The sequence below is a fragment of the Elaeis guineensis genome, chromosome 4 (genome assembly GCF_000442705.2).
Source record: "Elaeis guineensis isolate ETL-2024a chromosome 4, EG11, whole genome shotgun sequence".
NCBI classification, from domain to species: domain Eukaryota; kingdom Viridiplantae; phylum Streptophyta; class Magnoliopsida; order Arecales; family Arecaceae; genus Elaeis; species Elaeis guineensis.
Genome location: NC_025996.2, coordinates 23,025,089 through 23,097,177, shown reverse-complemented (window position 1 = coordinate 23,097,177; position 72,089 = coordinate 23,025,089). Strand labels below are relative to the sequence as shown.

At 37.1% G+C, this 72,089-nt stretch overlaps 3 protein-coding genes, 1 long non-coding RNA gene and 1 pseudogene across 4 annotated transcripts; all 5 read left to right on the top strand.

Annotated features, from left to right (window-relative positions):
- Positions 1-14,207: 14,207 nt before the first annotated feature.
- On the top strand, positions 14,208-24,947 carry LOC105043547 (glutathione S-transferase U18-like; annotated as a pseudogene).
- Positions 16,071-17,537, top strand: LOC109505767 (uncharacterized). The gene is made up of 2 exons (XR_002164502.3): positions 16,071-16,483; positions 16,790-17,537. It is a non-coding gene; the product is annotated as an uncharacterized lncRNA (long non-coding RNA).
- Positions 24,948-32,594: 7,647 nt separating the features above from the next.
- LOC105043548 (glutathione S-transferase U17) lies at positions 32,595-35,372 on the top strand. The gene is given in 3 exon segments (XM_019849985.3): positions 32,595-32,774; positions 32,777-33,078; positions 34,854-35,372. Coding segments are annotated over 3 exon segments (663 nt in total). The 5' UTR covers positions 32,595-32,752; the 3' UTR covers positions 35,193-35,372.
- A 2,241-nt stretch (positions 35,373-37,613) lies between these two features.
- LOC114914111 (glutathione S-transferase U17-like) lies at positions 37,614-39,572 on the top strand. The gene is made up of 2 exons (XM_073255856.1): positions 37,614-38,175; positions 38,935-39,572. Exons 1-2 carry the CDS (start codon positions 37,810-37,812, stop codon positions 39,334-39,336), a joined length of 768 nt encoding a protein of 255 aa, XP_073111957.1. The 5' UTR covers positions 37,614-37,809; the 3' UTR covers positions 39,337-39,572.
- A 7,876-nt stretch (positions 39,573-47,448) lies between these two features.
- Positions 47,449-49,467, top strand: LOC105037552 (geraniol 8-hydroxylase). Its single transcript, XM_010913200.4, has 2 exons — positions 47,449-48,426; positions 48,522-49,467. The coding sequence occupies exons 1-2, from the start codon at positions 47,533-47,535 to the stop codon at positions 49,149-49,151; spliced, it is 1,524 nt and encodes a 507-aa protein (XP_010911502.1). The 5' UTR covers positions 47,449-47,532; the 3' UTR covers positions 49,152-49,467.
- Positions 49,468-72,089: the final 22,622 nt, after the last annotated feature.

Below are 72,089 nucleotides of genomic sequence, written 5' to 3'. Positions count from 1 at the left end.
GAATAATTAGTGATAGTTTTTGGGAGAAAAAATAAATGGTGGTACAATAAAATACTAATATATATATATTTTTTTTGATTGAAGACATGCCCTTTTTTTTCTGAATATTGTATCTTGCTATAAACAACTTATAATGGTTGTTAACTTCTTGTGTTTGTTATAAAAGAAGAGGGGCTAATCCTTTCCTATATCTATCCTATACCCACATCACCCATGGAGAGCTAACTACATATAAAATCATCATTTCTTGCTATAAACAGCTCATAGTAATTACTAGCTTGTTATATTTCTATTAAAAGAGGAGTAGGAGTTCATTCTTTTCTTTTCCTACCCTATGTTTGCCATACCTTTTAAGAGTTGACTGCACCCAAAACTGAACCATGTCCCTCTTGTCTATGTGGCAAAGAATGATGCCAACGAAGCAACTGCTTGGTGGTTGCTTTTGTGCTAATTCAACCATTTGTTTTAATATCCATTGCCCTCATTTTTAGTGGATTATAGCATGCTGTTGTAGTCAACAGTGGCTTTTGAAGAGCGGTTTCTTTAATAAAAAAAAGTTTCATCTAAATAGTAGTAAAACTTTTTAGTCCGAATATGAAGATACGAAAGCAAGCTCGAACTAGCTATAACTAGAATTCGATCTTCCGATTGCTATCGAGATGGCTATTCATCTTCGTATACAAACTAGTTCGGAAATAACCTTAATTGTTTTTTTATATTTTTAAACAGTAAAATGCTTGTAAGGGTTGGTAGCCCGTTTTTTGTAACAAAGGAGGGTTCACCTCACCTAGCTGTCAGTTGAGTTTGAAGCAATAAATTCTGGTGTCCAGGTGCTACCAATTTCTAATGCATTGAGGAGTTATTTTCCATTTTGGCAAAATAATCTGAAAGTTGCCGATCTCGAAGATATGCAAGATATTTAATTGACCGTCCTACAATAACAAGCTCCTGACTACTGAAATTTTAGCAAGGAAAGGCTTAATCAGACCAACGGCATGCCCATTGTGATGTAATGACGGCGAAATTCTTGACCATATGATGCTAGATTGTAGATACTCCAAGCATCAATAGAATCTATTTATGTGATGCCTACAACTATATTGGATGCCAAACACTATCCATGGCCTCTGGTACTTACAGAGACATGCTTACTATCAAAGAGACACTTCTCAAGCCTTAGATACTCTAGTTGCCATCTCGCTTTTATGCTTGTGGAAGGAGAGGAATGATAGAATATTTCGATTCAATGCTTTAGCTGCTACTGAAGTGGCTAGAATGGTGAATTTTTTGCTAAGGGACTGGAATAAAAATGATGGGAACGAGGAAACAAATTGGCTTTGTTCACACTGTCACCCCCCGAACCCAACACCCAGGTCGGATACGTGATGGCCGCACACTCCTTAGGACAAGCCTTAAAGAATATGCAAGGTCAAATTAAATCATTACAATCTTATCAACCATAATATTTAATTTCAATAATAATTCATAAAACTTGCATAATTACAATTAACATTCATTCAATCCTCTGATCAGGTATCAACGGTATTCTATCTATGCATCCGCTCACTCATAAATCCATACCATAGCCCATGGACATCTTGTATCTCTGAGAAGAAAAAGAAAATAAAGGAGTGTGAGCTTTACAGCCCAGTAAGAATTCCCATATCACACCAATATAATAATATAATCTGAAAATAATGATAGGCAATAACACATAAAAGTCGATGTTTACTGTCTAGAATACTGCAAACATTTATAGATTATCTGTTTTATCAAAAGAGATGCATCATCATATGTTAAATAAGTGAAACAATTTTATTCAACGATTGTTTCATGACTTAACTTTCCATTTTCTTCTATTATCACATCATCTTTTAATCCTTTTCTTTTTTTGACTTTGGCTTTGGACTACCAAGATCATGCGGCGATCTTTTATTCAGATCGATTTCTGTGATCTTCCTCGGATCGAAATATTCATGATTTTTCTCGGATTAAAATGGCCATGATCTTTCTCGAATCAAATCATTCATGATCTTTCTCGGATCAAATTCTTCATGATCTTTCTCGGATCATATTCTTCCACACATAAGCCTGTGGGGGCTGTCCCAGGCATAAGCTCCTGACAAGCTATTCCACATGACAAGGCCAGTCCAAACCATATTTCTCTTTCTTTTTATTTTTATAAAATTATAATATTTGACTTCATTAATCAATTCAACTTTTGCAGTGTAATAAGTATGTCATACCCATATAATCATGTTATCAATCGCTGATACATATGTATTGATAAAACATACTCATGCTTAAAATCACATAAATAAATAACAGTATCTCAGATATAACAAATTCATCGATCTCAAATCCAATGATGCAAAATCAATGAGATAAAACCAACGATAAAATAACATATATAATGATGATCATGTACAGAGATTCTTACCTTTATCGGTGACTGATCCAAGCACAGAAATCAATGTTCTTCTTTGATTTATAAATTTCTTTAACAAAATATTTCACTCGATATCATATGCAGACAATCGTATCTCTTCATAACCCTGATCAAATATAAAAATCATATATGGAAAAAATTATCGATAATCGATCCTAATAACACAGATCGAGGACCTCTCTTAGGATTAACCAAAATTAGGACTTATCTATATATCAGAATCCTCCACTAATCCCTAAGACTTCTAGAGAAAAAAAATCCATGAAGAGAGAGAAAATTCTAGAGAGAGAAAGTAGAGAGAGAAAGTGGAGAGAGAAATCTTCGTATCCTTCAGATGAGGTAATCATGGTCGAGATCATTAGAGGTCCTATCAGAGTGACTCAATATGAATCAAATGTTATAAATTTCGAATAGGATCGAGCTGGGATCAAATCTACTGCACGAATTTCGGAGTAATCTCAAATTATCTTATTTTTATTTCAAATTTATCCTAGGATCCGTGATGAAATCATAGTGAGAGAGTAGAAAGATTCTAGAGAGATAAAATCCATAAAAAAAGAGAAAGATCTAGAGAGAGAAAATAGAGAGAGAATCTACAGAGAGAAATTGGAGAGAGAAGGTAGAGAGAGGAGAGAGAAAAGAGAGAGAAAGGAGGGAGAGGAAAATTCTCTCTCATCTTCTTTTTTTTTATTTTTATTTTTTTTTCTTTTTTCTCTTTTTCCTTTTCTTTTTCTTTTTCTTTTTCTTTTCCTTTCTTCTTCTTCTTTTCTTCTTCTTCCTTCTTCTTTTCTTCCCGCGGCCTCCCTTGGGCCGAAACATGGAAAGACCGTGAGGTCCCCCTCGATGGCACGGCTCCGACGAGATGGACGGCATCACACGACGGCGACAGAGCAAGGCCGGCCGGCGGCGAGGTTCGGCCAGCGAGCTGAAGAGTTTTCGAAAAATAGGGGACCGTCCCTATTCTTTTTATTTTTCGGTCATTGGCCGGTCACCGGCGGCCAAGACTTTCAGGGAAAGAAGAGAGAGAGATGAGGGTCCAGTCTCGGGGATGGGACGCCGCAACCGGCGGTGCCGGTGGCCAGAAAAGAGAGGAATATGGCCCGACCGAACAGAGCAAAATAGGGATCATCTTGTTCATGGATTTTCCGGCGATCCCGAAGGCCGGAGAGGGTGCACGAAGCCGTGGAAAAGAGAGGAAGGAAGAGAGGAAGGAGAAGACGGGTTTACCTCCGACTCTGGTGAGGTCTCTGGCGAGTATTTGAGATGAACACGATCAGGACATCCGCGGCTTCAACGGAAAAATTCGAGAAAAATAAAAGAAGAAATATGGTGCTCGTCATAGCTAGCTTTAGAAGAGAGAAAGAGAATTTTATAGAGGTGATTTCTTACCCCTAATCGGACTCTATCGATCCGATTTTGTCGGAGTCGGAGAGGAAGAAGACTCTGGTTAAGAGTCTTCCTCCTCCTCCCGTCGGGCCCTGTTTTGGGCTCTTCAGGTTTTGCAAGGCCCAAGAGCCCTGTGGGCTGGGCTGTTACAGTTCACAGCTGTACCCTCTCTCAAGGGAAGAAGGCGAGTAAATTTGTTTTCATTTTACATTAAAAAAAAAAAAAATCTTTAAGTTATGCTCAAGTCGGTCCTTGGTGGAACGGAGAAATTGGCCTGGTGACGCCACCAATGACGCGAACCTGAAAGAAGGGTGGAACGGAGAAATTGGCCTTGTGACGCCACTAATGATGCGAACCTCAAAGATGGCAAATTAAGTAGCTAGAGCCTCGTGCATTCTGTAGACTCTAAAAAATCCTGCCATTAGAGGTAAAAAAATTTTATCACCTCCCCTCACATGCGCATGACCCCTGAATCCTTCATTGAAATTAAACTATTACCCATGAGCCCTTGGTAGAAATTACTAAACTGCATGGAGATCGAAGATAACATAATGCTAGCTCAAGAAATCTTTTACTCAATGTACAGAGCTTCAAAAGAAAGACTTTAATGGTGCTAAAGATAGATATAAAAAAAGCTTATGCTGATATGTGATGACAATACTTGGTAGCCCGCTTAACCATTATGGGTTTCACTCTAAATTCATTAAATGAATTATATGTTGCATTTATGATCCTTCGTTCTCTATGCTGATTAATAGATGTCCTTCACAACGGTTCTCTTCTTCAATGGATTTTCGGTGGGGCTGACCCATGTCTCCCTTCATTTTCATTTTACGTTATGATATGTTATCGAGAAGTTTGTAGATTTTAGTTTTGAATGTCCCTTAAAGGCTATCAACCAAGGCCACATGGATTTTCTATCACTCATCTGATATTTGCTGATGATTTATCGTTCGTTGTAAAAGTGAATATTCAAAATGTAGTGGTTCTCAGGCAAATTATATTGTTTTACTGCAATCATTTGGGATAGAAGATTAATGTGCACAAATCTCAAATCCAATTTAGCAGTAGTGTTGATTCAAAGGGTGAAGAATTAAATCACTCTAATATTTGATGTTCCAATTAAAGATGGTGTTTAGAGTTATTTAGGTGTGCCGCTATTTAGCGTGAAACTCAAACATCATGACTTTTATGCTCTCCTTGACAGAATCTATAAGTACTTAAATGGGTGGAAATGGAAGCACCTATCACAAGCTGGCCGGATAACTTTGCTCCAATCTATTTGGAACTCCAGCTATATCTACCTTCTTTTCAATATCCCAATTCCTGTTTTTGTTTTGTATGATATTGAGAAAATCTTTAAGGCATTTCTACAGGGTCACGACCTGAGTTTTAAAGAAGCTCCATCTTATCTCTTGGGAGAACATTTGTACAAAGAAGAACAAAAGTAGGCTTGGGATGCAATTAATTAAAACTCGTAGAGATACCCAGATTTAAAAAAAAAATTAAATTAAAAAAAAATAGAGGAGGAGGAAGACTCCTAACCGGAGTCTTCTTCCTCTCCGTTTCCGACAAAATCGGACCGATAGAGTCCGATCAGAGGTAGAAAATCTCCCCTATAAAACCCTCTTTCCCTCCCTTATGTCTCTGCAATTGGTTTTGGAGAGGTTTTTAAGAAATTTGAGGGATTTTTCCAAGAGGATCCGCGGGTTCTGAGATGGGAAAAAAAAGGGGTTCGCCGGAGCTCTTCTCAACCGCCGGAGCAAGGTAAGCCCCTCCCCTTCTTCCTCTCCCTCTTTCCTTCCTCTCCTGGCCCAAGACCTCACCGCCGGCCATCGATTTTGTTGGAAATAAATTTCAAAGAAGATCCCCTATTTTTCGAAGAAAAAAAAAAGAGAGAGCCGCCGGCCGAACCCCACGCCGACCGGCTTCGCACGATCGGCCGTCATTGCCGGATCTCCGGCCAAGCCGCTGGAACCCGAGCCATCGAGGGGGGGACCTCACGGTCTTCCCTTGTTTCAGCCAAGGGAGGCCGCGGGAAGAAAAGAAGAAGGAAGAAGAAGAAGAAAAGAAAAGAAAAGAAAAAGGAAAAAGAAAAAGAAAAGAAAAAGGAAAAAGAAAAAGAAAAAAAAAAGAGAGAAAAAGGAAAAGAAAACAAAAAAAGAAGAAGAAGAAGAAGAAGAGAGAGAATTTTTCTCTCCCTCCTTTCTCTCTCTTTCCTCTCTTCTCTCTCTACATTTTCTCTCTCCAATTTCTCTCTCTAGATCTTTCTCTCTTTTTGTGGATTTTATCTCTCTAGAATATTTCTATCCTCTCTCTGATTACATCATAGACCCTAAGATATATTTGAAATAAAAATATGATGAATTGAGATTGCTCCGAAATTCATGCGATAGATCTGATCCCAGTTCGATTCTATTCGAGATTTGTAACACTTGATTCATATTGAGTCACCCTGATAAGACCTCTGATGATCTCGATCATGACTACCTCATTGAAAGAATACAAAATTTCTCTCTCCACTTTCTCTCTCTATTTTCTCTCTCTAAAATTTTCTCTCTCTTCATGAATTTTCTCTCTCTAAAAGTCTTATGGATCAGTGGAGGATCCTGATACATAGACAAATCCAAATTTTGGTTAATCTTAAGAGAGGTCCTCGATCTGTGTTATTAGGATCGATTATCGGTAATTTTCTCCATATATGATCTTTATATTTGATCAGGGTTACGAAGAGATGATTGTCTGCAAATGATATCGAGTGAAATATTTTGTTAGAAAAATTCATAAATCAAAGAAGAACATTAATTTCTGTGCTTGGATCAGTCACCGATAAAGGTAAGAATCCCTGTACATGATCACTATTATATATATATGCTATTTTACTGTTAGTCTTGCATTATTGATTTTGTATCGTCAGATTTGAGATCGATGAATTTATTATACCTGAGATACTGTTATTTGATTTTGAGCATGAGTATGTTATGTCAATATATATGTATCAGAGATTGATAGCATGATTATATAGGTATGACATATCTGAATTGATCATAATGTAAGACAGAATTGATTTGATGAAATCAACACAAAATGATTAAATGAAAAGAAAGAGATATATGGTATGGACTAGCCTTGTCATATGGAACAGCTCGCCAGGAGTTTATGCCTGGGACAGCCCCACTGGCTTACAGGTGGATCAGCCGGTCAGGAGCTCATGCCTGGAACAGCCCGCCAGGAGCTTATGCCTGGGACAGCCTCTCACGGGCTTGGTACGTGGGACAGCCGGCCAGGAGCTCATCCTGGGACAGTCTTAAAGACTTTTTAAGTAGATTCGATCCGGATGATGACTGAGGTATAGAATTGGATAGTCCAGAACCAGAAAGAAAAGGTTAAAAATCATGTGATTATGAAAGGAGAAATGAAAGATAAGACATGAAATAATTGTTGAACAAAAGTGTTTTACCTGTTAACATATGATGATGCATCTATTTTAACAAGACAGAAAATTTATGAATATTTGCATTATTCTGGACATTGAACATGAGATTTTATATTTTATTGCTTATCTTTATTTTCAGACTATATTACTATATCAGTGTGATATGGGAATTCTTACTGGACTGTAAAGCTCACACCCTTCATTTTCTTTTCTTCTCAGAGTTACAAGATGTCCATGGTTGGCTATGGTATGGATTTGTGAGTGAACGGATGCATAGATAGAGTACCATTGATACATGATCAGAGGATTGAAGGAATGTTAATTGTAATTATGCAAGTTTTATGAATTATTATTGAAATAAATTATTATAGATGATAAGGTTGTAATGATTTAATTTGGCCTTGCATATTCTTTAGGGCTTGCTCTAAGGAGTGTGCGGCCATCACGTATCCGACCCGGGTGTTGGGTTCGGGGCGTGACAGAATGGTATCAGAGTCTAGGTTATGATTATTAGGGATTATGATATAAGTGATTAGAATATTACAGAGTGATATCAGAGCTTAGATTATGATCATTGGAGATTAAAATATAAATGATTAGGATGTGATAGAATAATATCATAGCTCAGATTTAAGGTCACCAGAGATTATGAAGAGATATTAAAACTTTATGTAAGATCAGTAGGATGTGACAGAGTGGCATCTGAGCTTAGAGCTTAGGTTACGTTCATTTGGAGATAATGATACAAGTGATTAGGATATGACAAAAAGTTTGAGGTCACTAGAGATTGTCATATAAATGATATCAAAACTTTGAGATTATAATCAATAGAGTATGATAGATAATATTAGAGTCTGAGGTTATAATCATTAAAGATGTAATAGAATGATATTACAATTTAGGTTATGATCATTAGAGAATATGATTTAAGTGGTATTTAAGCTTAAGATTATAATTATTTGAAATTATGACTTTAGTGATATTTAAACTTAGGTTATGATCATGAGAAACATGATAGATATAAAAGAGAAGATTCAATATTTAGATTTCAAATCAATAGATATTAAGATGAAATTTATGTATAAGTGGCATATGATATCTATAATAGAATTGATGAGTTATATCTTAGATTTCAATTAGTAAGGTTGACCTAAGTATGAAAAGAGTTGACCTTGGAATAAAATGGGAGGTATTGATAAGTTATGTTGAGTATACTAGATGAATTTGGAATATAAAACTTATATAATTGAAGATCATGATTTTTTTTTATTCTAATGATAATTCTCTGAACATTATGAATTTTGGACTTATCAAAGAAAGTTAATTAGGGAAGGGTCTACGAAGAAATTACATCATATGAGAGAGAAATATTTTTGAACACTGAACCCATAAGAGGTCATATATGAAACTCAATCTTAGATGAAAAATATACTTGAATTTTATTATGAGAATATGAGATACACATCTTGGTAAAATTTTTGGTTACTCAAAATATCATATTCTGAATATGATTTCTTGATCTTTCAAGTTGCATTTAATTTCAAGTCAATAGTTTATTTTTCTAAGTGGATCAAAAGTATTTTGATATTGTTGTTAAATTAAAGAAAAAAATTTATTTTATCAGAGTATGATATAAAGGTTATGATGAAATCCTTAATAATTCATATTACTATCTTTGGATTAGATTTTTTTTAATTTTTTTTTTGTAATTGTTGAAGATGGTGAAGTGTATTAATTATTCAAGCCAAAGTTTGGATTTTTTTTAAAATTGAACTAAGACATCTTGCTAGTGTTAAATTTTGAATGACTTATACAAGGGACAAGATTTTGTATGGATTTATTGATTAATATTAAGGGTTGTGATAAAGGGAGCTTTATAAGAAATAATCAAGTTGATTCTACTTAAGGATATTGGCTTGAGTTCTTCTAGTTTGACAAATTAAAATTTATTTTTAAAAAAAAAAAAAATTAAGTTAGAAATTATCTAAATGATTGTAAGGTAAATCTAAGGTTAACTTCAATCGATTCTAGACATGTTGGATTCTTGAAGAGTAATGAAACTTATGCAATGATTTCAAATATAGGAAGTAGATCAAGATTTAATTTTTATATGCTATACCCAAAGGTAGTAAAGATAAAGAAACTTAAAATTTTGTCCTAAGTCTTATATGAAATTTGAAGGTTGGATCTATCCTGGACTGATCTAACATATAAGGATATTTTTTTTATCTTTGATAGACTTATATAATTTGATAAATTAAGATCAGAGTGCACAGCAAAAGCATGGTGGATTAAATTGATTAGAAATATTAATTTTTTTTAAATCAAAAGATATTAGATGAAATACATTAGTTGCAAATAAGGAAGGATTTTATTGATAATGAAAGGATGCTACAGATTTTGATCTAATCCGATCATAGCCGGATAATCTTGTCAGTAGGTTGCTTCATTGTAGATAATGCCAAGAAATTTTAGATATCTCAAGTTTATTAACAGCTTGATAGTTCTGATATTAGTTCAAACTTAGAATGTCCTGACATAGATCTCATATTTTTTTAAAAATTTAATATTGTTACTTGAACTGATATAGAAGATTGAGATTTTTCTTAAGATGAGAGTCTATATATAAAATTTGTTGGAAGATCAAGTGAAGAAAGAAATCGATAATTGTGAAGAGTGCCGATGTTTGACCTTTATTTATTTTTCTATCAAGGGTAGTCTGAGATAATTATAAATTTCGAGTGAAATGTATTAGACAAATAAGGGTGGTATATTAATACAAGTCCAAAATATTACAGTTCTTCAAAAAGTTGAAAAATCAATAAGAAGGGATGAGTTTGAAATTTTAAATAATTTTTGTTATAACAAGATCATGAGAAATAAATAGTATATATGATATTATCATAAGCTTGAGAATGACATGAAGAATGTATACTTTGAAATAGGTATCTCGAACGACATAACCTAATTTCGAGGACGAAATTATTTTAAGGAGGGGAGAATGTAATAACCCAGATTTTAAAAAAAAATAAATTAAAAAAAAAAATAGAGGAGGAAGACTCCTAACCGGAGTCTTCTTCCTCTCCGTTTCTGACAAAATCGGACCGATAGAGTCCGATCAGAGGTAGAAAATCTTCCCCTATAAAATCCTCTTTTCCTCCCTTATGTCTCTGCAATTGGTTTTGGAGAGGTTTTTAAGAAATTTGAGGGATTTTTCCAAGAGGATCCGCGGGTTCTGAGATGGGAAAAAAAAAGGGGTTCGCCGGAGCTCTTCTCAACCGTCGGAGCAAGGTAAGCCCCTCCCCTTCTTCCTCTCCCTCTTCCCTTCCTCTCCTGGCCCAAGACCTCACCGCCGGCCATCGATTTTGCTGGAAATAAATTTCAAAGAAGATCCCCTGTTTTTCGAAGAAAAAAAAAAAGAGAGAGAGCCGCCGGCCGAACCCCATCGCCGACCGGCTTCGCACGGTCGGCCGTCATTACCGGATCTCCGGCCAAGCCGTCGGAGCCCGAGCCACCGAGGGGGGACCTCACGGTCTTCCCCTGTTTCAGCCAAGGGAGGCCGCGGGAAGAAAAGAAGAAGGAAGAAGAAGAAGAAAAGAAAAGAAAAGAAAAAGGAAAAAGAAAAAGAAAAGAAAAAGGAAAAAGAAAAAAAAAAAAGAGAGAAAAAGGAAAAGAAAACAAAAAAGAAGAAGAAGAAGAAGAAGAGAGAGAATTTTTCTCTCCCTCCTTTCTCTCTCTTTCCTCTCTTCTCTCTCTACATTTTCTCTCTCCAGTTTCTCTCTCTAGATCTTTCTCTCTTTTTGTGGATTTTATCTCTCTAAAATCTTTCTACCCTCTCTCTGATTACATCACAGACCCTAGGATATATTTGAAATAAAAATATGATGAAGTGAGATTGCTCCGAAATTCGTACGGTAGATCTGATCTCAGTTCGATCCTATTCGAGATTTGTAACACTTGATTCATATTGAGTCATCCTGATAGGACCTCTAATGATCTCGATCATGACTAACTCATCGAAAGAATACGAAGATTTTTCTCTCCACTTTCTCTCTCTACTTTCTCTCTCTAGAATTTTCTCTCTCTTCATGGATTTTCTCTCTCTAGAAGTCTTATGGATCAGTAGAGGATCCTGATACATAGACAAGTCCAAATTTTGGTTAATCTTAAGAGAGGTCCTCAATCTGTGTTATTAGGATCGATTATCGGTAATTTTCTCTATATATGATCTTTATATTTGATCAGGGTTACGAAGAGATGATTGTCTGCAAATGATATCGAGTGGAATATTTTGTTAGAGAAATTCATAAATCAAAGAAGAACATTGATTTCTGTGCTTGGATCAGTCACCGATAAAGGTAAGAATCCCTGTACATGATCACTATTATATATATATGCTATTTTACTGTTGGTCTTGCATTATTGATTTTGTATCGTCAGATTTGAGATCGATGAATTTATTATACCTGAGATACTGTTATTTGATTTTGAGCATGAGTATGTTATGTCAATATATATGTATCAGAGATTGATAGCATGATTATATGGGTATAACATATCTGAATTGATCATAATGCAAGACAGAATTGATTTGATGAAATCAACACAAAATGATTAAATGAAAAGAAAGAGATATATGGTATGGACTAGCCTTGTTATATGGAACAGCCCGCCAGGAGCTTATGCCTGGGACAGCCCCCACTGGCTTACAGGTGGATCAGCCGGTCAGGAGCTCATGCCTGGGATAGCCCGTCAGGAGCTTATACCTGGGACAGCCTCTCACGGGCTTTGGTACGTGGGACAGCCGGCCAGGAGCTCATCCTGGGACAGTCTTGAAAGAGTTTTTAAGTGGATTCGATCCGGATGATGACTGAGGTATAGAATTGGATAGTCCAGAACCAGAAAGAAAAGGTTAAAAATCATGTGATTATGAAAGGAGAAATGAAAGATAAGACATGAAATAATTGTTGAACAAAAGTGTTTTACCTGTTAACATATGATGATGCATCTATTTTAACAAGACAGAAAATTTATGAATATTTGCATTATTCTGGACATTGAACATGAGATTTTATATTTTATTGCTTATTCTTATTTTCAGACTATATTACTATATCAGTGTGATATGAGAATTCTTACTGTGCTGTAAAGCTCACACCCCTTCATTTTCTTTTCTTCTCAGAGTTACAAGATATCCATGGTTGGCTATGGTATGGATTTGTGAGTGAACGGATGCATAGATAGAGTACCGTTGATACATGATCAGAGGATTGAAGGAATGTTAATTGTAATTATGTAAGTTTTATGAATTATTATGGAAATAAATTATTATAGATGATAAGGTTGTAATGATTTAATTTGGCCTTGCATATTCTTTAGGGCTTGCTCTAAGGAGTGTGCGGCCATCACGTATCCGACCCGGGTGTTGGGTTCGGGGTGTGACAGAAAGGTGGCAGCAAATCTTATTCCTAATAAGAACTCTATGGGCTAGACTGGTGACATCTAAATCAACTTTTTTTGGTAGAAAAAATTATCATATAAAAAGAGGAGGTTCACCTTTATAGAGGAATATATGTGCTGCAGTGAAGTGTGCAACTCGCTCTTTCTCATGGCTAGTGGGTAATGATCGTAGCATTAGTTTTTTATATAACTCATGGCTCACTAATGTCCCACTGAACCAAATGGCTATTCCCATCAATTGTAATATATGTCAAGATCATTGGAAAGTTTCAGAGGTGATTAAATTGGATGGAATATGGTATTCTGAACTTTTGGATCAAACTTTTCCACTCGATTTTGCTTAAGCTATTAAGGACATTCCTCTTCCTAAAAGTCAATGTGAAGATAAGATGGTCTGGAATGCTTCAGAATCATCTAAACTGAGGATTAAAGTTGTGATTAGAGTTGTTTAGCAAGACCAACATGACAATGAGAGGAAGAATCTTACATGGGTATGGAAATTGAAAGTGGTCCTAGAGTTAAAATATTCATGTGGAAATTGGGTTCTGGTCGTCTCCTTTTCAAGGCATTTCTTCATTCAAGGGGATTTATTATGGGTCAAAATACTCTCCGTGACTTGTGGCAATGATCAATAGAAGACCTGTAACACTATCTCTTTGATTGCTCTCATATGGCTCAAATTTGGGTTGCATTGTTTGGTCATTATTAGAATAATTTTTCTATTACTTCCGTTCAGCGACTTACACAGATATGCACAGTTAGTCTCTCTAATGATTTCAACAAAACACTAGTAGCTTATACTGCTTAGGCAATTTGGAATGGTAAAAACGAGCAGCTTTGTCAAAACAAAAAGAGTAGTCCCATCGGCACCTTTAATTTTGCATACGATCTTGCAAAAGAATACTTTAGCCATACGTCAAAATTAACTGAAACCATGGATCAACAGCATAGAGATACCAACAACAACTCGGTCATGAACTCGATTAACCCTTATCCAACAATGGTCTCTTGGGTATCCCCTCCCCGTGGCCTGATTTAAAGTAAGCTTTGATACTTCTTGGAATGAATGTACTATTGGGATGAGCTATATTCTAAGGAATCATGAAGACAATGTGTTATGTACTAGAGCACAGCGATCTCAAATGACTATTATTCTAATGGCAGAGCTGCAAGTAGTATGGAGTATTATGGCCACGGTAGTTCACCATTTCAAATTCAAAACTATTTGGTTAGAGGAAGATTCGACAATGGTTATTAAATAAATCTCTGATATTTATACTTATGTCTCAGGATGAATTGAAGCTCAGTTTCTTCACCCACTATTCTTGGAGATTAAACACTCAAACTCCTTGGATTTCTTTTTTGTTACTCATTGTTATAGTGAAGGAGATCAGCCGACAAATAGATTAGCTAGGTTGATGGTTGATATAGAATTTTTTTTCTATTTCTTTAATATCTTAACTCCGGTTTCGCTGATACAGTCAGAGTCCCATAATTTTATTTGTAGTTTTGTTTTATTGGGGTACATTCCCCCCATTTGTACCACAAAAATAAAAATAAAAAAACGGAGGAAAGCGACACTGAGAACTTTTTGACATTACGAGCCCATTCTCACCTCACCGAAAGAAAAAAAAAAAAGGAAAAAAAAAAAAAAGAAAGAAAGAAAGAAGAAGACATTATGAGCCCATTCGCCATCAGAGACCTAAACATCTCGCCTCCAATTTAGAAAAGTCAACCTGCTGCACTCCATCTCGTCCATAGAGTCTAAGACCAGATAAGGTCCGCATTCACATGACGTTAGAGAGAATGGCAGCAGCTAGAGAGGAGGTGAAGTTGGTGGGTAGATGGGCAAGCCCCTTTGTGCTCAGGGTGGGGATTACCCTCCACCTCAAGGGGGCGGGCCACGAGTTCTTGAAAGAGGATGCCACGAATAACAGCGAGCTCCTGCTCAAGTCCAACCCTGTCTACAAGAAGATGCCCGTCCTCATCCACAATGGCAAGCCCATTTGCGAGTCCATGATCATCGTTGAGTAGTACATCGACGAGGTATGGGCCAGTGCAGGGCCTTCCATCCTTCCTCCCCATCCCCATGATCGCGCCATCGCTCGCTTCTGGGCTGCATACGTAGATGATAAGGTACAATCGATCAAAGCCAACTTCGCAGTTTTTTTTTTCGCATTCATAGATTTTCCTTTGCTTTTAATTTTGGAAAACTTTGTGTAGATTTTCTTCTGTTCTAGTTTTGGTTCAACAGATGAATGGATATTAGCACGTGACCCATACTTCGCAGCGATATCTAATTAAAATCAAAATATCAAGATATTTAGTCAATAAACAGATTTTTCATTCGATATAACATATAATATTTTTATTAATTAATAAATTTAAATTTATATTAATTTTTATCTTCGATGATTCCTTTATTTAAACTGAAAATACGAGCATCAAAAAATTTGATAGAGTTTTACTGAATTGAGAAGATTCTATAACAAAAAATAATTAAAAAAATAATTAATAATATTTAAAATTAAATTATCTCTAATACGATCATTTCATTCTCATTTCATCATTTTAAATTTATATCACAAATAAAATTTAATAGCATTCTTTTCGAAAGTCCTGTGTGTAAAATATATAAGTCTCCATTGTAGAATACAAACATAGGAACAATGTAAATGCATCAATATTATAAAAAAATATTTAATAAAAATAAAAAAAATAAAATATTTCAATAATTTTTTTATTAGAACATGAAATGTAAAAATTTTACTTTAATTTTTCTAACATTAGTTCAACTCCTAATTAAACTAATAATATATTTAAATTAAATTTTAAAAAAATAAATGAACTTCATGTTTTAGTCCAACTTTAGTTATTGATTTTTTTTAGCCCAATCGTAGGATAACATTAAACTAATCCGACCTAATATATCTTGATCAAATTCAAATTCCATAATAAATTATTTATTATTAAATCTTAAAATCAATCAATAAATATAATTCATAATTTTAATTATATTTTATATTTTTTATATATATATAATTTTATAAAATATATTTATATATATATATTATATATATATATATTAGTTTGATACAATCGAAATAACCAACTTTATTTATATCACTCTTTAGATATTTTTCAAAGCACATGTAATATATTTAAATATTTCTATAAATTTTTTTTATGAATTAGAATCATCTAATTAATACCATCTATTTTATTTTTTATTTTTTAATATTTAATGAGTTAAATTTGCATCTGATGCTACAATATTATTAAGCAATTATATATATATTTATTAAATAATATTATTATATATATAATTTTAAAATTTATTTAAAAAATTATATTAAAATATAATATATAGATTAAAAAATGCAATGAGCTAATTTTGCATCCGTGAGCTCAGTGATGGCAGTAAAATGATTTTTTTTCAAATATTTGATTCATTTCAAATTCTAATAATATCCATTAAGTAATATTCTATGAAATTGATTTAAAATTTAAAATTAAAATCCACATCAATTTGGGATTTACCGCTCAGAACTGGAGCCGCTCCAAGCCTCCTATCCGATTGAGACACCCGATAACGGAAAAACGAAAGGAAATACCCAACACAAAACTCCGGCCATTGTCTGCTTCCTGTTCGGCTGCTCCAAGCCTCCCACCCGGTTGGGACTCGTGAGGAAAGATGGGGAAAACATTGGAAAAATCAACAAAAACAAAGGAAAGATGGAAAAAATTTAAGGGTAAGACCTTTCCCCACATAGATGACCATTTTTTTTCGCTTCTTTTCCTTTTTTTCAGAAATCTGTGGGAAAGGAGAGCACTTGATAGAGATTTGAGTGGTTTCTTAGGTTCTGATTGGATTTCTTTCTCGTATATGGGGCTTTGTGCGAGTTGTGGCGGTGTGAGTTGGTTCCTTGAGGTTTTGAGAGCTTAATCTTGGTAGCATGATATTGTAGGGTTGGGGATTTTTGATCGAAAGGATACTTCTTTGGCTGCAAAATTTTCAATTTATGGGCTTTTTTTTTAACTGCATGGGGAGAGTTCAGAACCATCCTCTCCGATGCCTCCAACCATGCCATGGACGGCCTTCCATCTTCGCCATGCTTAATATGGTCAAGGGCATCGGCGCCTCGTCCATCCACATGTTCATCATGGGGAAGCTACGGGAAGAAGCGTCCTCTCGCCGTGCAGTAGATGCTACCCAAAGAAACGAAGAAGAAGGGGGCATTACCGACATGTGGCGTGGCCAGCATTTGACATTTGGCGGCCGGGGAGAGCTGAACATCCTCAGGAGTCCCAATGGGGTGGAAGGCTTGAAGCGACGGAACAGGGAAGCTTAGATGATCGTTGGGGTTTTGTGTTGGGTATTTTCTTTCTTTTTTCTTTTCTCTTTTCATGATCTTGCCGACGACGATGGGGAGCAAGGCTGCGACAGCGCAGACCGGCGGGAGGTGCATCTCTCTTTTTCGGAGCTGTGGGGCCGACGCCGGTGACGCTAGGGAGGAAGGCGATGGCGGAGAACGGCGGAAGATGGCGGCGAGGAGAGTAGAAAAAGACGGGCGTCGCGAGAGCTCGGGAAGATTCCAGAGGGCTCGGGAAATGTCGGAGATTTTTTTAAGAAAAAAAACCTTTTTTTTTATCCTACACGCTGTTGCACGCCATCTGTTCTTTATGGATTATCGACACTTGTCGCGCTGCGAGGCTGACACTTTTCGTGCTGAGAGGCTGGCCTCCGTTTTAATGTATTGTATTGTATATATTTATTTTTTATTCAAAATATATAATTTTTTTAAATTATTTTACCCCTATTTCTTCTCTCTAAAAATATTATGTGTGAAAATATTAAGTATCATTTCTATCTAAAATTTTATCTTTAATTTTTTATTTAAAATAAAATATAATAAATATCTTGTTAATCAATAGATGGATCTAAAATTATAAAATTATTTACAAAAAATTGATAGCTTTAATTTTTTTTTTAGCAAAAAAAAATATCTATAGCATAGATTTTATTTTTGTTATTAAAAAAATTATTAAGATAGTAAAAAAATTTATTTTTATATTAATTATATATTAATAAAATTTTTGTATCATCATTTAGTTATCTTCAAGCTATCTAATGAAATCAAATTAATATCAAAATAATAATAAATTTTTAAATTATTAAATAATAATAAAAAATAATCTATCAAAATAATAGATTTTTTAAATTTTTTTGATAAGTTTTTTATAGATTTTTTAAAAATATAATAGATTTACGACCCAAAGATCTCAAAAAGGTGAAAAAGATGTTAGACATTAAACTCCAGCAAACCAATATCAATATGAATCTATTATTTTTTATAAATCAAAACATAAGTGACCATAGTCTACATTGAGAAAGTGCAACCACTTCTTATATATAAACAATTATATCTTGAGCAAAAATAGTGAAAGAGGGCATACTAATTTACTGCACATTACATTGGAACTTATTATTCAGACAGGAGGAAGATAAAGTTGTCTTGACGCTCTTTGCAAGTTAGGAGTGAAACATATTAAAAATAAAGCTACAAACTATATCTTAAAAAGAAGGGTGATTACCTCAATAATTGTGTCTGCACGAAATTTGTCCCTCTATTGAAGCATATTAGTCCACATTTGCTTTGTTTCTTAGTGCCGAACTTCCTAGCTTTCAAAAATTGTATCATAGACTAATTAATGCATAGGTTCATGGATATCAACAAAGACAATAATCAATTAAGCACCAAAATAAATACACTACTAAGTTTATTATATATTTCTATCACTGAATAGCAACAAAAAGCATACTTAAAATAAATTCAATTTAAACTACTTGGTATTTAATTTGAATTAAACAGAAAAGAAAGAGGAAAAGAAAGCAAACTTATATCATTAAATACAGCAAGTATAAAGCCTAGAAATCCGTCATATTGATTTCACCTATGACCATAAAATGCAATGGATAAACTGAAAGTTATCTTGAAAAATCTAAGAAACCGCAAGTGCACCTTCTATCTTACATCACATACCATAACAAGCATATATATATATATATATATATATATATATATATATATATATATATATAAAAGTATCGAATTCAATCTTACCAATGATGAGATAGCTTGGTCCAATGACATCTTGAATTTACAATATACTTCTTTGGCCTTTGTACACACAATTAGAGAAGGTGTCATATATTTTACATGATTAGTTGCACTTTTTATCAATACTATAATCAAAAAAGTTCAAATTATCAATTTTTTTTTTCAAGCGAAGACAAAGTACTCATAAAATTGCATAATTTCAAATGAAGTGAGCAATATATTTTTTGTACCATATTCTCCCAATATCTTTGTAAACTTTGCAATTTATATTTCCAAATATTGCCATCCTTCCTCTAACACTATCTTCCTGGCATGTATGTTGCAATACCTAAACTTTCATAATAAATCATAATAAAAAAATGATAAATAATTCTAAAAGGATAAAATTGCTAATCAAAATCTTATTTTGGAGGTTTGGACCAACCCCTTTTCTTTTAGATTTAACAGTATTACATTTTAACAAAAAAAAAAAGATACAGAAAAAATAAAAGAGAGAGAGAGTTACATCAATAGCTCCAAGCCTCTTACCTAATTGAGATGGTTTAAAATTATCTATTTAGTAGCTCCGAGCCTCCCACTCTTGAGAACAAAAAAAAAAAAAAAATAAAAAAAATATAGAAAAAATCAATAAAAACAAAGAAAAGTGAAAAAATTAAAAGGCAAGAACTTTTCCTATATAGATTCATCAATTTTTTTTCTTTTTTTATTTTATTTTTATTTTTTTCTCTTTTTGGAAGATCTATAGGAAGGAAAGCATCTAAGGGAGATCGGAAGGGAAGACTAACGTTGATGACGATGGAGAAAAGGCGACGCATAGATCAATGGGAGGTAGCTTGATGATAGTCATATAGTTTTTTTTCAGATATCCGATGGAATGAATCTAGAATTTAAAATTTATTCAGATTTTAAATTTGTCCATATTCACTACTGAAAATTATTTTAGCTGGTACAATATGTCATTCAAATCAAATTTACTAAGCACTAGGATGGCAAATAGTTGCTGAGCTAATTTTTTAAAAATTATAAAGATCATTGTACCTATTTTATTTTCAACGGCATTGTTTAATTTATATCTTGAGACAATATATACATTAAAATTTTTTTAATAAAAATATATTTATTTTTAGTAAATAAACTATGGCATTAAAAAAAATATTGCAACTTTATCATGGCACATGGGATGATTATTTTTGCTTTATTGATTGCACAAAAGAATATCATTATAAATTTTTACTATAGCTCTGATTATAACATGTTTTATGTCACCAGCTATAGAAGATGCCAATTAGAAATGATAATTTTAGCTAAAACATCGGGTATCTGACCCATGTCACGCCCGAACCCAATATTCGGTCGATACGTGATGGCCGCATACTCCTTAGAGCAATCCTAAAGAATATGAAGGCCAAAAATAATTTATTACAACCTCAACATCCATAATATCTAATTTCAATAATAATTAGTAAACTTACATAATTACAAATTAAATTCCTTCAATCCTCTGATCAGGTATCATGACACTCTATCTATTCATCTGCTTATCCACAATCCAAATCATAACAAATTATGAGCATCTTGTAATCTGAGAAGAAAAAAGAAATGGAGGGGTATGAGCTTTACGACCCAGTAAGAATTTTCATATCACACCAATATAATAATATAATCAAAAAATAAGAATAAATAATAAAATATAAAATCTCATATTCAATATCCAGAATACTGCAAACATTCATAAATTATCTGTCTTGTCAAAAGAGATGCATCATCATATGTTAATGGGTGAAATACTTTTATTTAGCATTTGTTTCATGTCTTGTCTTCTATTTCTCTTTTCATAATCACATGATCTTTAACCTTTTTCTTTCTGACTTTGAACTATGCCTCAGTCTCTATCCGATCAAATTTTCACTCATAAGCCTTTCAAAGCTGTCCTAGACATGAGCTTCTGGCCGGCTGTCCTACGTACGAAAGCTCGTGGGGGGCTGTCCCAAGCATAAGCTCCTGGCGGGTTGTCCCAGACATGAGCTTCTTAACCGACTGATTCACGTATAAGCCATGGGGCTGTCTCAGACATAAGCTCCTGACGAGCTGTCCCAGATATAAGCTCCTGGTGGACTATTCCACATGACGAGGCTAGTCCAAACAATATCTCTTTTTTTTATTTTCATAAATTATAATACTTTGACTTCATTAATCAATTTAATTTTATAATATAATTAAAATAAATATATCATACCCATATAATCATGTCATTAATCACTGATAATATATATTGACATAACATACTCATGCTTAAAAATTATATAAGCAAATAATGGTGTCTCAGGCATAGCAAAATCATCGATCATAAATTCAATGATGCAAAATCAATGATACAATACCAACGATAAAATAGCATATATAATGGTGATCATGTATAGAGATTCTGACCTTTATCGGTGATTGATCCAAATTCAAAAATTGATGAGCTCCTCAATCTATATATCCAAAATCAAGATATTTTGCTCCATATCTTCATGTACAATAATTATATCTCTACATAATCAGGGTTAAACATAAAAATCATATATGGAGAAATTACGGATAAACGATCCTAATAACATAAATCTAGGACCTCTCCTAGGATTAACCAAAATTGAGATTTGTCTAAGTATCTGGACCCTCCATTAGTCCACAAAACTTTTAAAGAGAGAAAATTCATGAAGAGAGAGAAAATTTTAGAAAAAAAATATAGAGAGAGAAAGTGGAGAGAGAATCTTCGTATCTTTCAGATAAGACAATCATGATCGAGATCATCAGAGGTCATATCAGGATGACTTAATATGAATTAACTATAATCAGATGCTATAAATTTTCGAATAAGAATCGGACTAGGATCCAACCTACTGCACGAATTTCGAAGTGATTCCAGATCATCTTATTTTCATCTCAAATTTATCCTAGGATCCGTGATACAATTAGAGAGAGAAAAAGAGAAAATAGAAAGATCCTAAAGAGACAAAATCCATAAAGAGAGAGAGAAAAAGTCTAGAGAGAGAAAATAGAGAGAGAATCTATAGAGAGAAAGTGGAGAGAGAAGGTAGAGAGAGGAGAGAAGAAAGAGAGAGAACTTTCTCTCATTTTCTTCCCCTTTTTTTTTCTTTTCTTTTCTTTTCCCTTTCTTTTTCTTTTTTTTTCTTTTCTTTTTTTTCTTCTTCTCTTTTTTTCGTTTTCTTCTTTCTTTTATCTTCTCTCTCTTTTCCTGGCTGAACAAAGGAGGGACACGAGAGAGAAAGAGAGTGGCTCGTGCTTCGATGAGGCATGATGGTATGATCGAAAGTCCAACAGTGACAGCCGACGGCGATGGGGTAAGAAATGGCCGGCGGTAAGGTTCGACCAACGAGAAATCAAGAAAAAATTAGAAAAACAGGGGATTGCCCCTCTTTTCTTTTGTTTTTCGATTGTTGGTTGATCGCCGATGGCCAAGGCTTCTCGGAGAAGGAAGATAGGGAGATGGGGGTCATGCTACAGGGGTGTGACACCACGGACGGTGGCGTCGGTGGTTGAAAACGAGGAAGAGAAGGCTCAATCGAACAGGAGAAAATAGAGCATCCCTTTTCCCCTTGATTTTCAGTAAAATCGACGACTGATAATGAGGTTTGGGGCCAAAGGAAAACGGAAAGAGGGAGAGGAAGAAAGGTCAGAGCCTTACCTAAGCTTTGGTGGCGTCTTCGACCTCCAATTTTCGATGAACACAATAATGAGAGGCTGCGGCTTCAATGGAGAAAAGAAGAGAAATCAAGCTCAAAGATCACCGGTGGAGGGTCTTAGGGGAGGGGAAGACTTATTTATAGAGAGCCCTAGGGCCTCGGTGGTCCTAGGACTCCCATCTCATTCGGGATTCATTGGAGAAGACTCCTATCGGGAGTCTTCTTCCTGTTCTCTTTTTTTTTTCATATGGGCTTTGATGGTTTGGGCTTGGTCCAGTGCCCAAATGGGTCGGGTATTACACCCGATCCAATCAGAATGGGCAGATTTTATTTGATCCGATTAAAATCTGAGGTGGATATAGATTCTAGAAAAGAATGTTTGAAATAGATCATTTGAATCGAATATGGATAACGGTATATCTCATCCCAAATCCGATCTAAAATAAGTTTAATCTACATTCTCTTTTCAAAACTATAATCATTTTATAATATTTATACAATAAATTTCATACTCGACTTGATATATCAATTAAATTCAAATCTCTACTTGATCCAACCTGGCCGAAGATGTGTTTGGGGCAAATATAGATATGTGGGTTTTAATTGCATAGCAGATACGGATATTAGCTGATCCAATCCATACTCAATCTGTTGCCATCCTTAATATCAATTGATTTTAAACTTATCTTATAAGTGAATTTTACCTCCTAAAAATTTATTAAATAATTTATAATTTTTTATAAATGTAAGTTCTTAGATATAATGAAATATTATCAGACACTTGAAATATTACCAACCCAACTCTAAACCAATCTCAATTAAACCAACAATATACCAAACTTAATTTAAAAAATGAACAAACTCCATATTTTAATCTAACATTTGTCACCGATTATTTTGAGCCCAATCTCTAGTATAATATTAAATTGATCCAGTCCAATATATCTCGAATAGACCTAAGCACATAAATAGATTATTTATTATTAAATATTAACTCTTAAAATTAATTAATAAATATAATCCATAATTTTAAATTATTTTTTTAAACATTCATTTTCTAAGCTAAATATGTATGTATATGTATATGTGTATGTATATTGTAAATTCATATAATAAAAACTATCAAATTTATTTATATTGATATATGGGCATTTTTTGGATCATAGATGATGAATTTAAATACTTTTATACATTTGACTATAGGATCTTAATCTTTATTTGTGCTAATCTTTGGATGTTTTTTAAACCACATATCATAAATTTAAATATTTCTACATAGATTCTAAAATTTATTTTAAAAATTTTAAAAATATTTTTTATATATTATCTAATAAATATGATTAATTTTATTTTTTTAATTTTTTTTAATAAATATATATCTATTTTAAATTAATTGATAAATGCCCAACACAAAATCTTAGCCATGTTCTAAGCTACGCTGGTCAGCCACCCCAAACCACCCACCCGGCTCAAGGATGGAAAAAACAGAGAAAAACCAAATGATAACGTAGCTAAACCCCTTTTTTCTACCTAAAAAAATATATATCTAAATTTTTTTAAATTTTTCTAAATAAAAACCCAACACAAAATCCTAGCCACCGTCTAAGCTTCCCTATTTGGCCGCCCTAAGCCTCCCAACCGATTGAAACTCTCAAGGACTGAAAAATAAAGGAAAAAATGGCAGAAAACATAGGAAAAAGCAATGAAAATAGAGGAAAGATATGAAAAAATAGAGAAAAAATTGATGAAAAACATAGGAAAAAGCAACGAAAATGAAGGAGGGATGGAAAAAATCGAAAGGTAAGATCTTTTCTCACATAGATTACTAATTTTTTTTTCCTTTCGCTTCTTCTTTTTTTCATTTTATTTTTTTTTTCAATTTTTTTTCCTTCGTGCTTCTTTTTCTCTTCATTTCATTCTCTTTTCCGAGAACTACGATGAAGGAGGGCACCTGAGAGAGATCGCATGGGTTTCTTAGACTTTAATAGGTGTTGTAGAAAATTTTCGACCGCATATGGATATAGCTGGAGTAAGTTGAGGATCACAGAAGCGATGTTCCTGCAAAATAAATATCGATTGGAATTAGCTTCGATGAGGGTTCTTCGACGATCAAGTTTGAAATCTGATGCAATAGAGGAGGAGGAGAAGAAATTATAAGAGGGCAATTGAGAAAAACTTCTTTGGTGGGTAGACTGTTGGCTACATCGACATCAGTCTTTGGTAGCTGCTTGGTGTGGCTGAAGGCAATTGAGAAGATGCTTGGCACCAAAATTATTGATGGAGAAGAAGTACCTCTTTTGGTTGGATGGGCAGAGCGTTTCTGCTCCAATGATGCCGTAGTTAATATTATGCCACAGGTCGACATATTGATAGAATTGAACGAGGTTCTTCAAAAAAAGAATTAAGCAAGGTTCTAGCAGCCGTACATGGGCCTGCTTCTGATCGCTGAAGCATATATAGACAAAATTAGCGATGAGTTCCACTAGCATAATGAGCGCTGCTGGCTTGACATGATCGGTTAGATCGCTACATCTATATTTATGCTTGTGTCTATCTATATTTTATTTTATTTTGTCTCTCAAGAGTTCATCTGCTACTATGTCAGTTATTTTTTTCATGTCTTTGTTCTACAGCACGCATGGTCTTGACGAGCGTGGATTAATTAGTCATCGATCCGTTTCAAGGTGGATGGGGGATGGCGCGGCGCGGGGTGCAGAAATGATACAGCATATTAATTGTTAGTTGCTGACTTCCATTTCTATAGATAGATAGATAGGTAGGAATAAAATTCTTATTCAAAATAGATAGAAATAAAATTGCTATTCAACAAATCCAAAAATAGTACCATGTTCTGGACCAGGAGTTAAAACCTAAAAGATCATAACAAATCAAGGATTAGAAATAAAACTTATTCAACAAATTGAAAAATAGTAACAAGCCAACAAAGCCCACATCAATTCATCAAATTATACCATGGGTCAGAGAAAGCTAGTTCGCTGGTAAATGCAGCGTGCATATAACAATATTGGATTAAGTCATGAACTTGCAAGTTGCTAGATTGATATGAAGGTAGATTGATAGTTTTGTGATGGAGAAGTTCACAAGCATCTTTCTTAAGAATCACTTCAGCCTTCAAAAATTGGATTAAGTCATGAACTTGCAATAAGTTGCTAGATGATAGACTGGGGAAATGCCTCCAAAAAAATGGGTGCCGTAAGTAGCACAACAAGTATTTCTTTAGGCTATGTTTAGCTTGACGATTGCTTGCCAAATACCCCCAAAATCCGAGAGGAATGAAGATATCATCGGTCAACGCCCAAAAAATGGTCTCTAACAGATTTTTTTTTTTTTTTTTTTGTAAAACTAGGTATTTTAATTCAGAACTCTAGGCCGAATATATAATTTTACGAATTGGGCAAGAACTATCCTGCTCAATAACCGTTTTGTCCTTATCTGTTTCTTTCCCTCTCCATTCCTTCTTTTAATCCAACCTCCAAGTAGGGCAATTTCATCCATTATTTATAAAAGGTGAACTTATCTCTCTAACCAAATAATATCAGCTTTGTGCCAAATAGAATTATTTTATAGAATAGGACAAGAACTGTCCTACCCAACAATCATTTTGTCCTCGTCCTTTTATTCTTCTCTCTGTCTATGCGCCCTGGACCCGTTCAAATGCAGTCCATCTGGCCTGCTCAAGTCTAAAAGGCTTCGGATCATTTAAGCTTTGAATTGAATTGGATCTCACATTTAATGCCATCCATTAAACGGACCAAGTTTTATATCAGCTTGGCTCAAACTCGACTTCAATCTGAAATTTATATAATATATATTAAATATTATATATTATACATATGAACATTCCTGATTTAGCGAACCAGCCGGTTTAATTTAAATTAGGTGGTTCACTTGATCAAGGGAACAACCAGATGGCTAGGGTTATAGTATCCTCGCCTTAATCCACCATCATAGGTTTGCTAATCAAGGAGAAGACTAGAAGGACTCCACTTCTGTGCTGATGAACGAGATGGAGGGGATATCTGATCAGGACACCACCATCACAAAACTTTTTCGATACCACGCTCGATGCAGCAGAAAAAAAAGAAAAAGAAAAAAAAAACACAATCAAATTTGTGGATCAGCCATAAAGCTCACTTCCATGGGATATGCAAGCTTCACTATGAAAAAAATTATAAGAGGAGATCACATCTTCAACTCTCGTACACCTATTCTCTCTCTCACAAGAAGCTCTCCCTCACAAAAGCTCTCTTTCTAGGAGATCCTCTGAATTCCTGAAAGCGACCGCTGTCTGCTGCCTGATAGTTTGCCTGAAGCCCTTGCTCCTACTCTTTGTCGATGCCTCTCAAGAGTCTGCCTGCTAGTGTCTGCCGAACTCCTTTCTGTCCGCTATGCACAGGATCTCTACCGAACCACTAAAGCCTCCAAACCATCTTGTTTCGCCACAAGCCTGTTTATAGCATCAGAGAGAGCTCAATCCCGACTCTAAAGCAAATAGACTTCCTAACAGTACCAAACAACTCTTTGAACATCAGATCAACACCAACAATGCTCTAAGCCATCTGATCGCGCAAAACTGGAGTCCCCAATCCATTGAAACCTGTGAGCTGCAAGAAACCATTGTGAAACCACCTTCCGATCTATGTGGACTGTGAGAAACCTAGGGGAAATACTCGTCCCATGTGGGTCCCCATGGACCGCGATCCACCATGGACCGCAATTACAGTCGCGCACTGGGCCTGCATGCTGTCGCTCCTGTACTAGGCCAGGTCCGGCCATCACGCACGCCCGCACTGGGCCTGGGCGATGCCCAACGCGCTACTGGCCCGACTGCCGGGCCTGGCCCACACTATCGTCGGCCTTCGCTGCTCCAATCTTCATGCAAACTTTCTTCAAACGTAACTTTTCATCCAGACTCTGTTTGAACTTATCTTGGGCTCGTTGGACTCTGTTCGTCATCTTAGATCTCGTAAAAAAATAATATAGATCGAATCTCGAGATATCAAATCCTAACAACCTCTATCTCGACTCGACATTCGACCGCCTCCTAATTCTGAGAGCTTCTGGATCTCTTCGCCCCCATGCCTTGAGGCAATCATCTGCTGATCATGGATGGGTAAAGATGAGAGTCAACCCAAGCCGTTTGATCTCATTTCCATCATATGCTGTGCTCCTCCTAACTTTAGACCTGCTCGAAGTATCCTCCTACAGTAATAAAAATTTTATCCTGTGATATCACCTCTCATCCTCTCAAATCTCTCATCTCGTGTTCCATCTACCTCCACCTGAAGCTCTACCTCACCTGGGCTCCTTCTGACTCTTAAAGCTCCACCTCATATTGGACTCCCCATCAGATAGTAATATCTTCTCATCCTCTTCTTCTCCTCCAAAATAATCCTATCGTCATGCATAACCTTCAGAATTCCTCCACCAGCTACCATCCTGTAGCCTCTCAAATCCAGTCTGTTTGATGAGATAAGATTCTGTCTGAAATCGAGTATGTATCGGACCTTCCCCAATCTTCTCACTACACCATCATGTGTCATCCAGCTGATCATTTCGATGCCTCTGATTACACAGCTCGATCCATCCGACAGATAAAAGTACCCTCATTATTCTTCAGGGAGTTAAATTGTTTCTCTCTACAATATACATGATAGGTGCATGCAGAATCTAAAATTCACTATTGAAAGAAGTAGATATTCATCAAATATCTGCAAGACATCATCCTTTCACTCGCTACTAGCTGCTGCTGTGTAGCCCTCGTCTGATCCCTGAGTTTAGAGCAATCTCTACCTACATGCCCCAACTCATCACACCGATAACATCGATCTTGCTCAAGTCTCTCATCCTGGACTTGGACCGCCCTCATCATGATCTCCTATCACTCCATCTGCCACCTTTTGCTCCTTCAAAAACTATTAAAGTTGAGCTGTTGCCTGAGCTTGAAGCTGAGTTCTCCCTCCTGAGAACTTCGTCCATCTTGATGGTGCCCTTTCCCACTAGAAGAGCAATCTCCAAAGACTCATACGAAGGGAGAAGCGATGCTAGCAAGACCAGCATCTTGGTCTTCTCCTCAACTTTTTATCAATACTGATGAGTTAGTGAGGATCTTCTGGAAGTGGCTAAGATGCTCTTACATGCTCTGCTCTTCAGTCATCCGCAGCTAATAGAACTGACTCTAGAAGAAGAGAGTATTGGTGAGAGATTCGTTACGTACAACTCCTCGAACTTGATCATAGCACCATCGGAGAAGACTCGCTAAGCATATAGATCACCATCTCATCCGCTAGATACAAGCAGATCATACTCATCACCTGCATCTGGAGCCGTCTCCAATCCTGTACCCCATGGTAGTCGGCTTCTCCTCGTACAAGAGAGCATCGATAAATCATTACTGGATGAGATGTCTTTCACCCTTACGTGCCACAAGGAGAAATTGCTATTTCTATCAAACTTGTTGATCTTCATCTTGATTGAGCCTATCTTCTCCATCTTCAATCTTAATCACCACCGCTACAACTTGCATCCTGGTACTGTTCACTCTGATCCATTTGTTGGGGATGTCTGATCAGGACACCACCACCATAGGATCTTTTCAATACCATGCTGGGTGCAGAAGGAAAAAAAAATAGAAATACAATCAAATATGTGGATCAGTCATAAAGCTCGCCTCCACGGTGTATGCAAGCTTCATTATAAAAAAAATTATCAAAAAAAATTACATCTTCAACCCTTGTACATCCAATCTCTCACTCACAAGAAGCTCTTCCTCATAAAAACTCTCTCTAGGAGATCCCGTGAATCTCTGAAACGATCGTTGTCTGCTGTCTGACAGTCTACCTGAACCCCTGCTCCTACTCTCTATCAGTGCCTCTCCCGAGTCTGCTTGCTGGTGCTTGTCGAACTCCTCTCTGTTCGCTGTGCACAGGATCTCTGTCGAACCACCAAAGCTTCCACACCGTCTTTGTTTCGCCACATGCCCATTTATAGCCTCAGATCGAGCACAATCCCGACTCCAAAGTGAATCAGACTTCCTAACAGTACCAAACAACTCCCTAAACCATCAGATCAAGACCGACAATGATCCAAGCCATCTGATCGTGCAAAACTGGAGTTTTCGATCCATCAAAATCTCGTGAGCCGTTAGAAACTACTGTGAAACCACCTTCCAATCCATGTGGACCGTGAGAAACCCAAGAGAAACATCGTCCCAATCCACATGTGCCCTATGGACCATGGTCCATCGTGGACCGCGATGACAGCCGCACGCTGGGCTCGCATGCTGTCGCTCCTGTGTTGGCCTGGGTCAGCCATCATGTGCACCTGTGCTATCGCCCGCGCTGGGCCTGGGCGCTGCCCAGCACGCTGCTGGCCCACCTGCGGGCCTAGCCCGCATTGCTGTCAGTCTCTGCTGCTTCGATCTTCGTGTAGACTTTTTTTGAGTGTAACTTCTTCATCCGAATTCTGTTTGGACTGATCTTAGGCTCGTTGGACTTTGTTCATCATTCTGGACCTTGCAAAAAAAATTAATATGGATCAAATCTTAAGGCATCAAATCTTAACATGAGATGACTCGAAGACCTTGTCGATCGTGCCAAACTCCTCTAAACTGCTGTATCTTTTGTCATCACAATTCACCTTCGCCACCATCGATGCAACCTCCTCCCTTGTGAGATGATTCACATGGACGAGTTGGGGAAGGACAGCCTTAAGTTCTTACCACATGATCTTCCAATTGCCATCATGGTTGAAGATGGTGAAGAGGTTAGAGATGAAGGAAGAGGCAAAGAAGAGGACCCATAAGCCATCGGATTTGATAGTGGAGGGTGGTTTACTTGACTGGTAGAGATCAAGGGAGGAGTGGGAGACGGAGCGAGGGATGGAGCGGAGGCAGGAGGAGGTGGAGTTGTTATCATCGAAGAAGGTGAAAATTAAGGTGTTATAGACAAGGACTCAACCCGTCACGTGAGATATGTCCGCTCGAGTCCATGGGCCTCACGATTTTGTCTCTTAAAAAGTACCTCATATTAGAAGGATTTTTTTCTCCTTATAAGCGCAAGTCTCCCTTGGCTTACAACTGATGTGGGACTATTGGTACCCTCCACATTATTAGAATCATAACAGAGTTTTATAGTCAAGAGGGACTCCGATATGTATAGTTCGAGGAGCTCCACAGTCAGCCGAGGTGGACCTCAGTCCTAAAGAACCGAGGCAGACCTCGATCTCTTCCTGATGTGTAATTATTGCGGATAAGGACTCGATCCGTCACGTGAGGTATTGTCCACTTTGGCTCATAGATCTTACTATTTTGCCTCTTAAAAGATGCCTCATGTGGGAAGAATTTTTTTTCTCCTTATAAGCGTGAGTCTTCCTTGACTCATAACTGATATAGGACTATTGGTAATCTCCATATTATTAGAACCACAACTGAAGGCAAAGCAGCCATCACTGTGAGAGATAAATGGCCTTCTTCTTCTTCAAGGACTTGATGGGGCGGTTAGAGTTATCTCACTTTCAAGCAATATTAATGGTGGGCTCCTAAAGTTCATTGGCATGCAATGTTTTGGTTCAAAAAGCCCAAAGCTTTGCTGGAAGTCCAAAGCTTGGCTAAGTACTCGGTTTGGACCTGAATAATAGGCCCAAAGGTTAATTTTGATAGATTTGAATACGACTAATTTTGCCCATATTTAGAGTTGGGGTCGATCCAAACCAGTTCAACTTATTGGATGAATAGGTCTTATTAGTATATATTATCCGACCTCAACATTATTTGGATATGTGGCAGCAGATTGTTATTTGAGATAAAAAAACTTTCAGCTCACATCGGCTTAAGACTGACCTGACTCTTCGGTATTAATAGAGAGAGTGTCGCTCAAGTTAGAGATGTTGCTTAATAGAGAAGAGGAACAGAGTTTTGGCGCTTGTGTTAGCCCTGCATATGTGTGCGCATATCTGAAGGGTCTCCATTTATTTCTATTTATAGAGGGATTAAGATCAATGGCGGAAAGATAGATGGTCATTCTGAGCGTTTTTCTTCGACAGAGGTGCATGGGGCATCTTTAAATGGCTCTAATGACAGACGTGCCTTTTATTCGGCTCATAGATAGTCACGGCGGTGGACGCTATCGCGCATATGACGCAATTAATAATATCGTGACTTCCCATCATGGCGTGCAGCCAGTCGCCCAGGATATGACTCCTGAGTGATGTGACTTGATGTGATCTGATGGGATAGCTCGGTGGCCACGTTTAGCGTTCGGCTGCTCGACTGACGCTTGTACTTTAGAGTCTGGGAGTCGGATAAAGGAGCCTGTGGAGCGGTGCCACTTAACTTGATAGTCAGTAGGACATAGAGGAAGTATTCGGCTACGCGTCGAATGCTGAATGTGGTCAGCCAGTCAAGTGTAGCCCATCGAACTAGGATAGATAGATGCCGACCTAAATAGGCCCGTTGACTGTAGTCGGTTAAGCACCGATTGGGGTAAAATTGATTGATCCAGGTCAGGTTGGGTCATAGCAATTTGGCCGGTGCAGCACACTTGGTCGGTTGAGAGGCGAAGAAGAAGGTTAGTCGGATAAGAATCGAGGATCTACCTCAACAATCCTATATATGAATAGTATATGATAAAAGAGTCCAACTGTAACACCATGCCAGATAACAAATGATGTTTGAAAAATGATGGAAATACTTGATGCGACCTATTACCACAAATGATCGATGCTTGAGGATGTATCACTTTGTTATTAATTTACAAGTATATCAGAATCTTTTGGGTAGAGCGCACCTCGCTCAGCCCATGTTTTACAAGAGGGACTCGATTTTATGTTGTTAATAACGAGGAGGAAATCAATGACAAAAAAATGCCGGCCATCTAAACCACCGCTTACAACCTGGGATTCCACCACGACTTTTGATCCCCAACTAAAAAGATAACAGTTGATGGTTGGGGGCCTAGCTATCACCGAAAGAGAGAATCTTATATCCTGGAATATGTGAATTTAATAGACTAAAAATTGAAATCCACGAGGAAGAACTATCCTGTATATATGTCGACGTCCTTCCATCTTAGCCATCTATAGACCCATCCCAATTAAACCCAAAATCAGATCCAAAACTTCTTAAATCATTGCAACAGAAGTTCTCCTCTTCATCAAAAAAACAGAAGTTTTCTTCTCCCTGCAAGAGCAAATGGCAACCACAGGAGACGAGGTGAATTGTTGGGCACATGGTATAGTCCCTTTGTGGTGAGGGTGAGGATTGCGCTAAATATCAAGGGGGTGGGTTACAAGTTCTTGGAGGAGGCGCCTGGGACCAAGAGCAAGCTCCTGCTCGAGTCCAACCCCGTCCACAAGAAGATCCCCGTCCTCATCCACAATGGCAAGCCCATTTGCGAGTCCATGATCATCGTTGAGTACATTGACGAGGTATGGGCTGGTGTAGGGCCTTCAATCCTCCCAACGGACCCTTGTGATCGCGCCATCGTTCGCTTCTGGGCTGCGTACCTTGATGACAAGGTATTGCTCCAGTATGTGCAGTCATTTTTTTCCCCTTAAATTATTATCATTTGAAGGTGCTTTAGGATATGTTTGGTTGTCGAAGTGGGCATAGCGAAGTGTGAGTTTTTTTTTTTTCAATAATGAATATTTTGTTATGTGAAGTACACCACAGTGCAGTTAGCAAAGATGGATAGAGATTTACAATAAAGGGGTTCCAAGTCATCCAAAATAGATAACGTGGGCTCATCCCATTTTTAGAAAATCAGTCATGCCTTTAATTTATAAAATAACTAGAGGAAATAAAAAAAAAAAAAAAAATTTTTTGAAAATAAATTTGGTATGTTTTACAAAACCCAATATTGAGGCATATATGTTTGGATATTCTTACGTAATTAAGCTGAAAATCTTATACGATTTATGGATTGAGCCATCTATTTATGTATGGCCCTTAATCAACCAAACACCATCCAACCTAAATTATCTGAGAAGTTAAAAAGATTTTTATGCTTTTTTTTTTGATTTTTATAGTCCGAAAGTTAGAATTTAGGGTGGATTTGGATATGCTCTCAGAAAATATAAGCCAGTGGCCTCATAGGCTTGGTTCCTATAGAAATTTTTAGCTCAATCCTATCGGAATATCTAAACAAAACATCCTCTCGACCTTAAAGTGAGAGGTTGGAGGATTTGAATGTTTAGTGCTATCTTTTAGGAATTTTAGTCCTATTCTAGAATTTTTCTAGAATAAATCATAGTCCATACCTAATAGTCTTAAGTTGTGGGTTGACTCTTGATTTGTCATTCTTATAAAAAAGAAAAGAAAGAAAAGAAGTTAGTGGTGTAGGCACCACAGGCCATAATGCAAGCCATAATGTCGGAATAGTAACATAGGGCTCTCGTTTATATGCACACAAAATAATTAGGGCAAATCAACATTTATGGGCCACGTTAGTTTTTGTCCTACTCTAGAATTTTTCTAGAATAAATCACAGTCCATACCTTATAGTCTTAAGTTGTGTGTTGACTCTTGGTTTGTCATTCTTATAAAAAAGAAAAGAAAGAAAAGAAGTTAGTGGTGTAGGCACCACAGGCCATAATGCAAGCCATAATGTCGGAATAGTACCATAGGGCTCTCGTTTATATGCACACAAAATAATTAGGGCAAATCAACATTTATGGGCCACGTTAGCTTTCTATATGTGTGTCATTGGTAGCATTTCCCTTCGTATCTTTTCAATTAGCGTCTTTTCAAAAGTAAGAAGGCTAGCAACTAATCATCAACTAATGACACCTCAATGGGCACAAGTGTTTTACATTATGGTTGCATCCAAATCTCACCTATGTCACTCATGCAACTTGTTGAAAATGATAGGAGATTTTCAGCTTCGGAACGAAAATATGTTGTGAAATAGAATCTACAAAATCCAACCACAGCTAAATGGAATAAGGGTTGTTGTTACTTATTCTTTTAAATGGTAAAACAACTAAAGGATGTGTAGGCATTTTACTTATTGTTTATATATCTATTTTTTTCATTCTTTTCAATTTGGAAAGATGGAGATGCCTAGGCTATTGGAAAGGTTTTCTTTTAAAAAAAATTTGAGCTCTATTTTTTGGATTTTTGCATATATATGTATATGTGTGTGCGCGCGCTCTTTCTTAGTTTCTTTCTTTATTTTTTTTCCAATATATCAAGGTGAATGGGCTAAATGATCTATAAGCTATCCGTGGATTGTATGATTAAATTAGTCTTTTTCTTCCCCTCCATTCTCAACTTTTCTCTTGGTTTCTCATAGATTCCAAATTCACTCCGGATCATAGGAGGAGTGGTTGAAGGGGATAAGGCAGAAGCAGTAAAAGAAATAATCACCGTACTCCATCAGGTGGAAGATGCTCTTAAGAAATGTGAAAAAGGAACAAACTTCTTTTGCTACTTGGATATTGCATTAGGGGGCTACTTCCGTTGGCTTCAGGTTGTGGAGAAGATGTTTGATGTCAAGTTTCTAGACGAGGAAAAGACACCTGTTCTGGCCGAGTGGGCCAAGCGTGTCTGCTCGGACGATACTCTGGCGAATATGATGCCAGAGGTTGAGAAGTTGGTAGAAATCAACCAAGTTAATAAGGTGGCAAAATGATGCTAACTACTATGCAAAGAGGTTGGTGTTGATAAATATAAACTTCTCGTTATCCGAACTACTGGGTGTTTGCTATATGAAACTATGCATTTTCTTAAGTCCACATTATGTATATTGCACATGCCCTTGAGGCGATGCTAAATATATTACAAGTTTTACTCCAGTGCTCTAAAAGATATTTTAACCCTTTTACTGTTTATCTATTTCTACCCATCAGATTGATTAAACATGAACTTTTCAGATTTTAACCAGCTGAAGTACTAATGTGTATGACTGATACGATAAATATTTCAAAGATTATTATTGTTTCAATATTGAAATAATGGCAAGTTTCGTAATTAAATTGAATTTCAATTTTTTTTCAAAAAACCTTCTATGGCACACCAAAGATGATGGAGCCACCGAAGGAGGGAGGCAAAGGAGCCACGGATGGCAGAGGCGAGACAGAGACGTCGTAAATAGAAGGAGATGGAGGAGCCGTGGGAGGCGGAGGAGAAAAAAGAAAGGAGCCGCGAAGAAGCCATAGGTGGGTGGCAGGGGGGGCAGACATGGGTGGGGGGTTGGGCGTGGAGAAACTATAGGAGAGAGAGACAGAGAAGGCATGGAGAGAGTAAGAAGAAATAATAAAATAATAATAAAATATTTTTTAAAAAATAATAATATATATAAAAAATGATAATATGTAATATTTTAAATATTTTTTATAATAAAATATTATAAAAGAGTATGGTAGTAAAATTTTATATATTGCACGTGCCATGCTTTACGTTTAAAGATCAAGGTCACGGCTTTCATATTTCTAATGGCAATGTGCATTATGCTTGTTGATACTTATGAGTTGTTGCTTTTTCTTAAGCACAAACAAAACTCCATGGATTGGTTTTGTAATGATCGGGGATTTCATCGGAAAGGGCTAGTTGGAATCCAAGATTAGTGGCATTTCTTGTTCTGAGATAATATGATCTTCAATGATCTAAGATCATTATATTTGATGTGTTATGTTCTAATGATTAAAATTTTTTGATTACTCGGGAATAACAAGCTGTTTGGTATGCTATAGAAATTCAAGGTTATTGGCCATATAATATCCAAATTATCCTAAGACATTCTATATATTTTGCAGCTATGAATAAAATTCTCAAAATAAATCATAAGTTATAATTTTGATGGAAAAATTATTAATCATATAAAAATATATTAATTGCTATTGTAAAATTAGCATTTTCATTTATACTTATATTATATTATTATTTCAATACTAAATTTGTTTTGATTAGAAAAAGAAGATAAATAGAACTAATATATTAAATAATTTCATCATATAAATATAACATACAGTAATATATTTGTAATATAATTATAAAAATATAATCAGCTGATATGATTAATAATATATTATAATATAATATGTATCATCAATACTATAAATGTATTATCAATATAATATAATATATAAGATTAATATAATATATTAATGATATATTAATATATAATTTTTTTATTAGATTAAGAGGTATTTTTATCTTCAGATTTTTTCTCAAGATGACTGCCCTCGGATGATCATGAAAATCCATTCTCAAGGATCGATTTAAAATTGTAGGATTTGATATCGCTGTCATATAGATTCATTACAATATAATAAACATTATATTCTAATCACCCACTCATTTCCACCAACATCATCTTTGATCTTAAGAGCATCACTTCGTACCAAATACCCTTATAGATTTAGTTCAATCAAGTGCATCGCTAAGGAAGGTGCTTATTTTTATTTATCTAATTGTAAAAATATCATTATAAATAATTGCCTTATTTGATGAGGGGGTAAAGTAATCTTATCCTCCGAATTAAAGGAGGAGGATTGGTATGATTCGGTTGGTGGGATAAATCAAAATAATGGATGAAGTAAAGATGCTTTATACATAGGAATATAATATCAGAAATTTATTTTTTTTAACTGTCGTTTCACAATATATATATATATTGTGGTACAAGTGGGGGGCCTACATGCGAAAACATGGAACTCTGACAAAAATATATATATTTTTTAATGAGAATTTCGTTGCGATCAGCCATCACCCTTAGACAATAACATCGCACCAAACCCATTTCTTTTGTTATTCTATTCTTTTTCCACTTTTGTGAATGCTAGGGAGTGGGAGAATTTCTTTTAAAAAAATTAAATTGGGAGAATACAGCATATCAAAAAGTGTTATTCCGCACTCGGTCCACGGTCATTGGGAGAGAAATTGGCCTGGAGCCGCCAGTATTGCAAAACGAGGACCTGAATGGAGCTAGACAAATTAAACAGCCAGAGCCTTCACCTCAGCGCTTACGTAGAGTCTCAGAAGTCCAGCCATTTCTTTTCGGAGGCCAAAAAATTGTTATCAGCTCACCATATGCATGACATCGAGAGAGCATTAATATATTATCCATGAGCCTTGGTAGAAATTAACCGCATGGAGATCGAAGAAAGCGACTAAGAGAGTAGCAGTTTTGCGGACTATGAATCCAGAAGCCATCAGACGGTTAACAATCTCGCCTCCAATTTAGGGAAGTCAACCTGTTGCTCTCCATCTCGTCTACATAATCTAGACCAGATAAGGTCCGCATTCACATGATCTTGGGGAGAATGGCAGCAGCTGGAGAGGAGGTGAAGTTGGTGGGTAGATGGGCCAGCCCCTTTGTCGTCAGGGTGGGGATTGCTCTCAACCTCAAGGGGTTGGGTTATGAGTTCTCGCACGAGGAGCTCGGAAAAAAGAGCGAGCTCCTCCTCAAGTCCAACCCTGTCTACGAGATGATCCCCGTCCTCATCCACGATGGCAAGCTCATCTGTGAGTCCATGATCATCCTCGAGTACATCGACGAGGTATGGGAAAGTGTAGGGCCTTCCGTCCTCCCCGCCGACCCCTATGATCGCGCCATTGCTCGCTTTTGGGCTGCATACATTGATGATAAGATACAACTCATCAAAGCCAATTTTGTAATTCTCACGAACATATATAATGGTAGTCTGGATTTTAGTAGATTTGGGCTTATATTGTCATTTTGGAGGAAACGTTACTGTAAGTTTCTATTTAACCTAGACACGTAATTACAAAGGTTTTTGGACCTTTCATGAGACTGCTATGTAAAGAATATTTATGTTATATCCGGTATGGCTGGTCATTATCTCTGCTGTAACTGGCCAGCTTACCTTGGTCCACAAGTTCATATATCTTGGCATCTGGCATTTCAAAAACAGATCTTAGTCTGGTTACCCTATCATGTCAGCAAATATATATGCTTTGCATACGGTTTAACCGATGATAAAGAGAGTAGTCCCTATACCTAATCTGATCTCCATGTCTTTCACAAAAACTTACCCAGCCATCTCATGTGATCACTGCGATAAGTTGAGGATTTGGCTCAGTTGCCAAAGATGAACTTGTCAAGATTTGTGGTATCATACAATTATTTTGTTTGGATTTGTGATCTACATGATTAGCCACTCAAAAACCAATTAGGTAACTCATTATTTTGACGTTAACCAAAATTCATAGTCTATTTATTTATTTTTGACAATTCTAGAGACAGATGGTCCTTCAAATATTACAAAGAGGACGTCCCAAAATAGCATCACTTCTGTTGCATCCGAATTGCCTTTCCCAACATCCTTTACCTTGAATTTGTTGTTTTCTTAATTTCCTTTCGTTTCTTCTTCATTTCTCTTTCTTTAAGGGCGTTTTTCGTTTTCTTGTAGTTTCCTTCATCTCTTAGGACATTAAGAGGATTAAACGAAGAGGCGAAGGCAGAAGCAGAAGAACAACTCGCTAATGTGCTTCAATTACTGGAAGATGCTTTTCCAAAATGCAGCAAAGGAAAGGACTTCTTCGGCGGAGAGACTATTGGCTATTTAGACATTGCCTTCGGGTGCTACTTGGGATGGATAAAGGCAATAGAGAAGATGACAGGCATCAAGGCATTAGATGAGGCAAAGACGCCTACCTTGGTAGGATGGGCAGAACGCTTTTGCTCTGGTGACGCTGTAAAGGAAGTGATGCCCGAGGCAGACAAGCTCATAGAGTTCACCAAGTTGATTCAAGCTATCATGAATGCTGCTCCTGGCCGCCAAAATATGCATGTGTCAAAAAATGATAGATAATGGTGATTGAAATTATTGTCGTACTATGCATACCTTCAAGCATTGTTAGATCTTGGCACAGGCAACGGACACGGAAAAGCGTGGATGCTTTGATCATATATACGATGCACGGAGAGTGTGGGGTAATTTTCTTAATAATGTGTTTATCATGATTAGACCTGGGCTTGAGCATAAAAAAATGTTAAATTTTACATGAGTCTGATCCAAAGTTGGATTAAAAATAAATAAAATTTACATCGGACGTTCGGCCCATAATCTGCTCAAATCATAAAAAGATGCAAAATTTTTTTGCACCGCAGGCAGACAGTGTAGAAAATCTGACGTAGAGTGTACCATCTCATTCGACTGATCCATATAGTCATCATTTTTCAACGCGTATTTAATGTCTACAGATCGACTTTTTCATTTAAAAATTTTATATGACAAAATATCTCTGTCTTTTGAAAAAATTATGACATTTTGTGACAATATTATGACATCCTGCATCCATAATATGCATAGGATATCATAATTTTTTCTAAAAAAAAAATATTTTCATCATTCAAAATTTTTAAACAAAAAAGCCGACCTGCAGGCATTAAATGCACGTTGGAAAGTAGTTGGACAAAAATATCCTTTTCATATTATGATATCTTAGGCTATATTATGGCATCCTATGCTATATTACGCTATAGAATATCATAATTTTTTTTAAAAAATAAAAATATTTTCATCATACAAAATTTTTAAATGAAAAAAATCGATCTGTATGCATTAAATACGCATTGAAAAGTAGTGACTACATGCACCAATCAGACGAGATGGTGCACTCCATATCGGATTTTTTACACCACCTGTGGTGCACAAAGAATTTTTCTAAAAAGATATGTTGATAGTTAATAAATATATTTTTCTTCGAATGTATTTTTTAAATAAATGCTGTTATATAGTTGGCCTGACCGATCCTTCCTTTATTCATATCATTCTCTCGAGGAAAAGTAGAAGGCCATGTGGAGGGAAATTAATTATGGGTTCCGAAGGGCACATTGTGAGGAGTCGAATTGTCATCACTCAAGAACAATTTACAGCAATGATAAAAGAATTAGCAATTTATTGACTTTAGGACTCCAACCCATTTCCATCCACTCATTTGAACCACTCAGCAGGCCATTTGTTGTCCACTTTGGCAATAATCAAGCTCAACCAAAAAATTTCGATAGCTTTTTCTCTCTCCGATAAGAAAAAGATGGGTTACCATGCAACTATATTGCACGCTTTAATACCGCCATGCTAGAGGTGCACAATCTCGACAAGTCAGTGACAATGTCGACGCTCAAGCAAGAGCTGTAAAATGAGCACCTCATCTCCTCTCTCGATAAGACCTTCCCAATAGACTATGCTGACTTGCTGGCTTAAGCCCAAAAGTATGTCCAGATGGAAGAAGTTTGGACAGCGTACAAGCAGATAAAAGGAAAGAGGTTCTCTGACAAGAAGAGGGGTCAGGAAGATTCTTGAATGGCCTGAGCCGTAGGAGAATTCTCTCGACCATCGAAGAGCTATAGATCAAGGAACCCACATTCGTAGTTCGACAATTATATCTCTTTGTCTGTCCCTTGATCCTAGGCCTTGGTGGAGATCAAGTGCTAGAAGTATTTACGATGGCCTGAGCTAATGAAGGTCCCTCTGGATGGAAGGAACAAGAGGAAGTACTACTGCTTCTATCATGACTATGATCCGGATATCGAAAAATGTCTTCAGATCAACTACGAGATTGAGATCCTGATCTGATGGGGCTACGACCATAAGTGCGCTCAGGAGTAACAAATCGAGTGCTTGAGGAACCGTGCTAGCACCGATCCGGGGAGGAAAACAATGGCAACCGACCAATGGCTGTGGTCATCAATGTGATTTTTGGCTTCATCGGTGGCAAGGGGTAGAAGATCAAATTGAGAAAGAAGAGAGATGGAAGTCAGGGGGTATTGTTTCCTTTTCTGATAATAATTTTTAAAGGGAGCATACTCCTCGCAATAGCACTATCATTATATCATTAATAATAGCAAGCCAAAATATAAAAAGAATTCTAGTTCATAATGAAAGTCTGACTAATATCTTATTTTATGATATTTTTAAAAGATAAAACTGTGTTACGATCTAGGGAAAGCGTGTGTTGACCTAAAGCAAAATCAAATAAGGCTCAATCCTAATAGATGTGCTTTTGACACAACCTCAAGAAAGCTCTTACGGCTCATGATGACCCAATGAGGAACCAACTTTAGAGCACATCGAGGGAGCTAGGACCCTTTGCTAAACCCTACAGGCAAACAAAGCTTTGAATCTCTCGAGCCATAGCCAACCATGGACATCTTGTAACTCTGAGAAGAAAAGAAAGATAAAGGGATGTGAGCTTTACAGCCCAGTAAGAATTTTCATATCACATCAATATAATAATATAATCTGAAAATAATGATAGGCAATATCACATAAAAGTCGATGTTCACTGTCCAGAATACTGCAAACATTTATAGATTATCTGTTTTATCAAAAGAGATGCATCATCATATGTTAAATAAGTGAAATAATTTTATTCAACGATTGTTTCATGTCTTATCTTGCTATTTTCTTCTATTATCACATTATCTTTAATCCTTTCTTTTTGGCTTTAGCTTTAGCTTTGGCTTTGGCTTTGGCTTTGGACTACCAGGATCATGCGACGATCTTTTATTCGGATCGATTTCTGTGATCTTTCTCGGATCGAAATATTCATGATCTTTCTCGGATCAAAGTGGCCATGATCTTTCTCGGATCAAATCATTCATGATCTTTCTCGGATCAGATTCTTTATGATCTTTCTCGGATCATATTCTTCCACACATAAGCCTGTGGGGGCTGTCCCAGGCATAAGCTCCTGGCAAGCTATTCCACATGACAAGGCCAGTCCAAACCATATTTCTCTTTCTTCTCATTTTCATGAAATTATAATATTTGACTTCATTAATCAATTCAAATTTTGCAATGTAATAAATATGTCATACCCATATAATCATACCATCAATCGCTGATACATATGTATTGATATAACATACTCATGCTCAAAATCACATAAATAAATAACAATATCTCAAATATAACAAATTTATCGATCTCAAATCCAACGTTGCAAAATTAAGGAGATAAAACCAACGATAAAATAACATATATGATGATGATCATGTACAGAGATTCTTATCTTTACCGGTGATTGATCCAAGCACAGAAATCAATGTTCTTCTTTGACTTATGAATGTCTTTAACAAAATATTCCATTCGATATCATTTGTAGATAATCATCTCTTCGTAATCCTGATCAAATATAAAGATCATATATGGAGAAAATTACCGATAATCGATCCTAATAATACAGATCGAGGATCTCTCTTAGGATTAACCAAAATTAGGACTTGTCTATGTATCTGGATCCTCCACTGATCCATAATACTTCTAGAGAGAGAAAATTCATGAAGAGAGAGAAAATTCTAGAGAGAAAAAGTAGAGAGAGAAAGTGGAGAGAGAAACTTTCGTATCCTTCCGATGAGGCACTCATGATCGAGATCATCAGAGGTCCTATCAGGATGACTCAATATGAATTAAGTGTTACAAATTTCGAATAGGATCGGACTGGGATCAGATCTACTGCACGAATTTGAGAGCAATCTCAATTCATCATATTTTTAATTCAAATATATCCTAGGGTCTGTGATGCAATCAGAGAGGAAGAAAAGATCCTAGAGAGACAAAATCCGTAAAGAGAGAGAAAAGTCTAGAGAGAATCTAGAGAGAGAAAATGTAGAGAGAGAAGGTAGAGAGAGGAGAGAGAAAAGAGAGAGAAAGAAGATAGAAAGGAGAGAGAGAAAAATTTTCTCTTTCTTCTTCTTATTTTATTTTATTTTTTTATTTTTCTCTTTCTCTTTTTTTTTCTTTTTTATTTTATTATTATTTTTTTTTCCTTTTTCTTTTCTTTTTCTTTTTCCTTTTTCTTTTCTTTTCTTTTCTTCTTCTTCTTCCTTTCTTCTCTTTCCTTTTCGTTGGCCGAACAGGGGAGGACCGGAGGGACGTTTGCCCATGGTCCGACGGACTGCGGTGGCATGGCTGATGGTCGGCCAGCAGCAACCAACGTCGGTGGAGCCAGAGATGGCCGGCGATGAGGTTCGGCCGGTGGAAAAATTAAAAAAATTGAAAAACAAGGGACCGCCCCTTTTTTCTTGAATTTCTCCGGTCATTTGCCGATCACCGGCGGCCATGACCTTCGGAAAACATAGGCAGAGAGGTGGGGGTCCAAACCTAGGGGTGCGGCACCATGGACAGCGGCGCTGGTGGCCGGAAAAGGGAGGGAGAGGGCTCGATCGAACAGAGCAAAATAGGGTCTCCTTTTCTTCTCGATTTCTGGCAAAATTGGCCCGCCGGCAGCGAAGTTTGGGGCCAGAGGAGAAAGGGAAGAGCGAGAGAAAGAAATGTCAGAGCCTTACCTGAGCTCCGGGGGCTTCTTTGACCTTCAATTTTCGGCGAACACGAGAAGAGGCTGCCGCGGCTTCTTCGGAGAAAAGGAGAGGAATCGGGCTCGGAGATCACCGGTGGAGGGTCTTGAGAGAGGGAGAGGCTTATTTATAGGAGATCCTAGAGTTCTAAAAGGCCTAGAGTTCTTCTCCGATCGGGATTCATCGGAGAAGAAGACTCCTTTCGGGAGTCCTCCTTCCGTCCTTTTTTTTTTTTTAATCTGGGTTATTACAATGCGAGAATATGATACTAAGTACTTTAAAAGGATATATGTTTTTCAGCAGGTTGGAGATGATAAGTTCTGTACTGACAGATGGGTTTTAGTTGTTGAGTAGATGCTGTACTTGCAGTTAGGTAGTTAGGTGTTGTTGCTAAGATTGCTGGGCAGGTGGTTTGGCTCTGAGGAAGTTTGGAGGGTGAGTCTGGTTAGAGGGTGAGTGCTTATGCATTAGCATTTGTATTGTGGACTTCAGCAATAAAAGCTTCAGCTCCTGCATTACCAATATATATATATATATATATATATATATATATATATATATATATATATATTACCATTAATAATTTATTTTTAATGGGTGAATTTAGTATCGGGCTAGTTTTCACATTATTATCCGCATGATATGCGATTGTGAGATTGATGAATAAATAAAATAAATGAATAAGGCATATCCATGACACTATCTCAAAGATAGTATTTGCCCCATTGGAATCGTAATCCACCGTTAGAATCGTAATCCATAAATATACAGATGGATACTTGAAAAATTTGATTTCAGAATATAATATCTGATTTTAATTTTTTTTATAAATAAATATATATATATTAAAATCAAAAATAATGAATTATTTCTTACATTTCCATATCAGATTTACAATAATTCAGAAAAAATTATCTAAAAATATGTTCTTAAATTTGAAAGAACATGTCCTTTGGAAGAAGAGATCAAAAGAATTTTTTTTTTAAAATTTTAGATTTAAAAAAATCTAATAACTAAAACTTTGGTTTACCTACACGCGATCCTATGGGCCACAAACCAACAGAAAAATAGTTCCGTTGGAGAAGAGAAAACATTCATCCAGATTGTTTTTTCAAAATCAAAAAGCCGCTGCCCATTAAAAATATATTTATTTTTACCAAAAAAATTATATTTATATTTTTTTTATTTTAACGAAAAGTATAGAGTATGAGTCCTTTACCAAAATAATTTTAAAAAAATTTATTTATAAAAATAATATAGATTTTAACTTATTTACCAAACTAACGTAAATCTTATAAAATACCATTTGAAATGATATTTTATAGTATCCACGTCACCATCCCTTTTCCACCCCTTTTTCACGTGGACGATAAAAAGAAAAATAAAAAAAAATAAACTCACCATTTCAAATGGTATTTTTAAAAACATCATTTGAAATGATGTTTTTAAAAACGTTATTTCAAATGACGTTTTCAAAAACGCTATTTCAAATGACGAGTTTAATTATTTATTTCTCAAAAAAAAATAAAAATTATAATTTAAAATTTTTTAAAAAATAAAAATTTTAATTTTGATTCAAATAAAAATCAACATTTCAAATTAGTATCCCCATTTCAAATTACTTTTTTAAAAAAATATTTGAAAAAAAAAAATTGGGGTAAAAAAATAAAAAACACCATAAAAAAAAAGAAAAAAGGAAAAAGAATTGAAAAGAAATAAAAATTATAATTTTAAATTTTAAGAAAATAAAAATTTTAATTTTAATTCAAATAAAAATCATCATTTCAAATTACAATCTCCTTTTAAAATTAATTTTTTTAAAAAAAATATCCCAAAAAATTAATACCTTAAAAAATTTAAAAAAATAAAAAATACCATAAAAATGATAAAAAATAAAAATTATAAATTTAAATTTAAAAAAATAAAAATTTTAATTTTAATTCAAATAAAAAATATCATTTCAAATTATTTTCCCCATTTCAAATTAATTTTTTTAAAAAATATCTCAAAAAAAATCTTAAAAAATTAAAAAAATAAAAAATACCATAAAAAAGGAAAAAATGGGAAAAAAATGGGAAAAAAATAAAAATTATAATTTTAAATTTTTAAAAAATAATAATTTTAATTTTAATTCAAATAAAAAATATCATTACAAATTACTTTCTCCATTTCAAATTATTTTTTTAAAAAAATAACCCAAAAAATATCTTAAAAATTTAAAAAAATAAAAAATACCATAAAAAAGGGAAAAAATGAGAAATAAATGAGAAAAAAATAAAAATTATAATTTTAAATTTAAAAAAATAAAAATTATAATTATAATTCAAATAAAAAACATCATTTCAAATTACTTTCCCCATTTCAAATTAATTTTTTTAAAAAAATATCACAAAAAATATCTTAAAAAATTTAAAAATAAAAAATACCATAAAAATGAGAAAAAATGAGAAAAAAATGGGAAAAAAATAAAAATTATAATTTTAAATTTAAAAAAAATAAAAATTTTAATCATAATTCAAATAAAAAATATCATTTCAAATTACTTTCCCCATTTCAATTTATTTTTTTAAAATTTTTTTCAAATAAAGGAAAAAATACCTAAAAAAATATCATAAAAATAGAAAAAAATGGGTAAAAATGGGAAAAGTAAATTTTTATGATAATTTTTATTTTTTAAAATTTTTAAGATATTTTTTTAAGATATTTTTTTAAAAAAAATTAATTTGAAATGAGAAAAATAATTTGAAATGATATTTTTTATTTGAATTAAAATTAAAATTTTTATTTTTTTTAAATTTAAAATTATAATTTTTATTTTTTTATCATCTTTTTATCATTTTTTTCTTTTTTATGATATTTTTTATTTTTTTAAATTTTTAAGGTATTAATTTTTGAGATATTTTTTAAAAAAAATAATTTTAAAAGGAGATTGTAATTTGAAATGATGATTTTTATTTGAATTAAAATTAAAATTTTTATTTTTTTAAAATTTAAAATTATAATTTTTATTTCTTTTCAATTTTTTCCTTTTTTCTTTTTTTATGATATTTTTTATTTTTTTTATATCAATTTTTTTTAGATATTTTTTTTAAAAAATAATTTGAAATGGGGATACTAATTTGAAATGATGATTTTTATTTGAATCAAAATTAAAATTTTTATTTTTTAAAAAAATTAAATTATATTTTTTTTTTATTTTTTTAAAAAAATAAATAATTAAACTGGTTATTTGAAATGGCGTTTTTGAAAATACCATTTGAAATGGCATTTTCAATAATGTCATTTCAAATGCCGTTTTTAAAAACGCCATTTGAGATGGAGAATTTATTTTTTTTTTTTGATCATCCATGTGAGAAAGGGGTGAAAAAGGAGTGGAGGCGTGAACACTGTAAAGCATAATTTGAAATGGTGTTTTATAAGATTTACATTAGTTTGACAAATTAGTTAAAATTTATATTATTTTTATAAATAATTTTTTTAAATTATTTTGATAAAAAACTCGTGCACTCTGTGTATAGGACGGCGGCTATACCTTTCGTGTCAAAGAAGCATTCACTTCTACCATTCGATCACGCAATGGTCGGCTAGACATCTGGGTCGTTGGATAAATGAAGTGGTCAGCGTTGCGAAAGAACATCGATGTTCCTGCGCAAAACTTACAACCCAAAGCCAAAATCAGGAAGGATCTTCTTTTGCCGGCGTGGGCATGGAGCCAACCCTTTGGTGCCTCTGTCTCGCTCTCACCCTCTCTCTCCTCTATCTCCTCGCAACCACAAGAGGGAAGCACTCCCGCAACAGCCGCCTCCCCCCTGGCCCGACCCCGCTCCCTCTCTTTGGAAGCCTATTCGAACTCGGCCGCGATCCCCACCGCTCCCTGGCTCGCCTTGCCAAGACTCATGGCCCCGTAATGTCTCTCAGGCTCGGCCTCGTCACCACCGTTGTCGTCTCCTCGCCCGACGCCGCCCGAGAGGCCCTCCAGAAGAAGGACCCCGACCTCGCCTCCCGCTGTGTCCCTGACGCCATCCAAGTCCCTGGCCACTACGAGGCCTCACTGATATGGAACCCCCACAACCAGCTATGGAAAAACCTCCGCGCCATCATCAAGTCGCATCTTTTCACCACTCGAAGGCTGGATGCCACCCAAAGCCTCCGGCGCCAAAAAGTTCAGCAGCTCGTCGGATACGTGCGGTGCCATGCCGGGCAGGCCGTCGACATCGGCCAGGCCGCTTTTGCTACCTCGCTTAATGTAATAACGAGCACGTTTTTCTCCGTCGATCTTGTTGACCTCGACTCGGACAGAGCCGGAGACTTCATGGATATCGTGTCAGCAATCATGGAAGAAGTTGGAAGGCCGAACCTATCAGACTTCTTTCCGCTGCTCAGAGTGATTGACCCGCAAGGCCTGAGGCGTCGAGTGACCGCACACCTTGGAAAGCTATACAAACTCTTCGACCAGATGATAGATAGCCGCCTGGAGGGCGTGATGACGGATCGCAAAACAAACAACACACGACACGACTTCTTAGACGAACTTGTCCATCTCCACATCCAAGAAGACGACACCAGGCTGGACAGACAGACAATCAAAACTTTACTTGTGGTAACAATCGAATCAGCTCTTCTCTGCTGTGATCAATGTCTATGAATTCAGATTATTAGAGTAATTTAAAAACTGGAATTTGAAATTTGAATCAGGACATGTTTCTTGCTGGGAGCGACACGAGCTCGAACACCGTGCAATGGGCCATGGCGGAGTTGCTCCGGAACCCCAGCAGCATGGCCAAAGCCCAAGCGGAGCTTGCCAAAGGAATTGGCTATCAAAGAGAAGTAGAGGAATCGGACATTGCTGGGCTGCCGTTCCTCCAAGCAGTGGTGAAGGAGACCCTCCGGCTTCACCCGCCGGTCCCGCTCTTGCTGCCTCACAAGGCCGAGACAAACGTGGAGCTGGGTGGGTATGCCGTTCCAAAGGGCACACGGGTGCTGGTGAATGCGTGGGCGATTGGTCACGACGGCGACGTGTGGGAGGATCCGGAGTCGTTTAAGCCCGAGAGGTTCTTGGAGAGTGATGTGGATTTCCGGGGCGGAGATTTCGAGCTGATCCCGTTCGGGTCTGGCCGCCGTCTTTGCCCCGGGATGCCGCTGGCGTTTCGGACGGTGCACCTGATGCTGGGCTCGCTGCTGCAATCCTTCGACTGGAAGCTGCCGGAGGGGATGCAACCGAGCGATGTGGACATCACGGAGAAGTTTGGTGTCACACTGGCTTTGGCTGCGCCTCTTCGGGCTGTGGCCGTGCCGACAGAGTACGCAAGAACAAGTGACAAATAGTTGGTGCAGGGAAGTTGAACGACGCTTAATAACATCTCCAGAAATTAAACTGCTTTCCCTTTATATATTATTACTTTTTGATTCGAATTCATGATATTACTTCTAATAACATCTTTATTGTCCTTCTGTAGTAAAATTCGGGTGGTTGTGCCTCCCTTTTCCTCTATGTTGTTTTTTTTGATGAAAATGGGAGGCTAATCACCATCCAGACCTTATCCTCTATGTTGTTTTCAGGATGTTAGATCTGATAATATTTGGCCTTTGTATGCAATGCAAAATGTGTGACGGTTCTTCCAAACCGGAAGTTTACACTATAGATCGTGATTTAATTTATAATGTCTTAATAGTCTGGATACCAAAAATTAAGAATTCTGAAGCTATATTTCTTGCTTGCACATCAAACGGACATAAAATGGATGGCTGCAATATAGATCATGAGCCAAACTACATCATATACCATATTTTGTGGATCCAAAACATTGATCTTGATCTATACATCTTAAAAGATGCACAGTCCAAAATTCATTCGATTTGCCTGAACTGAATCAAAACATGATACGTTAATACCTTTTTAGTAAAAAATATGATATGATAATGTTAAAATTATCTATTTTGCTCCACTAAAAGCATAGATAAGGAACTTTAAAAAAGCATAGATAAGGAACTTTAAAGTCCCATGGTACTTTAACTTTTAGCTAATTTACATGTACGGTGTGATTAAGAATGCTAAACTGTGGTGGTTGTTTTGAGAACTTGACTAAGACCCAATAGCAGATCCACTTTTATCCATAATTTTTTACTTTGCCCATTACATAACAGAAAACTCGTAATCAAATTAAGTGTTGAAATGTAGAAGCAGCAAACTTCTTATTTTTTTTACTTTAAGGAATAAGACAAGGAAAAAACTTCAATGCACCCTTTATTTTTATATAAAAAGTTTAGTGGACTGACATTTTGCTGATTTAGCAACCTCATAATGTGTTTGTTAAAAAATCCTGTAAACTGCACATAGCTCACTTTCTACATGGCAAATGGATTATTGACATGCACATGACCGGAGCCCTATGGATAGGGTGCACATGGTTTTAGGTTCATTCAATAATTGAACCTTACCCAATCAATATGATTAGGTTGATTCAGTCCAGGTTTTAGATAAATTGGGTCGGTTTTACTTCCGATTTTCAGAAACCCAATTAGATTGTGTTGGTATAAGTTTAGAGATTAAATAACCCAGAACCAACTCAAAAGAGTTTCAGTTCAATAAAAATTTACGAGTTCTTAACCCATTCAAAACTCTTCGAGTGTGTCCCCTCTAACAATCTTCCGTCTCCTTCTCTGCAAGTACGAACTTGGGAAGAGTAGTGTTGATCGGAGAAGAAAAATGCGTGCACAAAGTCTCCATCAATACATGAAGAGTTGCATGCAAGGGAGAACCTTCAGCTAAAATTTCTCCTCCAGATTGTGATTAGTCTTCAACCTTGAGAAAAAATTGCTCTTGCTGAAGGATGAAGCGAGAGAGCGGAGGGGGAAAACTTCCCCACCGTTCTCCATCAACCCCCACTCCCATCAAACTCCACAGCACCATTCCCATCGATTTCCCATCCACCCCAAACATCCCACTCACCAGCACTCTTCCATACTGTCACGCCCCGAACCCAATATTGGATCAGATACATGATGACTGCACACTCTTTAGAGCAAATCCTAAAGAATATGCAGAGGCCAAAAATAATTCATTATAACTTCAATATCCATAATGTCTAATTTCAATAATAATTAGTAAAACTTGCATAACTACAAATTAAATTTTTTCAATGCTTAATAAGTATCATGACACTCTATCTATTCATCTGCTCACCCACAAATCCATATCATAACCAATCATGAGCGTCCGTAACTCTGAGAAGAAAAAAAAAAAATAGAGGAGTGTGAGCTTTATAGCCCAGTAAGAATTTTCATATCACACCAATATAATAATATAATCTAAAAATAAGGATAAATAATAAAATATTAAATTTCATATTCAATATCCGGAATAATGCAAATATCTATAATTTATCTGTCTTGTCAAAAGAGATACATCATCATATGTTAACGGGTGAAATAATTTTATTCAACAATTATTTCATGTCTGGTCTTTTTTTCTCTTTTAATTATCACAAAATCTTTAATCTTTTTCTTTCTGATTTTGGACTAACCAAGACTATGCCTCAATTTCATCTGATCAAATTTTCACTCATAAGCCTCTCAAGGCTATTCCAGGCATAAGCTCCTGGCGGGCTGTCTCAGGCATAAGCTCTTGACGGGTTGTTCAGCATAAGCTCCTGGCCGGCTGATCTATAATAAGCCCATGGGGCTGTCCAAGCATAAGCTCCTGACGGGCTGTCCAGACATAAGCTCCTGACGGGTTGTTCCACATATAAGCTATGGGCTGTTCCAGGTATAAGCTCTTGGTGGCTGTCTCAGACATAAGCTCATGACCGACTGTCCCAGGCATAAGCTTGACGGATTGTTCAATATACAAGCTAGTCCAAACCATACCTTTTTATTTAATTATTATATGTTGATTTCACAAATCAATTCTAATTTACATTGTGATCAAATAAGATATGTCATATCAATATAATCATGCCATCAATCAATGATACATATATATTGACATAATATACTCATGCTCAAACATTATATAAGCAAATAACGGTATCTCAGATATAGCAAATTTATCAATCTCAAATCCAACAATGCAAAATAATGTGCAAGACTAATGATAAAATAGCATATATAATGGTGATCATGTACAGGATTCTTACCTCTATTGGTAACCAATCTAAATGCAAAATTCGATGAGCTCCTCAATCTACATATCCAAAATCAAGATATTTTGCTCCATATCTTCTTGTACAATAATTAAATCTCTACATGATCAGGGTTAAATATAAAAATCATAATATGGAGAAATTATGGATTAATGATCCTAATAATATAAATCCAGAACTCTCCTACGATTAACCAAAATTGAGATTTGTTTAAGTATCTGACCCTCCATTGGTCTACAAGATTTTTAGAGAGAGAAAATCCATGAAGAGAGAGAAAATTTTAGAGAAAAAAATAGAGAAAGAAAATAGAGAAGAATCTTCGCATCCTTCAGATGAGGCAATCATGATCGAGATTATTAGAGATCATATCAGAGTGATTCAATATGGATTAACTATGAGTAGATGTTATAAATTTCAAATAAAGATCGGACTGGATCCAACCTATTGCATGGATTTCAAAGTGATTTCAGTCATCTTATTTTTATCTCAAGTTTATCCTAGGATCCATGATGCAGTTAGAGAGAGAGTAGAAAGATCCCAGAGAGAGAAATTTTAGAGAAAAGTAGAGAGAGAATTTAGAGAGAAATTGGAGAGAGAAAGTAGAAAGAGGAGAGAGAAAATTCACTCTCATTTTCTTTTCTTTTTTTTTCTTTCCTTTTCTTTTCTTTTTCTTCTTTTTCATTTTCTTTTCTTCTCTTTTCTTTTTCTCCTTCTCTTTTTTCCGTTTTCTTCTTTCTTTTCTTCTTTTCCTCGTCCAAAATAGGGGACCCGATCTCCTCTTCTCCTATCGCCCTCATGCGGCCAAAGAAGGCCGACTCTGGCCACCCCTGGTAGCACACGACGGCGGCGCATCCACAGCCTCGGCAACAACCCCAACAGCGGCTGTGACCGGTGGCATACAAAGAAAAGAAAAAGAAAATAGGGATGGTCATGTTCTTCTCCAAACCGGTAGCTTGCCGGCTCGTTGGTGAAAGAAAGATACTTAAAAAGAGGTAAAAGGGCAGAGAAGGGCTTACCTTACTCCGACAGCCGAGAAAGACTCTGGCGAACCCCTTTTCCGTTTAAGAACCTGCAGATCCTCTTGAAAAATTCTTCAAATTTCTTAAAAATCTCTCCAAAATTCTTTGGTAGAGACCTAAGGGAGGAAGGAGGGTTTTATAGGGGAGCTATCCTATCCTAAGCCAGACTCCAAGGATTCGATTTCATCAGAGTCGGAGGGGAAGAAGACTCCGGTTAGGAGTCTTCCTCCTCCTCTGGTCGGGCTCTGTTTTGGGCTCTCCAGGTTTTGCCAGGCCCAAGAGCCCTATGGGCTAGGTCATGACATTCTTCCTCTTTAAAATAATTTCGTCCTCGAAATTAAGTTATATTATTTGAGATATATATTTAAAGTATACATTCTTCATATCATTCTCATGCTTTCGATAATATCTTATATTTTATTTTTTTATATTTTTTTCTCATGATCTTGATATAATAAAATTATTTGAAATCTCAAATCTATTTTTTTATATTGAAAATAGTAACATTTTGGGTTTGTATTAACATAACACAGTTATTTATCTAATACATTCTACTCAGAATTCATAATTGTCTCAAACTACCTATGATAGGAATTCAGATGTCTAAGATTCTTCTTGATATTTTCTATAATGATATAATCTACTGACAAAAATTATCTGACTATGATCATATTAGGTCAAAATTTGTAGCATCCTTTCATTATCAATAAAATTTTTTTTATTTGCAACTAATTTATTTCATAATATTTTTGATTTAAAAATTAATATTTCTAATCAATTTAAACCATCATACTTTTGCTGCGCACTCTGATCTCAATTTATCAAATTATATAGGTTTATCGAAAGATAGAATATCTTGTATGTTAGATCAATCAAAGATAGATCAAACCTTCAAATTTTTATTTAGATCTTAAAACAAAACTTTAAGTTTCTTTATTCTTTACTGCCCCTTTGCATAGCACATCAAAATTAAATCTTGATCCACTTTCATGTTTGAAATCATTACATAAGTTTCATCACTCTCCTAGAATTCAGTATGTTTAGAATTAATTTTGAGTCAACCTTCGATTTATCTTACAATCATTTAGGTAACTTTCAAACCAACCTTTCTTCGCAAAAGAATTAACTCCAACTTGAGCAAACTAGAAGAACTCAAGTCAATATCCTTGTAAGTAGAATCAACTTGATTATTTCTTATAGAGCTCTCTTCATCACAATCCTTAATATTAATCGATAAATCCATACAAAATCTTATCCCTTGTATAAGTCATTCAAAATTTAACACTACCAAGATATCTTAGTTCAATTCAGAAATCCAACTTTGACTTGAATAATTAATACACTTCACCATCTTCAACAATCATAAGAAAAATTAAGAAATCTAATCCAAAGATGGTAATACAAATTATTAAAGATTTATCATAATGTATATATCATATTCTAACAAAATTAATCTTCGTATTTAATTTAACAATAATATCAAAATATCTTATATCCACTTAGAAAGTAAACTTTTAACTTAAATTTAATGCAACTGGAAAGATAAAAAAAATCATATCCAAATATGATATTTTGAATAACCAAAGATTTCATAAGATGTGTATCTCATATTCTCATAATAAATCTAAGTATATTTTTCATCTAAAATTGAGTTTCATATATGACTTCTTATAAGTTCAATGCTCAAAAATATTTTTTTCTCGTATGATGTTATTTTTTCTTAGATCACATCCTAATGACTTCCTTCAGATAAATTTAAAATTTATAATACTCAGATAATTAACATCAAAATTAAAAAAATTATTATGATCTCCACCCATATAAGTTTAGCATTTCAAAATCATCGAGTATACCCAACATAACATATCAAGACCTCTCACTTCATTCTAGGGTCAACACTTCTCATACTCAGGTCCATCCTACTAATTGAAATCTAAGATATAACTCGTCAATTCTATTATAACATCATATACTACTTATACATAATTTTTATCATAGTATCTATTCATTCAAAATCTCAAATATTGAATCTTTTCTTTTATTCTATCATATTTTTTATGATCATAATCTAAGTTCAAATATCACTAAAGTCACAATTCTGAATAATTATAATCTTAAGCTCAAATACCACTTAAATCTATTCTCTAGTGATCATAACCTAAACTCTAATATCATTCTATTACATCTTTAATGATCATAATCTTAAACTCTGATATTATCTATTATACTTCATTGATTATAATCCTAGAGTTTTAATATCACTTATGTCACAATCCTAATGACCTTAAAATTTTAATACTACTTCATTCATATACTCTGATATTACTCTATCACATCCTATTGATTATACATAAACTTTGATATTACTTCATAATTTCTAATGATGTTAAACCTAAGCTCTGATATTATTAATATATCCTGATCACTTATATCATAGTTTCCAAATGATCATAATCTGGCTCGAACCACTCTGTTACATCCTATTGATCTTACATAAAGTTTTGATATCACTTCATAATCCCAATGACTTAAACTTAAGCTCTAATATCATTTTGTCATATCCTAATCACTAATATCATAATCCCCAAATGATTATAACTGAGCTCTGATACCACTCTATCATGCCCCAATCAACACCTGGATCAGATACGTGATGGCCAACACTCCTTAGAGTAAGTCCTAAAGAATATGCAAGGCCAAAAGTAATTCATTACAACTTCAATATCCATAATGTCTAATTTCAATAATAATTAGTAAAACTTACACAATTACAAATTAAATTTTTCAATCCGCTGATCAAGTATAATGACACTCTATCTATTCATTGCTCACTCCAAATACATACCATAACCAATATGAGCGTCCTATAACTTTGAGAAGAAAAAAAAAAAATAGAAGGGTGTGAGCTTTACAGTCAAGTAAGAATTTTCATATCATATCAATATAATAATATAATCTAAAATAAAGATAAATAAAAAATATTAAATCTCATATTCAATATCTAAAATAATGTAAATATCTATAATTTATCTATCTTGTCAAAAAAGATGCATCATTATATGTTAATGGGTGAAACAATTTTATTCGATAATTTTTCATGTCTGATCTTTTCTTTCTCTTTTAATTATCATAAAATTTTAATCTTTTTCTTTCTGGATTGGACTAACTAAGACTATGCCTCAATCTCCATCCGACCAAATTTCCACTCATAAGCCTCTCAAGGTTGTCCCAAGCATAAGCTTCTGACCGGTTATTTCAGGTATAAACTCCTGACGGCTGTCCAAGATAAGCTCCTGACCGGCTGATCACATAGAAGCCCATGGACTGTCCAAGCATAAGCTCCTGGCAACTGTCCCCGGCATAAGCTCCTGATGGCTATTCTACATATAAGCTTATGGGGTTGTCCCAGACATAAGCTCCTGACCGGCTGTCCCAAGCATAAGCTCCTGCGGGCTGTTCAACATGACAAAGCTAGTCCAAACCATATTTTTTTATTTAATTATTATATGTTGATTTACCAAATCAATTTGATTTACATTGTGATCAAATAAGATATGTCATATCCATATAATCATACCATCAATCATTGATACATATATATTGACATAATATACTTATGCTCAAATATCATATAAGCAAATAACGGTGTCTCGATATACAATTCATCGATCTCAAATCCAATGATGCAAAATTAATGATGCAAGACTAACGATAAAATATCATATATAATGGTGATCATATACAGGGATTCTTACCTCTATCGATGACTAATTTAAATGCAGAATTCGATGAGCTTTTCAATCTATGTGTCCGAAATCAAGATATTTTGCTCCATATCTTCTTGTACAATAATTACATCTCTACATGATCAGGATTAAATATAAAAATCATAATATGAGAAATTATGGATGAATGATCCTAATAATATAAATCTAGAACCTCTCCTAGATTAACCAAAATTGAGATTTGTCTAAGTATCTGGACCCTCCATTGGACCACAAGACTTTTAGAGAGAAAAATTCATGAAGAGAGAAAAAATTTTAGAGAGAGAAATAGAGAAAAATCTTCATATTCTTCAGATGAGACAATCATGATCGAGATTATTAGAGATCATATCAGAGTGATTCAATATGGATTAATTATGAGTAGATGTTATAAATTTCAAATAAAGATCGGACTGAGATCCAACCTGCTGCATGGATTTCAAAGTGATTTCAGATCATCTTATTTCTATCTCAAGTTTATCCTAGGATCCATGATGTAGTTAGAGAGAGAGAGTAGAAAGATCCTAGAAAGAAATTCTAGAAAGAAAGTAGAGAGAGAATCTAGAGAAAATTGGAGAGAGAAAGTAGAGAGAGAGAAAAACTCACTCTCATTTTTTTTCTTTTCTTTCCTTTCCTTTTCTTTTCTTTTTCTTCTTTTTCTTTTTTTTTTCTTTTCTTTTTCTTCTTCTTCTCTTTTTCCCATTTTCTTCTTTCTTTTCTTCTTTTCCTCATCCAAAACAGGGACCCGATCCCTCTTCTCCTATCGCCCTCATGCGCCAAAGAAGACCGACTTCGGCCACCCCTGGTAGCACACGACGGCGATGCATCCATAGCCCCGACGATAACCCCAACGATGGCTGTGGCCGGTGGCATACAGAGAAAAGAAAAAGAAAAATAGGGATGGTCCTGTTCTTCTCCAAACGATAGCTTGCCAGCTCGTTGGTGAAAGAAAGATACTCAAAAAGTGTAAAAGGGCAGAGAAGGGGCTTACCTTGCTCCAATGGTCGAAAAGGACTCCGACGAACCCTCTTTTCCCGTCTAAGAACCTGCGGATCCTCTTGGAAAATCCTCCAATTTCTTAAAAATCTCTCCAAAATTCCTTGGTAGAAACCTAAGGGAGGGAAGGAGGTTTTATAGGGAAGCTATCCTACCCTAAGCCGGACTTCATGGATCCAATTTCACCGGAGTCGAAGGGGAAGAAGACTCTGCTTAGGAGTCTTCCTCCTCCTCCGTCGGGCTCTATTTTGGGCTCCCAGGTTTTGCCAGGCCCACAAGCCCTACGGGTGGGCCGTGACTTTCTCCCCTCCTTAAAATAATTTCATCCTCGAAATTAATTATATTATTTAAGATATATATTTCAAAGTATACATTTTTATGTCATTCTCATGCTTCTAATAATGTCTTATATTTTATTTTTTTTATATATTTTTTTTCTTATGATTTTGATATAACAAAATTATTTGAAATCTCAAATCTATTTCTTTTATATTGAAAACAGTAACATTTTGGGTTTATATTAACATAACACAGTTATTTATCCAATACATTTACTCAAAATTATAATGTCTCAAACTACCTGTGATAGGAATTCAGATGTCTAAGGTTCTTCCTGATATTTTCTATAATGATATAATCTAGTGACAAAAATTATCCAATTATGATCATATTAGGTCAAAATTTGTAGCATCCTTTCATTATCAATAAAATTTTTCTTTATTTGCAACTAATGTATTCCATAATATCTTTTGATTTAAAAGATTAATATTTTAATCAATTTAAATCACCACGCTTTTGCTGCTACTCTGATCTCATTTATCAGATTATATAGGTTTATCAAAAGATAGGAATATTCTTGTATGTTAGATCAATCAAAGATAGATTCAACCTTCAAATTTTTATTTAGATCTTAAAATAAAATTTTAAATTTTTTTATCTTTACTGCCCCTTTGCATAGCACATCAAAATTAAATTTGATCCACTTTTATTCTTGAAATCATTACATAAGTTTCATCACTCTCCTAGAATTCAGTATGTTTAGAATTAATTTTGAGTTAACCTTCGATTTACTTACAATCATTTAGATAACTTTCAAACTAACCTTTCTTCGCAAAAGAATTAACTCCAACTTGAGCAAACTAGAAGAACTCAAGTCAACATCCTTATAAGTAGAATCAACTTGATTATTTCTTATAGAGCTCTCTTTGTCACAACCCTTAATATTATCGATAAATCCATACAAAATCTTATCCCTTGTATAAGTCAATTAAAATTTAACACTAGCAAGATATCTTAGTTCAATTCAAAATCTGAACTTTGACTTGAATAATTAATACCTTCACCATCTTCAATAATCACAAGAAAAATTAAGAATCTAATCTAAAGATGGTAATACAAATTATTAAAGATTTATCATAACGTATATATCATATTCTAACAAAATTAATTCTTCGTATTTAATTTAACAACAATATCAAAATATCTTAGATCCACTTAGAAAAGTAAACTTTTGACTTAAAATTCAATGCAACTTGAAAGATAAAAAAAATCACATCCAAATATGATATTTTGAATAACTAAAGATTTCACCAAGATGTGTATTTCATATTCTTATAATAAAGTCTAAGTATATTTTTCATCTAAAATTGAGTTTCATATATTACCTCATATAGGTTCAATGCTAAAAAATATTTCTCTCTCATATGATGTAATTTTTCTTAACCATATCCTAACTAACTTTCTTTTGATAAATTTAAAATTTATAATACTCAAAAAATTAACATCAAAATCAAAAAAATTATCATGATCTCCACCCTTATAAGTTTAGCATTTCAAAATCATCGAGTATATCCAACATAACATATCAAGACTCTCACTTCATTCTAGGGTCAACACTTCTCATACTCAGGTCAATCCTACTAATTAAAATCTAAACATAACTCGTCAATTCTATTATAGACATTATATACCACTTATACATAATTTTTATCATAGTATCTATTCATTCAAAATTTTAAATATTGAATCTTTTCTTTTATGTCTATCATATTCTTTATGATCATAATCTAAGTTCAAATATCACTAAAATCATAATTCTGAATAATTATAATCTTAAGCTAAATACTACTTAAATCATATTCTCTGGTGATCATAACCTAAACTCTAATATCATTCTATTACATCTTAATGATCATAATCTTAAACTTGATATTATCTATCATACTCTATTGATTATAATTCTAAGTTTTGATATCACTTATGTCACAGTCCCTAATGACCTTAAAATTTTAATACTACTTCAGTTATATACTCTGATGTTACTCTATCACATCCTATTGATTATACATAAAGCTTTGATATCACTTCATAATTTTTAATAATCTTAAACCTAAGCTCAGATATTATTCAATCATATCATGATCACTTATATCAGTCTCCAAATGATCATAATCTGGCTCTGATACCACTCTGTCACATCCTATTGATCTTACATAAAGTTTTGATATCACTTCATAATCCGTAGTGACTTAAACTTAAGCTCTAATATCATTTTGTCTTATCCTAATCACTTATATCATAATCTCAAATGATTATAACATGAGCTCTGATACCACTCGTCAGCTCCGAACCCAATATCTAGATGGATACGTGATGGTCGCACACTCCTTGGAGCAAGCCCTAAAGAATATGTAAGACCAAAAGTAATTCATTACAACTTCAATATCCATAATGTCTAATTTAATAATAATTATAAAACTTATATAATTATAAATTAAATTTTTAAATTCTCTGATCAGATATCATAATACTCTATCTATTTATCTACTCACCCGCAAATCCATACCATAACTAATCATGAGCATCTTGTAACTCTAAGAAGAAAAAGAAAAAAATGAAGGGTGTGAGCTTTATAGCCTAGTAAGAATTTTCATATCAACTAATATAATAATATAATCTAAAAATAAAATAAATAATAAAATATTAAATTTTATATTCAATATCCAAAATAATTAAATATCTATAATTTATCTGTCTTATCAAAGAGATGCATCATCATATGTTAATGGGTGAAACAATTTTTTCAATAATTTTTCATGTCTAATCTTTTCTTTCTCTTTTAATTATCACAAAATCTTTAACTTTTTTTTTCTGACTTTGGACTAACCAAGACTATACTCAATCTCCATTCGATCAAATTTCACTCATAAGCCTCTCAAGGTTGTCCCAGGTATAAGCTTCTCATGAGCTGTCTCAGTCATAAGCTCCTGACGGGATGTCTCAGGCATAAGCTCCTGCTGGCTGATCCACATATAAGCTCATGGGCTGTCCCAGGCATAAGCTCCTGACGGGCTATTCCAGCATAAGCTCTGACGGACTGTTCCACATATAAGTCCATGGACTGTCCCAACATAAGCTTCTGACGGCTGTCCCAAGCATAAGCTCCTGCGGACTGTTCAACATGACAAGGCTAGTCCAAACCATATCTTTTTCATTTAATTATCATATGTTGATTTCATCAAATCAATTTTGATTTACATTGTGATCAAATAAGATATGTCATATCTATATAATCATGCTATCAATCATGATACATATATATTGACATAATATACTCATGCTCAAACATCATATAAGCAAATAACGATGTCTCAGATATAGCAAATTTATTGATCTCAAATCCAACGATGCAAAATCAATGATGCAAGACTAACGATAAAATAGCATATATAATGGTGATCATGTACAAGGATTCTTACCTTTATCGGTGATCAATCTAAATATAGAATTCGATAAGCTCCTTAATTTACGTATCTGAAATCAAGATATTTTGCTCCATATCTTTTTGTACAACAATTACATCTCTACATGATCAAGTTAAATATAAAAATCATAATATAAAAAATTATGGATGAATGATCCTAATAATATAAATCCAGAATCTCTCTAGGATTAACCAAATTTATGATTTGTCTAAGTATCTGGACCCTCCATTGGTCCACAAGACTTTAGAGAGAGAAAATTAAGGAAGAGAGAAAATTTTAGAGAGAGAAAGTAGAGAAAAAAATAGAGAGAGAATCTTCGTATCTTCAGATAAGCAATCATGATCGAGATTATCAGAGATCATCTCAGAGTGATTCAATATGGATTAACTATGAGTAGATGTTATAAATTTCAAATAAAGATCGGACTGGGATCTAACCTATGCATGGATTTCAAATCATCTTATTTCTATTTCAAATTTATCCTAGGATCCATGATGCAGTTAGAGAGTGAGTAGAAAGACCATAGAGAGAGAAATTCTAGAGAAAAAATAGAGAGAAATTGGAGAGAGAAAGTTGAGAGAGGAGAGAAAAAAACTCACTCTCATTTTCTTTTCTTTTCTTTCCTTTCCTTTCCTTTTTTTCTTTTTCTTCTTTTTCTTTTTCTTTTCTTTTCTTTTTCTTCTTCTTCTCTTTTTCCGTTTTCTTCTTTCTTTTCTTATTTTCTCGTCCAAAACAGGACCTGATCCCCTCTTCTCCTATCGCCCTCATGCGGCCAAAGAAGGCCGACTCTGGCCACCCTCGGCAGCACATGACGGCGGCGCATCCACAACCCTGGCGACAACCCCAATGGCGGCTGTGGCCAGTGGCATATAGAGAAAAGAAAAAGAAAAAAGGGATGGTCCTGTTCTTTTCCAAACCGGCAGCTTGCCGGCTTGTTGGTGAAAGAAAGATACTCAAAAAGAGGTAAAAGGGCAGAGAAGGGACTTACCTTGCTCCGACGGCCGAGAAGGACTCCAGCGAACCCCCTTTTTTTGTCTAAGAACCCACGATCCTCTTGGAAAATCCCTCCAATTTTTAAAAATCTCTCCAAAATTCTTGGTAGACACCTGGAGGGAAGGAGGGTTTTATAGGGGAGCTATCCTACCCTAAGTCGGACTCCATGGGTTCAATTTCATCGGATCAGAGGGGAAGAAGACCCTGGTTAGGAGTCTTCCTCCTCCTTCCGTCGGCTTTGTTTTGGCTATCCAGGTTTTGCACGCCCAAGAGCTCTATGGGCTGGGCCGTGACACGTACAGCCTTCCTGCAAAAATCCCACCATTCAACGCTTCATCCCCTGTTGCAACACCCACCAGAAAAATCAAGATATCCATCCACCCACCATTATCCTTTCACAAAACACACCGCTAATGCATGTCCACGGAGAAACTTTGTCCATGTCAACCCTGCTAAACCCATGCATACTGATCGCCTACCTCCGCTCACCGGAGCAAATGCCACGCCGTTAGGAAGAAAACAAAACTGGATTTGGAACTCCATCCCGACAAACAAGAAGAGTTCCTCTAGCATCCTTGGTCCCATTCCATCATCTCTGAACATCAAACCTCCATTAAATGAATCAGCTGCCAAACAGCTTCGCCTCCTCAAATCACAACCTCTCCCACCGAACGGGACCTGGGCCAAAGTCACCTTGAAAAACTACAGGCGCAGGAGGCGGAAGGACGGCGCACGCGGCTATACATCATGTTGTGCTGCACCACTCTCCTTCGCTGATATGGTCAAAGATAGCAGATATAATAAAGGTAGGATTAACATCAACACTTCAGAGGTGACAGGTATGGTCCTGCCACCCTCATCTCACCCTCCTCCATCACTTCCACAGCTGTTCGTCCATCAGCGGTAAACAATGCTTCCACTGTGGTGACTTGGATCACTTTAAGAAGGCGTGCAGGAACCCACTCAAATGCTTTCGATGTCTCAAGTTTGGGCACTCATACAAAGTCTGTAGGGTCCCCCTTCCTAACATCCCTCCACTACACCATATCTCCTCAACCAAGCCCCTACCTGAAACTACACCCCCGGAAACTAATCTCTCCCAAAAACCAGCAACAGCAAACAACAACTGAGAAATTTCTTGTGCCACGACCATGACCTCTTCACCTCCTCACCGTGTGCATCGATTAAAGGCCTTCATACCTTTCTCTGAAGAAATGGTTGACATCTCAGCCTACCTTAACAGAGCTGTTTTTGTTCAGTCTTTTGGACGATCGATCAAGGTCGATGATGTGGGAAATATCTTAGCTCATAAGACTAGAGTTTCGGGATCTTGGACAACGAGGAAGCTATCCAGAGACGATGAATTCTTTGTCTTTTGTCCTTCGAATGATGCTGTCCAAATGCTCTTGGCCTTAGGTCATATTCAGGGTGATGGCTTCTCATTGGCAGTTAAGCATTGGGACCAAACTAGGAATTGCCCACATCATAACCTTAAATATAAAGTGTGTATTATTTTACTTAATCTTCCTCTAATTTGCTGCAACCCTGAAGCTATTGCAAACATTGTTGCTGGGTTTGGTGTCCCATTTCGTGCCAGCCGCTCAAACACGCGATGGGAAGATCTCTCGAGTTTTGATCTTAGCATTCTTTGTGAAGACCTCGCTAGGATCCCGAATTCAGTGGATGCTACGGTGGGCGCTCATGTTTATAGTGTGAAGGTGATTGTGAACTTTTCCTCTCCCCTCGAACCAAACTTTGGTGACATTTTTTCATCAGCAGTCAAGAAGAATAGGAGGATTGTGACTGGGAGTTCTGGTTCGGTCATTCCAGTGCTTGCCGATGCCATGGTAACGGTCATCAACATCACTCCCATTCCAGCAGTACCTCTCCGGAGAGGCGCAAACCTTGGTCTGAGGCAACACCTAGTCATCAACCCCAAGAAACTACTCTAAACACTTACAACCGGCCGCCAACCTGCAGTCTACAACCTAAGTTCTTGGATATCTTTTCAGGGCTTGCCCCATATACCTACCAGTCGGGTCACCATCTTCATCAATCTCTAATGGTAAACTTGCATAGCCAGTCTTATCATGTGAAGCTGAATTCAAATTCAAACTGGATGTCTCCAAACCCCTCCTGCACCGCACATGCGGCTAACTGCATGGGAAATCTTGAGTCCTGGACACAAACTACCCATTCACTGCCATCCAATAATACAAGGGAGATAAAGCAAGTATGTAACAGTCAGATAATGATGTTAGGATTTGATGCCTCAAGATCCGATCCATATTGAGCCCACAACGAGATTCGCGATGAAAAACGGAGTCTAACGGGACCCAGATCATCCGAAACGGAGTCCGGATGGAGGAGATACGCGCATTTGAAGTCGGCACGGAATCCGAGGTCGCGGAGGACCGCGGCGGCGGGCCGGCGGAGTGGCCGCGTGCGGCGGGGCGCAGCTCAGGCGAGCCAGCGCATGGGCTTGGAGCGCATAGGGCGCGGCCCAGTGAGCGGGCCCGGCCTAGGCCCGGGCACGGGCGCGCAGGTTGGCCCAGGCGCGGGTGCGCGGGGCGCGGCCCGAGCCCAGGCGACCGGCACGGGCCCGGCCCAGGCCCAGGCACCGTTGGGGCCTTATTTTTTCAGTCCACCATAGACCGAGAGGTCCACGACTGGGCGCGTGGGCTGCAGAAATGTTTCCTAGCCATTTCTCACGGTCCACGACACTATATCATGGACCGGAGCGTGATCGGATGGTCCGAAAAGCTTACGGTGTTGATCTAACGGCTTGGAATCTTAATTGGATTTGATTAGGAGTTCCAAACTTAATTTAATTATGGTTTAGGCCTTATAAAAGGCCCTGATCGTGTTTTTGGGTTGTGTGGTTTGTTTTTTCGCCGCAGGAAGTCTGTGATCCGTGAACAGGGGTGTGGTTTTATTTTGGTTTTTAACGGGAGAAGCCTGTACGCGGCCTGATGGCTGTGTGATCTCTCGTGGGGTGGATGAAATTCTTTGCATGGAAACCAAAGAAGCGAACCCAAAGAAGAGAGAGAGCCATCGTACGCTGAGAGAGAAGGAGCAAGGCTCCTGGACAGCAGATAGCGATCGCTTCAGGGGTTCAGGGAGGTCTTCCCAGAGAGAGAGCTTTTGTGAGGAAAACTTCCTGTGAGAGAGAAATTGGGTGTACGAGGGTTGAGGGTGAGATCTCCTCTTGTAAAATTTTTTTTTCATAGTGAAGTTTGCATGTCCCATGGAGGCAAGCCTTTTTGTGGTTGATCCACGTATTTTGATTGTTTTGTTTTATTTCTTCTTTCTTTTTGCTGCATTGCGCGGTACTGAAAAGATCTTGGGAGGTGGTGTCCTGATTAAACATCCACCCAACAAGTGGTATCAGAGTGAGGTGGTACAAGGATGTAGATTGCAGCAGTGGTGAGCAAGACTGAAGATGGAGAAGACCGGAACAATCAAGATGGACATCAACAAATTTGATGGTAAGAGCAATTTCTCCTTATGGCAGGTAAGGGTGAAGGATGTGCTCATCCAATAGGGGTTGATCGATGCTCTCTTGTGCGAGGAGAAGCCAACCACCATGAAGGTACGGGATTGAAAATGGCTACAGATACAGGCGGTGAGTACCATCCGAATGTACCTAGTGGATGAGTTGGTGATCCATGTACTGAGCGAGACTTCTCCGATGGTGATGTGATCGAAGCTCAAGGAGTTATATATGGCGAAGTCTCTCACCAATACTTTTTTTCTCTGGAGGCAGTTTTACTAGCTGTGGATGGCTGAGGGACAGAGCATGCAGGAGTATCTCAACCACTTCCAGAAGATCCTCAACGACCTCCTCAGTGTTGGTGAGAATGTTGAGGAGAAGACTAGGGTGCTGGTTTTGCTAGTGTCGCTTCCACCTTCGTACGAGTCTTTGATGACTATTCTTCTAGTGGGAAAGAGCACCATCAAGATGGACGAGATCACCGTGATGATACTCCAGAACGAGATTCTCAGGAGAGAGAACCCGGCTTTGAGCTCAAGTGGCGGTAGCTCAGCTTTGGTGGCTTTTGAAGGAGCAAGAGGCGGTAGACGGAGCGATAAAAGATTGCGATGAGGACGGTCCAAATCCTGGAGGGACTTGAGTATGATCAGGTGTTACCGGTGTGAAGAGTTGGAGCATCTAGCTAGAGATTGCCCAAAACTCAAAAATCGGATGGTGGCTGCTGTAACGATGGTTGGCAGCGATTCAGATGGAGATATCCTGGAGATATTTGATGAGGTATCTACTTTTTCCAACAGTGGATATTAGATTTTGCATGCACCCATCATGTATGTTGCAGAGAGGAGTAGTTTGACTCTCTGGAGAATAATGAGGGCACTGTTTATCTGCCAGATAGATCGAGCTATGCGATTAGAGACATTGGGACGGTCAACTGGAGGACACATGATAGTGCAGTGAGAAGATTGGGAGAGGTTCGATACATATCCGATTTCATACGAAATCTTATCTCACTTAGCAGACTGAATTCGAGAGGCTACAGGATGGTAGCTGGTGGAGGAATCCTGAGGGTGCTACATAGCGATAGGATTGTGCTGGAGGGGAAGAAGGAGAGCAGAGGATATTATTATCTGGTAGGGAGCCCAGTGCGAGGTGGAGCTTCGAGAGTCAGGTGCAGCTCAGAGCCAGGTGGAGCTCCAGGTAGAGGTGGATCGGGCACGAGACAGGAGACTCGGGAGGACAATAGACGACGTCGCAAGTTGAGATTCCTATTGTCGCAGGATGATACCCCGAGTAGGTCTCAAGTCAGGAGAAGCACAGCATACGATGGAGATGGGATCGAGCGGTCTAGCTCGACTCCCATGTTTGCCCATTCATGATCAGCAGGCGATTGCCCCAGGGCATGGGGGCGAGGAGATCCAGAAGCTCTCGGAGTTAGGAGGAGGCCGAATATCGAGTCGAGATGGAGATTGTTAGGATTTGATGCCTCAAGGTTTGATTTATATTGAGCCCACAGTGAGGTTCGTATAAAAAATAGAGTCCAACAAGATTAGATTACCCCAAACGGAGTCCGACGGAGGAGATACGTATTTTTGAAGTCGGCATGGAACTCGAGGTGGCGGAGGACCTCCGGCGGCCGACGGTGGGCCAACAGAGTGGCGGCGGCGCGGCGGGGCGCAGCCCAGGTGAGCCAGCGCATGGGCTAGGCGCACGCAGGGTGCGGCCTAGCAGGCAGGCCCGGCCCAGGCTCGGGTGCGGGTGGGCGGGCCGACCCAAGCCCATGCGCCGCTGGGGCCTGATTTTCTCGGTCCACCATGGACAGGGAGGTCCACGGCTGGGCGCGTGGACCGCAGAAATATTTTCCAACCGTTTCTTGTGATCCACGACATTAAACCATGGACCGGAGCGCGATCGGACGGTCCAGGAGGCTTACGGTGTTGATCTAACGGTTTGAGGCCTTAATTGGGTTTGATTAGGAGCTCCAAACCTAATCTTATTAAGGTTTAGGCCTTATAAAAGGCCCTGATCGTGTTTTTGGGTTGTGGTTTGTTTTTTCACTGCAAAAAGTCTATGATCCATGAACAGGGGTGTGGTTTTGTTTTGGTTTTAATGGGAGAAGCCTGTACGCGGCCTAATGGCCGTGTGATCTCTCATAGGGCATGCAGAATTCTTCGCACGGAAATCAAAGAAGCAAACTCAAGGAAGAGAGACAGTCGTCGTATGCTGAGAGAGAAGGAGCAGGGCTTCTGGACAGCGGACAGTGGTCGATTCAGGGATTTTAGGGAGATCTTCTTAGAGAGAGAGCTTTTGTGAGGAAAATTTTCTGTGAGAGAGAAATTGGGTGTACGAAGGTTGAGGGTAAGATATCCTCTTGTAAAATTTTTTTTTCATAGTGAAGTTTGTATGTTCCGTGGAGGCAAGTCCTTTTGTAGCTGATCCACGTATTTTGATTGTTTTATTTTATTTTTTCTTTTTTTCTGCTGCATCGCACGGTATCGAAAAAATCTTGAAAAGTGGTGTTTTAGCCAGATATCCACCCAACATAATGATTCCCATCAAAGACCCCATCGAAGGTCTTTGCCATCATTCTATCCAATCTCCCAGCCCCTACATCGGCTAAAGCTTCTACTCCAGCTTCAAAAGGAATGAAAAGAAGCCCAAGGCTACGGAAGAAAAAGCTCAGAGTGCTTGGATTAAAGGAACATAATCTTAAAGAAGAGGACATCCTATTTATCAACGCTCTAACACCAGGGGACCTCACTAACCTTGGCAAGAGGCTTGGACTCATTCTATCCCATGATGGCTTGGAGTCTTCCATTGCTAAGCTAAAGGCATTGGAACTTCAACGTTGCAAGAAGGGAATAAGTTTGCAGGATATCAGAGGATAGGTCTGAGAGGCTGATCCTTCTTGGGTGACATATATAACTGAATATGAAGCTACTTCATTACACCTATTTTTTTGGCTATTTTTGTGATAAATTTGGGAGGATCTCTTACCGCAGCACACTTGTGTACTCAGAGGAGGAGAACGTATTTTGGCAACACATTGACAGACCCAGATTCTACATTAGGGATGGTTTCCCTATCATCAATAGGCCTTGGGACCCTCTCATTGTCTCTCACTGCACCATCTGGGATAAAATTGCCTTCAAGTTTGCCCCGATCCCGCCTTCTCATATGTTCACTGTGCTGGAATGTTAGAGGTATGGGCCTGGCATCAAAAAGAAGGACAAGTAGGCATTCTGTCAAAAACTCAAACAGTGGGGAGGTATGTCTGCAAGAAACCAAACTTAAAACATTTAACATCCGACTTCTCAGATCAGCTTGTGGACAGTCTTTCGATCAGTGGCATGTCTCCAATGCTTGTGGCCCTCAGGTGGCCTGTTGACGTGCTGGAACTCTTTGCTGTTGAGGGTACCCCAATTCATAAGGGTGACTTCTCCATTACCACTCACCTTGCTCTAAAAAACTCTAGCCTATGTTGCACGCTGACCAATGTATATGGTCCGAATGATCAGAGGGATAGAGCACTATTCTTTGAGGAACTTAAGAACATCAAACACATCATTTCAGGACCCTTGATTATTCTAGGAGATTTTAATGTTACCAGATTCACTACAGACAGGCTGGGTGCAATGAGCATTTGCTTTGAGTCAAGGAGATTTAACAGCCTTCTAAATTCACTTGAATTATTGTAGATCAGTGCAACAAATAGAAAATTTACCTGGTCTAACTTTCGTGACACACCTAGCCTGGCCAAGCTGGATCGATGTTTTGCATCAGTTGACTAGCACTCTATTTTTCCTTTGGCATGGTTATCAATCCTTCCTCGGCCAACATCGGACCACACCCCTCTATTACTTTCTGTTGGGTGGATGTCTGGCCAGGACACCACCTCCCAAGATCTTTCAGTATCATGCGATGCAGCAGGAAGAAAGGAGAAACAAAACAAAAGAAAAACAATCAAAATACGTGGATCAGCCACAAAAGGGCTCGCCTCCACGGGGCATGCAAACTTCACTATGAAAAAAAAAATTTACAAGAGGAGACCTCACCCTCAACCCTTGTACACCCAATTCTCTCTCACCTGAAGTTTCCCTCACAAAAGCTCTCTCTCTCTTGAAGACCCCCCTGAACCCCTGAAGTGCTTGGCGACCGCTGTCCAGGAGCCCTGCTCCTTCTCTCACAGTAATGCTTCCGCCTCTCTCTTTCTTCTCGGGTTCGTACGGCGCGAGAAAACCAACCACACATTCTCTGTTCGTCACAGGGCTTTTAATAGACCTTAATCACGACTTAGATCATGATTAGGACTCCTTAATCAACCCAAATCACGTCCCAGACCATCGGATCAAGACCGGAAGCCACCTGGGCCCTCCGCTCGCGCTCCGATCCACGAAATAATGCCGTGGACTGCATGAAACGCGTGGAAACGCCCACACGGTCCACAGGCCCAGCCGTGGACCGCCCGGTCCACGGTGGACCGGTGCAAAGGGGCCAGCAGGCCGCCTGGGCCGGCCCGCTCCCGCACGCGGGCCTGCGCGCGCCTGGGCTGCGCGCCCGGCTGGGCCGCGCGCTTGCCTGGGCCGCGCCCAGGCTGGGCCGCTCGCCCGCGTGGGTCGTGCATCCCGCACGGGCCTGGGTCGCACGTCCCGCGCGCCGCAGCCTGCGGCCGCGCCGCTGCCGCCCGCCACCGATCGCCGGCGGTCCTCCGCCACCTCGAATCTCGTGCCGACTTCAAAAGCTCGTATCTCCTCCATCCGAGCTCCGTTTCGGGTGATCTTGGTCTCGTTGGACTCCATTTTTCGCCGCGAACCTCGCTGTGGACTCAATATGGGTTGAATCTCGAGGCGTCAAATCCTAACAATCTCCACTTCGACTCGATATTCGGCCTCCTCTAAACTCCGAGAGCTTCTGGATCTCCTCGCCCCCATGCCCTGGGGCAAGCGCCTGCTGATCATGGATGGGCAAACATGGGAGTCGAGCCAGGCTGCTCGATCCCATCTCCGTCGTATGCTGTGGTCCTCTTGACCTAAGACCTGCTCGGGGCATCATCCTGCGGCAATAGGAATCTCACCTTGCGATGTCGCCTCTCATCCTCCCGAGTCTCCTGTCTTGTGCCCGATCCGCCTCCTGGAGCTCCACCTCGCTCTGGGCTCCACCTGGCTCCCGAAGCTCCATCTCGCACTGGGCTTCCTGCCAGATAATAATGTCCTCTGCTCTTTTTCTTTCCCTCCAGTACAATCCTATCGCCGCGTAGCAACTCAGGATTTCTCTACCAGCTACCGTCCTGTAGCCTCTCGAATCCAGTCTGCTAAGTGAGATAAGATTCTGCTTGAAATTGGGTATGTATCGGACCTCCCCCAATCTCCTTACTGCACCATCATGTGTCCTCCAGCTGACCGTCCCAATGCCTCTGATCGCACAGCTCGATCCATCCGGCAGATATACAGTGCCTTCACTGTTCTCCAGGGAGTCAAACTGCTCCTCTCTGCAACACACATGATAGGGGCATGTAGAATCTAATATCCACTACTGGGAAGAAGTAGATACCTCGTCAGATATCTCCAAGATATTTCCATCTAAATCACTGCCGGCCGTCGCTACAGCAGCCACCATCCGATTTTTGAGTTGAGGGCAATCTCTGGCTAGATGCCCCAACTCCTCACATCGGTAACACCTGGTTTTGCTCAAGTCCCTCCTGGACTTGGACCGCCCTCGTTGCGATCTCCTGTCGCTCCGTCTACCACCTCCTGCTCCTCCAGAAGCCACCAAAGCTGAGCTACCGCCACCTGAGCTCGAAGCTGGGTTCTCCCCCTTGAGAATCTCGTTCTGGAGTATCGCCGCGGTGACCTCGTCCATCTTGATGGTGCTCTTCCCCACTAGAAGTGCAGTCATCAAGGACTCGTACGAAGGGGGAAGCGACGCTAGCAAAACCAGTACCCTGGTCTTCTCCTCAATATTCTCACCAACGCTGAGGAGGTCGGTGAGGATCTTTTGGAAGTGGCTCAGATGCTCCTGCATGCTCTGTCCCTCAGTCATCCGTAGTTGGTAGAATTGCCTCCAGAGAAAAGTGTGTTGGTGAGAGACTTCGCCATA

Excerpts from the sequence above, each read along its gene's own strand:
- LOC114914111 (XM_073255856.1), top strand. The coding sequence starts at position 37,810 with ATGATCTTGGGGAGAATGGCAGCAGCTGGAGAGGAGGTGAAGTTGGTG. Across the intron at positions 38,176-38,934 it reads AACTCATCAAAGCCAATTTT|TTTCCTTCATCTCTTAGGAC; the intron begins GTAATTCTCACG and ends GTTTTCTTGTAG.
- LOC105037552 (XM_010913200.4), top strand. The coding sequence starts at position 47,533 with ATGGAGCCAACCCTTTGGTGCCTCTGTCTCGCTCTCACCCTCTCTCTC. Across the intron at positions 48,427-48,521 it reads CAATCAAAACTTTACTTGTG|GACATGTTTCTTGCTGGGAG; the intron begins GTAACAATCGAA and ends AATTTGAATCAG.